General features: G+C 34.0%; 5 protein-coding genes across 5 annotated transcripts; 1 reads left to right on the top strand and 4 right to left on the bottom strand.

The window, feature by feature from the left end:
- Positions 1-4,515: 4,515 nt before the first annotated feature.
- LOC122587939 lies at positions 4,516-5,657 on the bottom strand. Its single transcript, XM_043760093.1, has 2 exons — positions 4,682-5,657; positions 4,516-4,580 (listed from the first exon to the last, which is right to left on the bottom strand). The coding sequence occupies exons 1-2, from the start codon at positions 5,655-5,657 to the stop codon at positions 4,516-4,518; spliced, it is 1,041 nt and encodes a 346-aa protein (XP_043616028.1).
- Positions 5,658-9,763: 4,106 nt separating this feature from the next.
- LOC122587938 lies at positions 9,764-10,664 on the bottom strand. Its single transcript, XM_043760092.1, has 2 exons — positions 9,897-10,664; positions 9,764-9,778 (listed from the first exon to the last, which is right to left on the bottom strand). The coding sequence occupies exons 1-2, from the start codon at positions 10,662-10,664 to the stop codon at positions 9,764-9,766; spliced, it is 783 nt and encodes a 260-aa protein (XP_043616027.1).
- An 8,549-nt stretch (positions 10,665-19,213) lies between these two features.
- Positions 19,214-23,171, bottom strand: LOC122586302 (V-type proton ATPase subunit G 1-like). Its single transcript, XM_043758304.1, has 4 exons — positions 23,064-23,171; positions 21,385-21,493; positions 20,969-21,069; positions 19,214-19,474 (listed from the first exon to the last, which is right to left on the bottom strand). Exons 2-4 carry the CDS (start codon positions 21,470-21,472, stop codon positions 19,331-19,333), a joined length of 333 nt encoding a protein of 110 aa, XP_043614239.1. The 5' UTR covers positions 21,473-21,493; positions 23,064-23,171; the 3' UTR covers positions 19,214-19,330.
- A 2,366-nt stretch (positions 23,172-25,537) lies between these two features.
- On the top strand, positions 25,538-33,958 carry LOC122587019 (DNA-directed RNA polymerases IV and V subunit 2-like). The gene is made up of 8 exons (XM_043759079.1): positions 25,538-25,678; positions 26,665-27,149; positions 27,786-27,998; positions 28,448-29,337; positions 30,399-30,690; positions 31,094-32,050; positions 32,484-32,755; positions 33,256-33,958. Exons 2-8 carry the CDS (start codon positions 26,670-26,672, stop codon positions 33,755-33,757), a joined length of 3,606 nt encoding a protein of 1,201 aa, XP_043615014.1. The 5' UTR covers positions 25,538-25,678; positions 26,665-26,669; the 3' UTR covers positions 33,758-33,958.
- A 1,948-nt stretch (positions 33,959-35,906) lies between these two features.
- On the bottom strand, positions 35,907-37,098 carry LOC122587662 (caffeoylshikimate esterase-like). The gene has a single exon (XM_043759831.1). It carries the CDS (start codon positions 37,019-37,021, stop codon positions 36,005-36,007), a length of 1,017 nt encoding a protein of 338 aa, XP_043615766.1. The 5' UTR covers positions 37,022-37,098; the 3' UTR covers positions 35,907-36,004.
- Between the last annotated feature and the right edge of the window lie 18,014 nt (positions 37,099-55,112).

The following is a 55,112-nucleotide window of genomic DNA, read 5'->3' as shown; positions in this document are numbered from 1 at the left end:
ATATGTCATTTCTTTTATAAGGTTTTATAGATTATAGATTAAGTCGCTTTAATTTTTTAATATATAATATAAATGGATAGATATAGATATATATTATCGGTGGTTTTGTTTCTATATATGTGCTATATCAAATTGTTTGATGGGGGTATGTAACGTTAAATAGTATCTACTAAAATGAATTCTATGATTATCCGATTACATGCTGGGTTCAAATTTGAGCATAAATAATGTTTCATCACTAATCACTTATTTAGAATGATATCCTACCGTTATTAACAAAATATGTTACTATAAAAGAAAACTTGATTATTACGAGTACTTGCAAGAAAAAACTAGTTTATGTTAATCTTGTAAGAAGAAATTAGTTTATATCTATATCTATATCTATATCTATACTACTATATAAAAATTATACCATATGTTGAAAAGTTTACAATTTTGGAATATGTAAAATTACCATTTTACCCATAATTAATTAACTTACACAATCATTCCATAATCTTTTAAAAGATATTCACTATCACAAAAATTCAAATATCTTTGGATCAATTACCTGCACCACTTGACGCTGACGACATCGTCACATCACCATCCGTCGACGCCAACACATCGCAACTAATGTCATTACAGCCGCATTGCACGGGTACTATGCTCGTAATAACATAAAGTAGACACACAATATAGTGACGGTGAAGGTAATGATGACGACGATAGGCGACAACGGTAGTGTCAGTAGTAGTGACGACAGCGAGTAGCCAACCAACCTAAGTGAGTTGGCTTATGTATTTTATATCTAATGTTCCTCTTTTATTCAATTAACTATTGGATTAATAAAACAATATTTCAAATATTTTTCTAAGAGATGATAAATCCATAAAGATACATATACATTTGTAAACTTTGTTATAAAACTGACATATATTTATCAAAAAATATAATACTAATACTAGTTTCTTTTTAAACATCTAAATACTTTAAGGATTTTTCTAATGATAGTCCTTTACGCCATTATTGGTCGATGTAAAAATTTGTATTCAAAAGCTCATCTTTTAAATTTTATGATAAAATTATAATTCATTTAATTACATTAATAATAGCTTTAAGGTTATCATTATTAACCCCTCTTCTAAACTCAATAATTAGTTTGATTAATGTAGTTTCACAAATAAAGGTTTTGTTAAATGCAGTTTTTAAGGTTGTGTCTAAAATGCATTAAATAGTTGTACATATATTATAAAAAAATTCAAAAGGGTCTTACATTTTGGGGAAATTCACCAGAGTTCAAATCTCACTTTTTACATTTGTAATAGAGTGGGTTATTAGACGGTTTTCGAAAGTCTTAAGTTTCATTTCAGACATACGCATTAAACATTTTTGTTAAATAAACTAGACGTCAAAGCCAAATTTACCAATTAATGAAGGAGGCTCCATAAGCAAAATCAAGCAACATAATTAGTGGGTCTCCATTTGTTTCAACCGACGATGTCGTATTGGGTCCGCTTAAACGGAGTTTGGCCCACGCGTTTAAACGGGTGGTCCCACCACTCCATGAAAATATTAAACATTTTGCAATTCTGGCCGTTGATGACGGACAAAAGCCCAATCCTTTTCAAGCCTATAATTATATTTAATTAAATTTGGACCGTTCGATTTGTCCGTATAACAAGGGTTGCCGTTGGTGCAGCGCCACTCCTCACGGGGTGGATTACATGTTAACATGGTAATTTTTAACTTGATTTTTTGATAAATTTTCATTTAGAAGTTTGTTTGTTTCTTCTAACCCGGTCCTATACTCCTATAATACTAGCATTCTTCTTATGTTTTCACATACAATTATACATATACTTATATTACTCTTATTTTTTTTCAGACATTCGGTCGGTATATGACAACGGAGAAATCTCACCGTATAATGGTGAAACCTTGCACGTACCCTAGACAACGAAATGTTGACCATAAGCCGTTAAAAGTATTCATAGTGAAAAATCCAAGGTTTTATCATCTTTAAGGATCGAACTCAAGACCTTGGATAAAACCGAAAATATCTTAAACCAGTTGTGCTGACATTCATTCGCTACTTATACTACTCTTATTAGAATGTACTTATGCAACATGTGGATGTAGATTGTTTCTCGACTCTTGACATTTCCAAGATACAATGAAACAAGAGTCGTTTACGTTAATAACATCATACTTTTTTGTTGTTGTTGTTGTTGTTGTTGTGTACTTATGTTGTTTTTTAGGTTTGAACTTTGAACCATTTAATCCATGTATTGGTTTAAAATGAAGGTCAACCTAAAAGTGATTTGTACAAATGCAACCAAACCATGCTTTTGTTTAAGCCATCATGAGCTTAGAACATGTCTAGCTAAATAAATGTCTTTGTGATTTTGTTGCAAAAAGATCATTGATAATAATTGTCCGAATTTGTATATTTTTAACATTGTATGGTGCCTTGTATCTTAGCTTTAACAAAGTACTGTAATAACTAACCAAAACCTAACCGTGATAACCATATATTAACGTATAGTATTTGTAAAATGAAAAGTATCAAAAGTAGGAAACATTATCAATACGAGGTTATTATCACTCGTGCTAATTAAAAGAATTGTTTTTCTAAGTTATGCAATAAAAAATATACAAAAGTATACACATGTAGGCCAAATACATATTTATTTTCGCCTTTACATAATTGACTAGAATAACTTTTAATTTTAGTTTATATATTTTACATTGTGTCACCAAACCTCTCGAGCCCCTTTAATTATTTAGGACTCTAATAAGTGTTAGATATTAATGATTTAAAGACATCAAAGGTTGACAGTATATTAAAAAAGTTAGAACCTACACACTCATGCAAAATAGGATTAATAACACGTATGTATATATGCTCAAAGGGTAAATATCTGAAATCATAGAGAATCAAGATTCAATCACTGGTCTCCAAACTAACATCCCCTCTACCAATTCTCATTTATTATGTTTTTTTAGTTATATATCTCTAGAATGAAATTCTTATTTTTAAGGTTTCTTAATTGTGTCACTAGCTAACATCTAATCCGTATATTTTTTTTAAGGTGATGTTGTTACACGAACCAAAGTATATAATAGTTGATGTCAATACTTAGTTAACAAGCAATGATGTATTTAGTTGCATGTGTTCATAGTAGGTACGATGTAAGTAAGAGTATCTTATCTTAATATATTTTTATTCTTAATCTTAATCTTAATCTTAATCTTATCTTAATATATACTATAAGACAGTTAAACTAATAACTTGTTAACCAATCAAATCGCTCGATTTCATCAAATTGACTTTCGCTTATGTCATCATGTAGATAAACTATAATTTAAAAATACTAATAATCATTATACAAATATATTATTATATTTGTATTTTAATTACTAATAATCATTATTCAAATATATTATTATATTAGTATTTATATTATAGTGTAGAAAAAGTCTCATTAATTCATTTTTTTGTTTTTCATAAATAATTTATACTTTTAGCCCTGAATACATACTTGTTTTTTTTTTAGCCATTAACTTTAGAAAACTTTTTAAAATTGAAAATCATTTAATTAATTAAAAAAAATTCAACATAATCTCTCAATAAAATGGTACATAAATGATTACGACAAATATTTTCATTAATATTCTCAGCTAATAATGACAGTGACAAACCTGTAATTATTGTACTACAGCTTGCAAGGTATAACACTTAGAACCGTATATTTTCAAAATTATAAGCTATTATTACTAATGTTTAAAGATCTAATATTGATAATATCGTAAACCTCGAATCCAGTGTTGGACACATGTCTAAAATGTAGTATCAAATTATATTTCACAATTAATTTAAACGGTGAAATTATTATATTAAAATGACTACTAGGAAGATGCTAAAAATCAAATGTACAACAACGACATTCCAAAAACAATACAAGAATGAGTCTAGAATTAAAATTAAAAAAGAAAAAAACTCTAATCACACATTCTAGAACCTATGATTCCCATACATTAACTACGAAGACTAAAAGGTGGGTGAAAAAAACTCATAAGGGGGTGGGAGTGGATACCCCAACCCTAATCTTCCCCAAATTTTCACATTATCATTTTCTAATAAAAACCTTTCACCTCAAACTTCCTCAAATTCATCCCAAATCATCCCAAAATGGTGGTGCCACTCACCCCAACCCCAATTTCCACATCATCTTTTTTATTTCCATTTATTTTTACTTAACAAAATCACAAATTATATTAAAATTAAAAAACACACCCTTTTATTATATTAAAACAAAGAAACATTACATAATACTTAAAAAAAAATAAACATTACATAATACTTAAAAACAATAAACATTAAATAATACTTTAAAAAACGAAACATTGCATAATACTAAAAAAAAAAAATCATCGAGATACGCCAAATCTTGAGCCCATACGTGCTCCGTAAAATCATATCGAAGGCCATGGTGAACTTCTTCGTCAATCAACTCCGCATACACACTTTCATCGAACACCGGTTGCACTGGCGGGTCCATTATATGGACCAGTGAGATTGCCCTCTCGTCCCTCTTAATGATCATGTTGTGTAAGATAATACATGTATGAACGTACTTTCCAATTTTGTCTTTCGTTAGAGGTCGAAGAGGTCGTTGAAAAATTTTCCATTTACCTTTGAGGACACCAAAAGCTCGCTCGACATCTTTTCTGGCCGCCTCTTGCAATTTCTTGAATCTTTTTTCCTTAGGGTCAGTTGGATACGGGTATGCTTTAACAAGTGTTGACCACTTGTTGTAGATCCCATCACTAAGATAGTAGCCACGTTTATAATCTTGGCCATTCACGCGGAATGAAGAATTCGGAGCCGTTCCGTTACGCGCTGTGACATACAAATCGGATTGGTTCAACACGTTGATGTCGTTGTTCGACCCCGGGACACCGAAAAAAGCATGCCAAATCCACAAATCTTGTGACGCGGTGATTTCAAGCATAATAGTTGGACCGTTGTGGTCACCCCTCGTGTATTGCCCTCTCAAACGTCTAGGACATGCCGACCACTCGACATGTGTGCAATCGATGCTACTAAGCATCCCAGGCATATGATGTCGAAGCTCGTGGGCCTCGAAGATGCGTGCAACGTCGTGTGATGTCGGCCTGCGTAGGTACTCTCGGCTATACAACCGAATGATGGCGTCACAAAAATAATCAAGGGTCTCTCGTGCGGTTCTGGCTGCCATGCACAAGTACTCGTCATACTCGTCTGGTGCGTTACCCGTCGCGAGTTGCCTAACGGCGGATGTGCATTTCTGTATCGCCGTAAAACTTTTTCTTCCTCTTGCATCGTAACGTTCTTGGAAATACGGGAAGTTTGCTTCAATGTCGCGCACGATATCTAAAAACATAGTCTTGTCCATTCGAAATTTCTTTCGAAAGTAATCGTCTTCGTATTTTGGTTGTTGAACGAACCAATCGTTCAAAAGAGTGGCAAGACCAATTTCCCGACGCCGGTCCGTATACCGTCGAGTTTGAGGAGCACTAGAAGTTGTCGTATCTTCAAGAAAGTGTAACGCGTTAACAAAGAATTCCATAGAGCTATCGTTTGATTCGTCGGGAGAGTCGCTCGAATTATCCAAAAGACTGGAAGCCATATTTTTTGGTGTTGGGTGTAAGAAATTAGTGATGAAAAGGTTGGGGTGTTTGAATTTTATAAAAATGTAATGAAAATGATAGTAGTTGTGTGTTGTTTTGGGAAGAAAATAGTATATATATATAGAGAAAGAGGTAAAAGGAAAAAAAAAAAAAAAAAAAAAACAACGGCTAGCTAGACCCCGCTCACCTCGCCACGTGTCCAGCCACCATTGGTCCATTCCTGCACGCGGGCCCCACATCGGATTCTCTCTCCTCAGGCTACCTTCCCCGTTTTCGGCCATCCTTTCCCCACCCCGACCCCCTGGCGGCGGTGTTCCCACGCGGGGCCGGGGTTCACCGATCACCACCCCACATCCACTCCCACCCCCCTAACAATTATACCGAGCTAGGACATGAGAAAAACTCCTTCGCACGGAAGTAGTGCCACTGGCTTTTTATTTATTTTTAATTCGTTAGTTAGTACTATTTTTCATATATTCATTGTTGTTTTATAAAATTGCAAGGAGAAGAAGATCTGGTGATTTCTCATTCTCGATATGAAAGAATTACAAAGACTAAATAGAGGGATCACACCAATACATCCCATACATAGCTCCTATTAATAAGGAGAAGATAGCCACTAATTAAATAGAATATTGATCCAAGATAATAACTAAAAATAGATATCCTATATTCCCCCTCAAGATGAAGCATGTAAATTTGCAATGCCAATCTTGCCAAGAAGAAATTGAAGTTGGTTTGCTGCAAGACCCTTTGTGAGTAAGTCGGCCAGTTGCAGTTTGCTAGCGACTGCCATTGGAATGACCTCCTTGGATTCAACTCTTTCACGTACAAAGTAACAATCCATCTCGACATGCTTAGTTCTTTCGTGGAATACCGGGTTATTTGCTATATGACGGGCTGCCTGATTATCACAGAAGAGAGGTGTAGGTGACGAGATGTGAAGTTGAAGTTCACTAAGCAACCAACGAACCCAGATGACTTCACTAACCGTGGAAGCCATAGCTCTGTATTCTGCTTCGGCTGATGAACGTGAGACCAGTGATTGCTTCTTTGTCTTCCAAGAAATGGGACTACCACCTAGTAGTAGAACATAGCCGGTACGTGAGCGTCGAGTATATGGGCAACCCAACCAATCCGAATCACAGTAAGCTGTTAAAGTGGTATCGCCTGCACGAGAGAGTAAAATACCTTGTCCTGGTGTAGCTTTCAAGTATCTAAGAACTCGATTTGCCGCCTCCAAATGACTACTTCTTGGATCAGCCACAAACTGGCTCAAGATGTTGACTGAGTACGCAATATCCGGTCGTGTGGCTTGAAGATATAATAGTCGACCCACTAAGCGTCGATATTGATTTGCATCAACACTTGGTTCTTTCTCTCCCTTGTCTAATTTCAGGCCTTGTTCAATGGGAAATGCACTCGGCTTGCAACCCAATTTCCCACTATCCTTTAGAATATCCAAGGTATACTTTCGTTGGCTTAGAACCAAACCATCATTTGTTCTGGTCACTTCGATCCCGAGGAAGTATTTAAGTGTCCCAAGGTCTTTAATACTAAATTCCTTGTCGAGCTTTTCTTTGACTTCTTGTATCTTGTCGAGGCAATTGCCTGTAATAACGACATCGTCCACATAAATTAGAACCACCAAAGTGATACTATTAATCTCATAAAGGAATAAAGAGTGATCTGCTTTGGATTGTCGGAAATTCAAACTCTGGAGAAAAGTAGTGAACTTGTGGTACCAATTTCGTGAAGCTTGCTTCAACCCGTATAAAGATTTTCTTAAACGACAAACTCGATTTTTGTTGGTGTTAGAGAAGCCCTGAGGAATTTTCATATAGACTTCCTCGTCGAGATCTCCATGCAAGAAGGCGTTATTAACATCGAGTTGGTGAATGATCCAGTCTCGTTTGACGGCAACTGCTAGTAGAGTTCGCACGGTTACTAGCTTGGCTACGGGTGCAAATGTATCATGATAATCAACGCCTTCCATTTGAGTGAACCCTTTTGCAACTAGACGCGCCTTGTACCTTTCAACTTCACCATTCGGTTTGAACTTGACCTTATAAATCCATTTGGAGTCTATTGCTCTCTTTCCTTCAGGTAGATTTTCCAAAGTCCAAGTTCCATTTTTCTCTAGGGCTTTAATCTCCTTTTGCATCGCCTCACGCCAATGAACATCCTGTGAGGCTTGTTTGAACGATTTTGGCTCATCATTATTAGTGATAGCAGTTAAGAAAGCCTTATGATTAGTTGAAAATTTTTCATAAGAAACAAAGCTAGAGATTGGATAGCAAACCGTGGAGGCAACTTGATTTGATGTTGGTGCGGGGTGGTTGACCGAAGGTGGGACTTGTACCACAAAATCCTTGAATCTCGATGGTTGAGTCTTATTTCGAGCTGGTCTTTCTTCTATCTGGGGTTCTGTAGCTTCATGGAACTCATTTGTTTCAGCCCCATCATCATTGAACTGAGTTTCATAATTTATCAAATCCAACTCAATGCAATCTGGGCTTTCATGTCCGCCGATTGAGTCACTACTGGGCTCAGCATCATTATAATCCATTTGTGGATTTCGCGATTCAGTATGAGTCAAAAATGGTTCACAGTGACAGTCGTGACATATTCCTGGTTCTTCTGTTATACTTTCATTATTTCCTTGAAGATTCTTAAAAGGAAAATTATCTTCATGAAAGTTGACGTCTCTACTAACAATCAATTTCCTGGTTTGTAAGTCAAAAATTTTATAACCTTTGGTTCTAGGTGGATAACCAAGAAAAACCCCGGTTTCCCCCTTTCTTCGAACTTGTCTCCTTTTGTGTCGGTATTTTTAAAATAAACAAGACAACCAAAGACTCTTAGAGAATCATATTCAGGTTTTTTATTCCAAATTAACTCAAAAGGAGTTTTGTTTTTAATGATCTTGGATGGAAGACGGTTAATAACATAAGCCGCGGTCAAAATACATTCCCCCCAAAATTTTTAGGAAGATTCGCTTCGAACCTTAATGCACGAGCCGTCTCAAGAAGGTGTCTGTGTTTTCTTTCTACGACACCATTTTGTTGAGGGGTATGAGGACACGAGGTTTCAAGTAAAATTCCCTTTCGATTATAAAAATCTAACATATCGTTGGAGGTAAACTCTCCACCATTGTCACTTCTAACCCTTTTTATTTGTTTCTCAAATTGCACCTCAATCATTTTATGAAAATCCTTAAGACATTGGCTAGCCTGGCTTTTATATTTGAGAAGAAATACCCATACCGCCCTACTAAAATCATCTACTATTGTAAGGAAATAATTGGCACCCGTATATGATGGGATTCGATAACCTCCCCAAATATCACAATGAATTAAATCGAAAGTAGCACTAGTTTTAATAAAACTGGAAGGAAAAGGTAATCTAGTATGTTTTGCTCTAGCACAAGAATCACAGGAATTACCCAAATCAACAATACTACTTTTGAGAAAATCCATCTTATTCGGCTTTCCTTTTGAAGCATGCCCAAGTCTTTTGTGCCACGTTTCAACTGTAGTAGTCATCGCCTTTCTTTCTTGAATCATCTTCATTCGGTACAGTCCCCTTCGGCATTTACCCGCACCAATCAAGTTCCTCCTTTGTAAGCCCTGCATGATACAAAAATCAGGAAAGAATGATATGGAACATTGAAGATCGCGAGTGAGGCGACTGACAGAAAGAAGATTGAATTTGAAATCTGGAACATAAAGAACCCCATTGACTTTTGCTCCTCTTGGAAGAACATAGTCTCCTTTTCCTTTAACCGGAATGGAGGCTCCATTTGGAATGACAACAGGAGGCTCAAATGGAGTGTCCCTTTTGTTCAAAAGAATGTTAGATAAGTAAGTAATGTATTCGGTGCAACCCGAATCAACAATCCACTCACCATTTTCGTCTTCTTTATGAGCCATATTTGCAACGGGTTTTGTATCTCCACTTTTACCTGTTTCAACAAAATGTTTCAGTAGGAGTTGGTAGTCTTCACTTGTTAAGCCAGGAATAGGGCTCGATTCACTGTCCACAAACGCAGCTTTGGGTTTCACCTTGTCCTTTTTCTTCCCAGGCCACCATTCAGGATACCCGATTATCTCGAAGCAACCTTCACGTTTATGACCTTCCTTTTTACATTGAGTGCATCGCTCAATTCCATCCTTTGTAGTCCTCGAGCCTTCCTTTTCTTTGTTTCGTCCAGCTAAGAAATCTCGTTTCTGTCCAACTTTGAATGCAGCGGGCTCTCGTTGTATCCTTCCTTCACTCGAAATACTTCTCTGCCTCTCGTCTTCCACCACTAAGTGATACGCAGTGCCTAGTGAGGGAACTGGTTTGGTTGCCAGAATTTGAGTCTTAATAACAGTGAATTCTGAATCTAACCCCATTAAAAATTCATAAAGACGTTCCTTCTCTTGATGTTCATTGATCTTCTTGCCCACATCACATTCACACTTGTCACAAGAACAACGTGGAAAAGGATGTATGGATTGAGCTTCATCCCATATGGACCGTAGTTGGGTGAAATATGTTGACACGGAAGCGCCGTTTTGTCGAGTAGAAGCAATTTTCTGTTTCAATTCATACGCCCGAGGAGCGCTCTCTTTACCGAAACGTTCATTCAGGTCTGCCCAAATCTCTGATGCTGTTCCTGCATACTTGACACTGTTGCGTATATTTTTCTCCATGGCTGTTGTCAACCATCCCTTTATCATAGCATCAACACGCATCCACAGCATGTAGTTTTTCTCAGTTTTCTCAGGTTTCTTGATCGTCCCATCGACAAATTCCATTTTGTTTTTTGCAAATAAGAAGTTTGTCATCTCTTGGTTCCAATCGGCAAAGTTGTTGTCTGTGAGGACTTCATTTACGTGAAGTTGTTTGGGGTAGTCGGAAGGATGAAGGTAGTAGGGTGACTCATATGTGATTCCACTGCTAGAACCACCGCTAGGACCTTCACCGTTTTTGTTTTTGGTTTGATCGTCGTCTCCTGCCATTGGTTTAAACTATGGTTGTTTTTGGCTCTGATGCCATATAAAATTGCAAGGAGAAGAAGATCTGGTGATTTCTCATTCTCGATATGAAAGAATTACAAAGACTAAATAGAGGGATCACACCAATACATCCCATACATAGCTCCTATTAATAAGGAGAAGATAGCCACTAATTAAATAGAATATTGATCCAAGATAATAACTAAAAATAGATATCCTATATGTTTACTTTCACGTTCAAATTGTAAACATATTTACTATTTTTCTCTGGGGTACCAGTAAAAAGTAAAAAAAACCCTAAAATCATCAACGAGGAATTTTAATCGTTAGATAAGTTTTAATCATTGATTTTTAACTCTTTGATCAAATAATGATGCATGTCATCAAATCTAACAATTAATAAATAACACAGTTAATTGATCGATAATCGTCCCATTTTTATTTATTTTTATCTATAAATCTTTCTTCTAAGTTAATTTGTTTATTATTTGAATTTTGATTATTTGTATATATGTTAGTATTAATTCGGAAAATCAATCGATGCTCTATTTTCAAGTATATAATAAAAGTATAAAATGTAAAAGACAAAACTATTAGTTTTCATATTTAACATATGATCATCAGTCATCTCACAATTTTTTTCACGTAAACTGTTCTTTAAAAGTAGTTTTAACATTTTTCATGGCATTAGGTATACTGATTTAAATTTCCAAATCATGCATGGATTGTATTTATTTTCTTTTTTATTAATGCAATATGTGTCAAATGTTTTTACTTTTTTTTTTAAAGGCTTATATGTTTTCAATTACTCATGTGAATGATTGTAAATCATACTATGAAGCATGGATAAAATTGCCTTTTTCATAAATTTTATTTTTGTTTATATTAATTTATAGTTTTTTATTCATATTTTTCTTTCTAGTAAACATGATATATAATCGACGAAGGTTCAAATGTTCGTAATATACTTATTTACAAGTTAGTGTGTTTCGATCTTTAATAGAATACCGAATATATAAATTTGTGTAGCTTTAAAATAAAACATGCTTACATATAAATATATTTTAAATATTTTGTTTAGCTTTACACTAGATTCTAGACCCGTGTCCAACACTGTACACGGGATTTACGATATTAATAATATTAGATCTCCATACATTTAGGTCATAAAAGCTTACAATTTTAAAAAAACACGGTTTTAAGTGTTATATTTTGCAAGTTATAATACAATAATCATAGGTTACTCACTGTCATTATTAGCCTAGACATATTGATGGAATTGTTTGCCGTAGTCATTCCACAAGGCACATGCTATATATAATAATTTCTCCATTATAGAATATTTTGAAACAGATGTACTCATAATTAATGTGATATTATTAGGAAAAATAATTAAGAATTAAAATATAAACATTTTTGTGATCCTGTACTTGAAATTCAAGTATATATGTATTTAATCATGATGCGCGTTCATGACACGCATATAATTATTTTCAATCGCTTGTTCTATGGTAATATGATAACAATTAGGATTGTTTTTATATTCTTTGATAACAATTAGGACTCTTCTAATATTTGTTAATAAGTCATTAGGTTTTCAAATTATTTTTTGTAGAAAATATTTCATATGTTAATTTTTTTTATTCAATTAAATGATTATAAATTTTAAAAAATTCTCTCAAGTTGATGGCTAAAAATAAATATAAATGAAGTATTCAGGGCTAAAAAGTGTAAATTATTGATGGAAAACAAAAAAGAAGGATTTTATATAGAACTTTTTATATATAGAACTTTTTTGTTTTAATTATTGTGTATCACACGAAAAATAAGTTAGTTTCAATAAAGAAGGATTTTATATAGTACATTCAATTTTATTTTATTTTTTTAATGACAAATCTAGATCACTATCAGAGTATCATCGTGTCATCAAGATACAACCCGATCATATCTCTACTAAGCACACATTCAATTAACTCAAACTTTCCTACTATATAAAAATTTGTAATATGATGCATCGTATCATCTATATAATTAACCTTTCATATTAATACTAGGTCTTTTACACGCACGATGTGCGGCAAATCAAAATATCGTTAATGGAATATACATAAGAAATAGATGTGGATATTGATAATTAGTAAAAGTGTTTTGTGTTAATTTATACAACCTTATCATTCGTTGGATTGGTAAAATTGTACAGTTAATTACAAGATTATCAATTTTGGCTAAAAAAATAAATTTTTACCTAAAATAAAAAATTTTAAGATCTATATAACATTTGAAAATTAAGTAAGTCATAATTTTTATAAAAATATTAAAATAATTTAATTTAAATATTTTTAATCGTCACTATAAAAAGAATTAGATACACTCATTTTTGCGAGTAATGATTGTTGTTTTCTTTAAATGTTTTTTATATTCAATTTATTGTTCTATTCTTTTACATTGTAAATTTTTAATCAACACATTCTAACTATAAATTCAAAATTTGAAAAATCTTAATAGCCATTAATTACAGGATTTTCAATTTTGGTTAAAAAAATAAATTTTTACCTAAAATAAATAATTTTAAGATCTATATAACATTTGAAAATTTGGTAAGTCATAATTTTTATAAAAATATCTATATATACATAGTAAATAAATTAAATATTGTCAAAAAATTTACGAAAATGACACGTAGGATAAATCATATGTGGCATTGTTGAAAGAGAGTTTAAATTAAGGTGGATGGCCTAAAAATCCTAGGATAACTACTCTTTTAATAGATATATATGTCAAATATTAGATACGTACAATAGCAAAACACTTATGTATCAGACGATGACGCTTACGATATCTAAAAATACATACATTATATGTGTAAATTTAAGTCTTAACTACCAAAATTAGATTTGAAGGAAGCAAAATTAGGTGACTTGCCAACAACAAACTATCATCTAATATTCCTAAGAACATACAAAGTCTTTATTCTATTATTGTTAATATTATGTATTATTATAAGTCTATAACACTCAATTCAACTATCATAGAAGATTTTTCTACTAGTTAATTTATATTTTAAAGTTGTTTTAATAAAAAGAAAAATATATATTGTGTTTCATTTTACAAGTCATAAAAAAACATATGGGAAAAGGTAAGGTGTCATCGATAACTCTTGGTGAATATGATAAGAAATAATGTTACAGGAGGAGTACGAGGAATCATGTGTTTTGATTATAGAAAATAGTAGTATATGATTTTTGATGTTGACTCGTGCAACAACCATGCCCAATATATATAAGGCAAGATACATATGGTTTTACTCAGTGTACAGATAAAGAGGTTAATTGGTTTTAAAAAAGTTTCTGGTCTAATGGAGTAAAATTCAACTTCTTGACCTCCATTTCCGAAAACAGGGAAATTTCCGCTTGATCTAACCTTTTTTTTTTAAAGTTAGATTCGATTCAGACGTGCTGGAGATAATTTTAACCAACAAATCGCTGGACTTCCAACCCCCTCCTCATGGAAAATACCTTGAGATGAGAAACCCAAAACTCGAACCCAAGACCTTGGAAAAAACTCACATCCGGGGCCCACATAATGGATTAGAAGATACCCTTGATCAACCCATCTAAGTGGAGTTGGTTTGCTTGAACTAACCTAATTGGTTTGATGTTTACTCATGTCTAATTCTTAATTTTGTTCACATATTATTGCATCGATAACATTGGTACATCTTGTGTAAATAGACGGTGCAAAAAGCATATCACTTCTAAAATCATATACATACACTTTCTTTTAAAGCTCGATTTAGTTCCAAATCGTAAATTACCAAAAACGAAAAAAAAAAAAGAAAAAAAAGGATAGATATATTTTTCATGTGACACCCGTTTAGATATTAAAAAGAAAAACAATAAAAAAAATATTAGCATCTTTATATAGGAACATTCATGTATCTCTTATGTTTGCGGTAGGTTTGATATTTTTGGTCCTATCTTTTAAGTTGTATTTTTAATATTTTGAGTTGTTGTCATTTCAGTTCACTCGATCTGTTGGAAGCCCAAGTTCAATGTTTCTATAGTTCATGAGGCGTGTTCGTGATTATCGGCTCATGTGGTTCGTGGATTGTGGTTATTGGTTTGTGTATGGTTTGGGATATACAGTAGAAAACAATCCATGAATAACTGTAATTTTTAAAGACATGTAATCATTTTTTTTTAGATTAAATCAATCTGGTCGTTTATCCTAAAATATTCAATAAGATACGATTAGAGATTTAGAACTTTTTAGGCGTTTGTACTTGAGACAGAAAACCGAAGAAAATTTTGATCAAAGAAAAAAAGAAGCTTTCGGACCATAAAACTGCCTAAATGGCAGTTCTCTTCAAAAGTTTTTGAGTTGTCGAATTTAGTCCATCAAGTTCTAAAAACAAAATATTTGGATAGTTTTTTACCTTAGTAACTTAATGGAAATATCCCCATCTAGGAGCTCCATTCCTTGGACCCCATTCTCAAAGGTGTTGTCCCCAGACCTCTGTCCCTTAGGGGCTTAAGGTCATAATAAATTAAAATAGGTGTGTATTCCACACCACCAAATTTATATCGCTTGTTTGGTTGAATTTGATTACTTAAGCGATGCCATTAATATCATCGTGTCAGTTTAGAATATAAATAAACAAACGAGATATATGAACAATTGTTCGTTTAACTATATGAAAGGTAATTTATGTTCGTGTTTGTTTGTTTACTAAATAAACAAACTTACAGCAGATTAATTTCATCAATTATTCATGGATACTCTATTTGTTTAATTATAGCATGGTACTTGCGTGTTGCGTGCAAAAGAAAGAACGGAGAAAATGATTGGTGGCTGCTGGCTGCAACGTGGATTTGTATGAATAGTAGCAATAATTGTAGGAAGGATATTTTGGATATTTCTCTCTGTGTAACTTTCAATGTATTCTCTTTATTATGTATATTATTATATCTATGATGCAAATAGATGCTTTGAACTTGATTTCAAGTAACTAATTCACTTGTGTTGCAATGAATGAAGTGTTATTTAAGGCCAAAATTTTCTATTTATCAACAAAATTTACTTGGTGTTGTGGTACATAAAAAAACTTATAACTAGTTTTTGAGTGGGAAATGCTACATTTATAAATAAATACCCCGTATTTACTAATAATGGAAAGAAAAAAAGAAGACCATATATAATCGACGATGAGGAGTAGGGGTGGTAACGAGTCGAGCTTTAAACCAAGTTTGAGTTTAACTATTTCGAGTTCGAGTCGAACCCGAACCAGAAAACAAGCTCGATTAGTTAGACAAGTCGAGCTTAAAGTTTTTTTTTTAGATTCGGCTCGCTCGAAAGATCGTTTACTTTTTCTATCCGAACGAGCTTTACGAGGTACTCGACTAGTTGAGCTACTCGAGCCTCACTATACATGGTTAATAATTTCACTTATATGTTAGTAAGGAGACTAGAAACCATGACCTTTAAGTTTAATGCATGACAACTGAACAATTAAGAACAATCATCGTTTTGTTAATTTCATTGCATTTATTTTATATAAAGGCTCAAACTTTAACTATTACTATCCCTTCACTTATGTATTATTTAAAAAAAAATAAAAAATTGAGGACTTAATATTTTAATGGTGTATCAAACTTAATTATTTGCAATTTATTCCAACTTTCAAGTATTGTGATATGTTTTCTTTGAGTTACTTTGATAACTAATACATGTCCTTTAGAAAATGTAAACATAATATGTTTTATTTAAGAGAATTTTTAAATAAAGTTTAGATAACATCTTATTTCTTCAGGATAAATGCATAAATACGAAAAACTTTTCATTATATTATCATGTATTAAATAAAATTTAAACTTTTCATTATAAAAATTATATTATCATGTTTTATTTAAGAGAATTTTTAAATAAAATTTAAAGTCTCATTTATTAAATTCATATAGTATTTGTCCATAGTCTATTCTATAATGGTAACATATTTTACTATATATGTATATGGTAAATTAGGATTCACATGTGAGACCAAGTTACATTGGTAATATGTAAAGTTTCATTTATTGTTAGAAATCCAAAAATAGTGATAAATTGTAATTTAGATTAGTGGACTTACTTGTTGTTAAGTCATAGTTTAATGATCACTAAGGTTGAGTGACTAGATGTGATAATTAGCATATGTATAGGTATAGACTATAAATACCCTCACACCTTAGAGATCATTAAGAAGAAGGAGAACAACATTCTTTTCATTCATGTAACCTTTACACACACATTAATTCCAATCATCAACTTTCTCTCTCAAAACACACACTCCCACACCAAGAACACACACACATCCAATCCTTCATTGTACCTGTGAATTCAGTGTAGAAATCGTGTTATTCACATCTATTGATGGGTTATTCGGTTTAAGTATACACGAATGAGGATCGAGCTTAAATGATGAATGTAGTTTTGAATACTTTTTTCTATGTCTTGTCCGAAACTCCATTAACTCAAAGCCCAAGTAATGGAAAAGCCTTAAAGGGTTTTACGCAGGTCCTTAATGATTGGACTCACTTATCTCAACTTGACATGTGGGCTTAAACTCCATCGGTAACATGTACCACTCTATTACATGAGCTAATCGAGCTCGAACTCCTAAACATGAAAATGAAACTTGAACTAAGTTAATCCTACAAGTATTCAACGAAACTCGAACTAAGTTAATCCTACAAGTATTCAAATAATTATAAGAGCTTCGAGCTCAAGCTCTAACACTAATGAGTCGAGTTTGAGCTCGAGCTCATTTTTGAATATTTATACGAGATTGAGCTCGAGCTAGCTCGATTCGAGTAATAAATAAACAAACCAGCCTAAATATCCTAAAACTCGACTCGGCTCGTTCCTACCCTTAATGAGGAGCTGCGTTTGGACAAGCTCTAGTAGAATGATAAAGGTATAGTGGGTCAAATACATCAATAGTTATGTAACTTTCGTTAACATTTCTAATATTCGATTTGGATCTTAATCCGTTTAATTTCCAAAGAAAAAATAATTGTGCTAGAGGTTTTGTATCAGCACTCTTACCTCATCATCGATTATAATTGGACAGGCGTGATGGTTTAAGTAACTTATCAAAATGAATAACTTTTCAATCCATCAACATATTTTATCTATTTCGTACGTTTAGCTTTACGTATAATTAAAAAAATAAAAATAAAATGTATTATAAAAGATATACTAAAGACCCAAAGGGTGACCGACCATTTGGCTCAAACGGAGGGTAACCAACTATTTGTCTGTATACAGCTTATAATAATAAACTTGTAATTTCAATTTTCTATTATTAAAGCACTTTAAGAAGTTGTAACCATTTATATGGTCTACAAAGTATGCATTTTTGTCTATGAACGACGGATGAACCTATAACTAATTGCAGAGTTTAAAATTACTGGAATACATATCCATCAAAGCAATTAAAATTTTTAACATTTGAAGTTTCTAAATACAGTAATAATCTTCAAAGATAAATTTAATGGGACCAAAATGACATGTGACGTTTTAATCCGACAGAAAATTAGAGGCATATAAACAAACCTAAAGAGATTTCCAAGATTGTAGTTAACGTGATGAAATTTTAATCAATGTTTTTTTCGAATTTTGCGAGCATTCGAAGAAGAGGCATTTGGTATTTTGGTTATCAGTTGATGTCAAGTTAGACTATTTTAGCCCGTTTATAAAACAAACCAGTAATACATATTTAAAAAAAAATATTAAAATTGAAACATGTCAAATGGATCAAACAATATAAGCATATCAAAGCCTCTAAACCGTAAACATACAAAATGCCTTTTGACATAGTAGTATGTGAGATGACCTATTAACCAAGTTGTATATTATAGCCTCATTGACATATTGTGAGAAAAATAAATTGTTTTTGTAAAGACGCAAGGCTTACTGTTCATTAAAAAGAGGGAATAAAGAGTATTTGTAAGCATATTAAATTATACACGTATCTACAAAATTCATTTAAAAAATAGATTGTTGGCGAATCAACCTCACTAGTGTGGACCCATACATAAAAGTACCCATTTTGATCTAAGTTCAATTTTGTGTGTTACTCAACCCATCCAGCTCACCATTTTGATACTTCCACTTTGTACCTTAGCTTCTATACACCATGCTTTTCGGTCTATCCGCCAACAATGAAGTACCTTATATACCCAAATTAAGACCAACCCTTTAAAACGGCATAGTCTATTTGGGGTCGGACAGAGAAAGGTCTTTCATCTCCCTTCTGGACCAGTATGACATGGGCTAGCCTGCATGGGTAGTTGGTACTATTCCATGACATCCACACTAAGTGTTCCTCTCAAGTGACTCAAGCTTGAGTGTTTGAGCCAACAATCATAGCACGCCTAAAAACCTGCCTATATTTAAGCCTCAAAAAAGAAAAACCGAACAAGATCTTTTTCACACTGCTATTCATAACAAATAGTCAAATACAGTACTTATGTTTAATATCATGGAGTTTGTATCCTTCAAATAGGAATGAATAGTAATGTTAAGAGCCGGCTTTTATTCAATAACAAGAATACAACAAATAAGACATACACATACAAAATAGAATAAACACAACGTTTGCAGAAAACATCACTTGTGATAATATGTTTACTTTAATACCTTACAGAAGTGATGTGCTTCAGAAGCATCTCGACAACATCACTAGAAATTCTATCAGCCTCTTTCTTCAGGTGTTGAATCTTTTCATTCGTTTCCTTCTCAAGACGCTTCACGTTAGCACCTGAGTCTCCACTAGTCTGTTTGTATTCAGAGAATATAGATAAAGAATAAGATGATAGTTGAAAAGGAATGATAAACTCAAAGAGGACCCAAAGAGAGACTTCTAGATTTCCCGGAGGTGACAATATTGAACTATTTACTTTAGAATGGGTCGGTTAGGTACTTAGGTATTGAGGTTATGCTCTACTTTTAACAGCTTCAAAGTCGTCCAAAGTGTATTTTAATTTTTAAAGCAAAAGAGCTCCTAGATCAATAACACAAACCAGGATTATTATTAAAAAAATATGAATTTGGAAATAATCTATATGACACCCTAACTGTTTATGTAAAAAATAACTAGAATAATGTCCTAAACAAAGTGTTTCAGCTCAGCCTGAACTGCCCCATACAAAAGCCACCTATTCTGACCAGTCACTCGAGCTGATCCAATACCCAAACCAACCCCTCATTTTGCCACATCAAAATTTTCTAGAAAAAATAATTAACTATGTAGCTGATTCCTATGAGAAATTAGAAAGAGGTAAATGTCTGCATCTTAAACCTGTCACATTCAAGTTGCAAAAATGACTTATCAATGATAGAAGTTTATTTCCTTATTTGATCGGAAATTCACTAGAATACCTTTTACTTCTATCTTTATATTTATATTAGTAATCACTGAAAAGAGAAGTGATAATCGTACCATTTGTTTTGATGTTTTTACCACAACACTGCATTACTGACTTGTACAGTCTGCTAAATATATCGTACTTAATGGTAAATTGATTAAAAAGAATGGTACTAATATCATTTCTCCACTGAAAAGGATTTCTCAAATCAGTTTCCAAAAATTCGAATTGCAAAACAGAAACCTTGTCCGACCCTAGGATGGAAATTCTGTGCTTCATATTCCGATGCTTATTACAATAGCTACTTTACGTCTTTAAATGCAACAAGATACTTTTATACTATTAGAGAATACACATATCTTATCCTCATTTGGACAATTATCATATTATCAGTCTTTCTGATAAAACCATTAGCGGAATGTAATTTCAAAAGTTAGATTATATCAGGTTACTTTTGTAACTTCGATTGATCTATGATTAACCTTAAAAAAAAACATAAATACCAGCAGATTCAAAATCTCAAAGACGCTTCAGAAGTGGACCCAGACAAGATCATGATAAATTATCATTTCCAGACTTGCATATAACGTCTAAGACAATTATCATTTTAACTGGTCTTTTAGCTAATTTGCATTAACCTGGACACCCTTACCCCTAGCTTGACTTACAAAAACATATAGTAATATCTAGAGAAAAATGAACGGCATGCCCATTACCCATTTAACAATGCGACTTCCAAAGATCTGACATTTTTAACTATGCCAAGCAATTGAATCACTTACAATGATAATGTTCACATGAAACACATGACCATCTGAATTTTAACAAACTTTCTATCGTAACTCAGACGGAGTGCATGCAAAATATATGATATTTGAACTATTCGTCGGCATTTTGACTTACCTCAGTGAGCTTTCTTTGGTAATCAGCTTCCATCTGGGCACGGAATTCGGCAACCTCCTTCTCAGCCTCTTCTTTGGCTTGTTTAAGTCTAGCTAGTTTAGCTGAAGAAAAAAAAAATCAAGGCCGTATCAACAATTGCATCTATTCAAGGTTAGCAAATGTGTGGTTGTTCTTATATATTCATATCAATATGCAGAAAAATACAGTTAGTGTATTACACAAAGATATTTGAATATTTGATGACATAGCCCCCAATCCCTGAGATATTACTAACATTTGAAGTACATAAGTCCACATGTATACTCGATTATTAGAAGTGGTAGTAAAATAACAAAACAAAAATGTTTATCAACTTTGAAGGTGCCAGAACCTAATATAATAATATCAACGATAAAGGTCAAGATCAGTAAACCTACCATTTCGGGCAGCATTGACTATTTGCTGAGCTTCTTGCTCTGCAGCTAACAAGAGTTGAATTCCATTCTGTCCCCTGCTAGACTCCATGTTTACTGATATACCACAGGGCTACATGATTTCAACACACCAAATCAAGTAAATAAAACAAAAAAGAAACATAACATGTGTAATCATTATGTAACGATGGAAAATAAATGTACATGTTTCAAGAGCAAGACCATTTTTATTCAAAATATCACCGAAGCCAATTCACCAAAAAATGAAGCGTACAAAAAAAAAATACATCATGATACCTACATACATACATACATATACATATATGTTTGTGTAAATACACATACACACACATGTGTACACATAAATGCATTTACATATGTGTGTGCTATGCCAATTGACGATACTTTGAAACCAAAAAGATAACTTTGGGGAAATTATTTTAAAACACAAATACAATAACACCATCATCTTGATTTCATCTAAACTCGAATTGTCTAGAACTACCCACTCACTGTAAACGCATATCAATGTACATCAAGCGTTGTTCTCGATGTATGGAAGTCACAATTGGTAAGAGTGTGTGAGTAGCCATGAGAGCAAGATGTAGAGCAAAATGAGGAGACATAGAAATTGTTGGAACATGAAAATAGAAAGACGGTTCATGGTTCATTATCTTATACAAATCACTGAAAAGTCATGCTACTAAGAGCATAATACTGCGTAAAGAACATACAGAAAGGATATGAGATGACATACAAGATAACCAAGAAATGTCAAATTCACTGACACTTGATGAAAGACTACCACATCGCTCTCGCCACTCGGGGAATGAATTTATAACAGCTACATGAAGTAAACAACTAAACACTTTGTCCCATTCTAACTAGGCATTTGGTTTGGTGGTCAAGCAACTTTCTTGTTAGATTATAAAACTATCCACATCCAAAAGAAGGGAAAAGTAATATGTAAAACCGCAAGACAAAGAATTACCAATGCAAATAGAAAAATCATAAGAAGTCGTTCGATAATCATGTTTCCAAAATGACCAAAAAAATAAATTAAATAAATCTTATATATTGGAACAAAACAAAGATAACAAGTATTCATTTAAGTATCCAACATTGATCCGATACTTTAACAAACTCCGAACAATTAAACGAGCAAGTATTCGTTTTCGTTTAGTTAGATAACATATATGTAACTATTCGAAAAAAACATATCAAAGTAGACTCAACCATTCACTGCCTAGTAACATTATTATTCGTCTATGTGAAGCGTTGTCTTATTTAAACCCTGGCCATGATAACATCCATCTCACTAGCACTTATAAAATTTTCTGATTATGAAAATTAGGCTATAATTATGAAATTTTGAATATTTCATTTTAACATTTTAAGTTTGTTAACAAACAACAAAATCTACAAAAATAAGTCTAGACTTAGATATTCTAGAAAAGGCTATATTATAACTATAGAACTAGGTTCTTATTAAAAAAAAAAAGGCAAATCATATAGAACTATTGATTATAAATTTGAGATCCATAGTGAGGTTTAGAAAATAAGAGTAATAACAAAGTCAAACAACATATATGTGATCCATAAAGCAGATATATACAGATCAAACCTATATATATATATGCTTATATATACATATAAATATACAAATTAAGAGCATAAGAAACCTGAGAGAGAATCGGAGGAGACGAGGAGGAAAAACGATGAAATGATTGATGGATGGATGTTTACAAATGATATTTTGGTTTTGTTACTATCATCATTGGAGAGATTTTGTGTTTTACTCCTTGTATTTAGGCTTTATTACAGATACTGACCCTAGATTTCGCATACTAAAACCAAAAAAAAAAAAAGGTTGACATTTGTACCACAAAAATTGATTTATTTACCACAATGTTCAACTTTTATAATATATTGTATAAGTCAATAAAGCGGATTTGTGGTAATCAATTCTTGTGGTATAAATATCGGTTCCCAAAATATAACATCATTAAGACTATGTTTGATACCAATGATTTAGCACTAAATGATTGGTAGGGTCAGGTTCGATTTTAACACGTGATGAACAAATATCCCTTAGACCTGAGAATCAAAACCGCCCAAATCCGAACTAAAATTAGTCGACCCGCCTGATAGAGTAACGGGTCGGGTCACGAGTTTGATTTTTTTTTTTTGGCACTGTCAGGTTTTGAGATTACACATGTCAGTTTTAACCCGTGCTCATGCCTAAACTTTCTATGTCTATTTTTTTCATCTACCAGATATAGGATTTAAATTGTTTTACCAACACATATGGTTTTTTTTTTAAGGGTTCTGCTTACCCAACCACTTTTTACACATCTAACTGCACCTTTTACCATTGATAACCCTTTACAGCGATTTTGTCTTTTTCAAATTCATTTTGTCCTTTTTCAAACACATAATATTGACATCGATGCCACTCCTAAAAGTATAATGCAAAAATAGTTAATTACCAACATCAGATTAATTAATGCATTAGTCGTAAGATGTTATGATCATGTAGAAAATATAATGCTAAAATTGCACATAATTCACACGATTAGAACTTTTTAGATCTAAACCAAAGTACGAGTATATGATATAGACAAATACCTACTTGATGGCTGAATGCAGTTCTCGAAAGTAACAAATAGGATTTGGCGATAACTAGAGCAAAAGTTATGTTAGGACAAGCCAAACAAAGTTGTGAATGCATGTGGATTGCTAATATTACAGTCACATTCCTTAAGTAGTACTGATTCCCCTTGGTACTCTACCAATATTGGTACCTAAAAGTGGTACTGAATGGAAAATAAGACTCATTCAGTATAAGTATATAAAAGGTTAGAACAAGACGATGGTAAGTTTTTTTTTTAAATATTTTTGTAAAGAGGCAAGACCTCTAATTTATTATCTCAAAACAAGATTTACATAAGAAATAATATTTTACATTCCAAGAATCAATTCATATCCGTATATCTATATAATAGTATATATACATTTAATCTCTAAATCTTTTATATAATATTTCTACTCTAACTTTTGCACAACTTTCTACACTTCAATTTCTCCTGTTGTAGCTCACACCCGAAGCACAATGCAATCATCATTTTAACCTGCTCCTTAAATTGTTCAACTTCACCTATGAAGTTGATCCAACTTTAGAGGATCTTAATCCTTTATGTTGAAAACTGAATTCATTTCCTTCCAAATAATGTACACAAGCAGCAAATGTGATCCCCTGAACAACACTTCTCACATAATTGTGTTGTAGTTAAGTGTTTAATACTTTTTGAGTGTAAAAATTATTATATTACTTCTATAATTCATAATTTATATAATGATGAACATAATTTTTCAAGTCTCGATACCCTCATGGTACTGTACGAATCTTGGTACTAGGAAGTGATACTGAACCATTCATTAAAAAATCATAAAAGACTGAAGAAGGTTGAACAAGACGAGGATAAGCTGTAACAAATTACAAGACATCAATGTAGAGTGTAACAATACACCAACGTGGAATGACCCTCTGTTTATCCATACTGTTCGTATGAAACCGATTCGTTTGCTCCTATAGTTGGCTAACGATTTGTTGATTCTCTTGTCACCATCGGTTATTCAACAACAACAACTAAATACGGCCTTTGGCTAAATGGATTATACACAACTAGCTTTTTTTGAAAACAATCTTAACTAAAAAAGAAATCTGCTAACCCGATTACCTTTTTCTCATCCGATCATACATTTTAACAACAATTTTGTCTTTTACAACGATAATTTATAAATCATCATATTTTTCAAAATATGTTAGCATTAGTAACAAAATTATCTATATCTATAACTTCTTATAAAAGCAAACTAAATATTCTATTTTTGGAATTTCTTAAAACATTTATAGCATACATTTTTTATATACTAAATTATTTTTATTAACTTTTTAAATCACATGATTTATTTTACATTAATTATCTATTTTACTCGTCACCGTTGTCACTACAAGTCGTCACCGCTACCAACGATACGCCGCCACATTGCGCGGTTATTTCGAATATAAACTTAATAAAACCACGAGTCAAATTTTAAAAATTTTAGTTTGATTTTCATAGATGATCACGAAACACTCACTCCATTTGCCAGTGACACTCACTCACTACACAAACCTCATTTTTTTCACACTTTAAAATTAAAACCCTCTTTTCTGTCACTCTCACCCAGAAAACCCTCCCCTCCACCCTTACCAACAAACCGCTCATCTCACCAAAAAAATCAACTATTTCTTGTAAGTATAATATATATAAAATATAATATCTAGAAACTATCATTCTGCATTTTCTTTTAGGTTTTAGGGTTTAGATGGATTGTCTTGGTATAACCATTTTCAAAAACTTTGAAATGAAATGAAATGAGATTATCATTTTAGCACAATTTTGTAATTTAAAAAAAAAAAAATTATTTCTCTTTCTTTTTTACATTTTTTTTCTTCCTATTTTACTGTAATCAGTTTAGGGTTTTTGTGTTAGTTGTAGCTTTATATATGGTGATATTTTCATCTTTTTTTTTTGTTCTGTATTTTTTTTTTAGGGTTTCTTGTTTGTTTTTGAAGGATTTTAGTGTTTGTTTTTTTTGGGTTTTTTTAGTGTGTTTGTGTGTGAGTCTTTATTTGATTTTTATTTTATTAATGTTGGGCTTTAGATATAGTATATGCTTGGTTTTTTTTATTTAGTTATATATATGTAAACATTATCACTATGAGTTGTTCAAATGCCTTGGATATAGACTTATATAAACTTGCATGTTTGGTACAACGATTTTGTGACGCTAAATCGTTTGTAAAACAGATTTTGCGTTTTAAAATAATCCATATTTTAATTTCTCAAGAAAATAGCACCAGATAATCATTTTTCCCTATGGTTTGCCACACACTATTTTATGATTATCTCCGTATTGCTTTTTGACAATGTGCCAGTTAGATAATCTTCACCGACATGCAATTTGAGACACCCTTTAGTTATGTGATGATTTTGTGGGGGAGTACATAGATATTTTGGAACTTAAAATATGCTTGTCATGTTAACTTTCTTTTTTACGGTTTTGTTAAGTATCAGCTGAAAGTTATTATATAAGACTTGTTCAGGAGTTTAATAACTTATACTTCAGAAATTACTTGACTATCAGTTAGAATACTTGTGCTTTTGAATTTCATCAAATCTTGTGTTTTGCACTAGTTATCTTGAATTTATTCCTTTGCGTATCTATTGCTTCCAGATAATATGGAAGAAGCAGGACCGAGCTCCAAGGAGAAGCCTACAAATGGTTCTGTACAACTCGACTTAGATGAGGAATTTGATGACGATGATATGATGGATGCACCATCGTTGAAGGATCTCGATGCAGTCACTTTGAAGACCTTTACTAAAAAGGCATTAACGGCTTTTTTTAGACACTATGGTCTTATAAGTCACCAGATCAACTCCTTTAACGACTTCATCAAAGTCGGTATTCAGGATGTTTTTGACTCCATTGGTGAGATCATTGTTGAACCGGGGTATGATCCTTCAAAAAAGGGTGATAATGAGTGGCGATTTGCTTCGATTAGGTTTGGGAATGTGACTCTTGAGCGCCCTAGGTTTTGGACAGGAGAGAAATTTTCTGCTGATAGTGGTAAAGATTACCTTGAGTTCTTGCCCAGACATGCACGTCTTCAGAACATGACCTACTCGTCTCGCATGAAAGTTCATATTACTAAGCAGGTATTAAAATAGTACGGATTTCCATGTATTGCTTTGACTTCTCTCATATGAACAACAAAAGTCTGCTTCTTAGTTCCAACGGATCTATATCTTCCTGCTCATGCATATACTATGGTTATGTAACCATCTAATTTAGTGCATTGAATATTTTAATGCTGCTAGATATATCTGATTAAAGATATGAAAATTTTGACCCATTTACTTATGAAAGAATTGTTTCGGCTATGTTTAATGTCTGACATATCTTAGCTTAAAAGAAATGGATCAAATCAGGTCTTAAGACGGCTAAAGTCAATTATTGATGCATAACTTTCTAATCATTTTATTCGGGAAAACAGATCATTATTCAAGTTATAATAATTGTAATCATATAACTTGCAATTTTTTGTAGTGTAATTATGCAAAAAAAGGTTTCAGACTTTCAGTCAATTCAACCTGACTATAAAAGTTATCAGTTCAACTCAAGCTTTTTATATCCAACCAGCTACATATATGCAAGTATTACTGATTTACCATCTTAGTCCCCTATGCCACTCGATCTAATGTTTAAGCATTGGTTAAAAGCGATTATCTGATGCAGTAGGCTTGTCCGTGTGGATTTGATATATGAATTTGTGGTTGTGATATATCATTTAGGTGTATACTCAAGAGCTGGTTCGAAGCGACAAGTTTAAAACTGGGAAAGAGAAGTTTCTTGATAAGAAAATCTTAGATACTGAGGAGAGGGAAGTGCATATTGGGAGAATTCCTGTGATGGTTAATTCTGACTCGTGTTGGATGAGTGGAGCCGAGAAAGATGACTGTGATTATGATCAAGGAGGCTATTTCATTATTAAGGGAGCTGAGAAGGTACACCATATGCTTTTCTTCCAGCCTTGTTTGTAGCTCACTTGTATTATAATTCACTTCACAATAAACTAACGTTTCATGCCATAGTCGAACAGATTTGCTGCAACTTTGCGTTAGCCAAATGTCGTTGAGTTCACTCTTTCCTGCAGTTTTGCCCTGAGATCCCAATTTCTATGTTTTGAATTATTTTTTTTACAAAAAAATAATTTATCGCAAACATATCTGATTAATGTGGTGTCAACTTTTCTGTTCATATGTGTCCATTACACATCTATGAATTTCTCACTAATGATCCTTTTGTAATAGACAAAGTACAGTCATATTGAATTATTTTTCTTAAGGTGAATATGTTTTGTAAGCTAACCACATACCTGGTAGATATTTGCAACAATTCATTTGCTTTTAGGCTTTTAGAGTGATAGTTTGTAATTATTTTTTTTTTTTGGCAGACCTTCATTGCTCAAGAGCAGCTTACATTGAATAGAGTTTCTTTGGCGAGCAGTCCAAATTGGCGTGTGCAGTACACGGATATTTGGAAGAGGAAGAGGGTTTATGTAAAGCTTGTTGATACTCCTAAAATTGGAGATATAGGAGGAGGAGGAGCACACGTGATAACTGGTTATATTCTGAGTTTGATGGATATACCAATATGGATTCTGTTTTTCGCTCTTGGGGTATCGTCAGATAAAGAAGTGGTCGACATGATTGGTGCAGACATCGAGGATGGAACTATTGTGAATATTTTGATTGCGTCAATTCACAATGCAGATGAGTTATGCGCAGAGTTCCGTAGAGGGAAAAATTCACTAATTCATATCGAGAAGCTTCTGAAAAACAGCAGATTTCCACCCACCGAGTCTGTTACAGAGTGTATTGATAAGTATCTGTTTCCAAATATTACTGGATTTGGTAGAAAAGCGCGATATCTTGGTTATATGGTGAAGTGTCTCTTGGAAGGTTTTACGGGCCGCAGAAAAGTCGATAATAGAGATGATTTCAGGAACAGGAGGTTGGAGTTGGCTGGTGAGTTGCTTGAAAGAGAGCTAAGAAATCATCTCAGACATGCTGTGAAGAAAATGACGAAGACCATGCAACGGGATCTATATCCTGATCGAAACGTTCACCCTATGGAGCACTATCTAGATGCTGCCATTATTACAAATGGGCTTTCTCGGGCCTTTTCAACAGGTTCTTGGTCACATCCCTTCAAATCCATGGAGAAGACAAATGGTGTTGTGGCTATGCTTAGGAGGGCAAATCCTTTGCAAATGATTGCTGATATGAGGAAAACACGCCATCATGTTAATTATGCCGGGAAGGTTGGAGATGCAAGATACCCGTAAGTTTTTCAAGTTTGATCTCCTGTTCCTTTTCACAGCATAATTTCTTTATCACTTAAGGTGGCCATTTCGAACCATTTACCAGACAGGGTTAGCTCGGTTATGTTTTTCATTAGACGAGTAAAACACTAAAACTGCAAGTTAGCTGAAAAGGAATTGGTTGAACGGGGTCAGAAGTTACCTAAATTATTCTGTTAATGCATTTAACGTACTAAATTTCTTGTTCATAAAACTAGATTATTTCTGTAATGCTCTTCTTTTGCAATCATATTTAGCAAACACATTAGTATAGTAAAATCTACATAAAATGTTTCAGAGTTTTTTGATTCGTATCAAGTTACCTGTTGTGCCCATACACAACCTGCTTGACTCACCCAATTTGCCTCCTCTATAAGATGCTTTATGGTTTAATATATAAAAATAATTAGTTGGTAACGTACTAGATGTCTTTTCATTTGTTGAATATTGTAGGTTATAACTTCTGTACCTTCTTTAAGATTTAGCCAGTAGCCAATATGACTTAGTACTTGTTCCATGAATCCCTGCTTCATTTTGTGTCACATAATAGTACCTCAATCTGCTGCACAGAGCATCCATTATCTTTAAAACAAAGCCTTCCACTATTTTAATGTATTTGGTCCATCCAATTGAAGATCACATATATAAACATAAAAACAACAATGCCGTACAACGAGTTGTGCAATTTTATGGAGCTAGTTATTAGTTTCTTTAAACAAGAGCGAGTGTCAGGGATATATCAAGTAGGCATACATGGTGGTATTATTGTTTTTGTATGATCATAATAACTCAGTGAAGTACAATATATTTGTCTAATTACCATGAATAAATTGATCGTTATATTTAACCATTACAAAAGTTACATATACTATAATGGATGCAGTAAATTCTAACCAAATTTTTCCCATATCATAACATGAAACGTTATAAGTTTTGGCCTCGCAAAATATTCTGTGCTTCTTTGCCTTCTCCCATTTTTTGTAGTTTCTTTTTTGTTTATTCGGTATACTTTAAACAATAATCTTTTGCTTGGTGGTTGTAGGCACCCTTCTCACTGGGGAAAGCTGTGTTATCTTTCTACCCCTGATGGAGAACATTGTGGGTTGATAAAAAATTTGGCTGGCACAGCTCTCGTGTCAACTACAGTCCGGGAACAACTATCTGACATATTGATAGCCTGTGGGATGGAGCAATTGGCACAAGATACCAAAATGTCACTTACTGGCTTGGATAAAATCTTTGTTAATGGTGATTGGGTGGGAACATGCAAAAATTCTGCCTCATTTGTGGCTGAGTTTAGGCACAAGCGACGCACAAAGGAAGTGCCCCAGATGGTCAGTCTTTCTTACATATTCCTGGCTTTTTGGTTGCATATTTACACTTGTCCAAATAGAGGTGGCAAAATGGTTGGTGGTATAGGTTGAGTAACGGGTCAAGGCACTCAGGTTGTCACAGATTGTTTTTACTACATATGGAAATGCATGGGGTTCACTTGCAAACATTATTCTCTCATTCATGGTTTATAAATAGTTAATGCTTTAAATATGTTTTAAAACAACTATGTTATTGCGATAATGATTCAAGCTCTAAGTGAAACGATATACAAATTGGGACTTTCACCTGGTTGTCCTGTTAGCTATCTTTTGTATCACCTGTAATAATATATATATATATATATATATTTCAATATAGCTTAGGATTTGATTTATCATTAAAAGATTCCTAAATTTGTTTCAGGTTGAAATTAAAAGAGATACTAAGAATAAAGAAGTGCGCATTTTTTGTGATGCTGGAAGGATTTTGCGCCCGCTTTTAGTTGTTAAAAACTTGCACAAAATCAAACATCTAAAAGGGGGACGATACTCGTTTCAAGATCTTTTAGATAATGGAGTTGTAGAACTAATCGGAACGGAAGAGGAAGAAGATTGCTGCACAGCATGGGACATGAAATATCTTTTTCTAGAAAGTAAAGATCATAACCCTGAAAAATACACACATTGTGAACTTGACATGTCATGCATGTTAGGTTTAAGCTGTGGCATTATTCCCTTTGCTAATCATGATCATGCCAAAAGGGTCCTCATGCAGTCTCAGAAACACAGTCAGCAAGCAATGGGGTACTCGTGCACAAACCCTGACATCAGAGTCGATACTCTTTCTCACCAGTTATTTTACCCACAGAGGCCTCTTTTCAAGACCATACTGTCTGATTGTCTTGAAAAAGCTGGTCAACTTCATGGTCAAAGTCAAAAGGGTATGATCCCTAGACCTGAGTTCTATAATGGACAGTGTGCTATTGTGGCTGTTAATGTACATCTTGGTTACAACCAAGAGGACTCATTGGTTATGAATCGTGCTTCACTTGACCGTGGCATGTTCCGCTCAGAACATATTCGAAGTTATAAGGCAGAAGTTAATAATAAGGAAGCTTTGGGGCTGAAGATCAAGAATGATGATGCTGTGAATTTTGGGAAGATACAAAGTAAGATTGGAAGGGTTGATAGTTTGGATGATGATGGTTTTCCATTTATTGGTGCCAATTTGCAGAGTGGTGATATAGTGATTGGGAAATCTACAGAATCGGGGGCTGATCATAGTGTGAAATTGAAACACACTGAAAGAGGGATGGTTCAAAAGGTAGTATTATCGGCAAATGATGAAGGGCAGAACTTTGCCGTTGTATCTCTAAGACAGGTAGTTTGCTTTGTTTAATGCACTTTAGCAATACTGCCTACCCAACCTGCCTTATTGAGACTATTCAAGACCTGGTGCTTGTTCCATGGTTGTTTTTCAAAATGGTTGTAAAATGTCTTTATCTAGTAGCGATGGCAATTTCAACTGATTTACTTGTGAACGTTTTCCATTTAGTATTTTCTCTCCAACAGCTCAAATAGGTTAAATTGATATCAGCTAACAATGAAATTTGGTGTTAGGCTTTCCAAAGTGTTTTCAGTACCGACAACATCCAGCCTGATTTTCCTTAATTGTTTTTGTAATTAATTTACACTTGTTTTAAAGGGTCGAAAAGTTTTTGCAGGTCAACTATCTGATCTTATAATTTTAGTCTTGATGTCTGTAATATGTATCTTTTCTTGTTCTTGCTAAGGCTGTGGTGTGTTGGTTTTAGGTACGTACACCATGCCTTGGTGACAAGTTTTCAAGCATGCATGGGCAAAAGGGGGTTTTGGGTTATCTGGAGAGTCAAGAAAACTGCCCTTTTACTGTACAAGGAATAGTTCCAGATATTGTTATAAACCCACATGCCTTTCCATCAAGACAAACTCCCGGGCAGATGCTGGAATCTGCTTTGAGCAAGGGAATCGCGTTAGGAGGTTCACAAAGATATGCAACCCCTTTCTCTTCTTTATCTGTTGATGCTATAACAGACCAGCTTCACAGGTAACTAACCTCTTTTTATTATTCGTACTGAGTTCATCTTCTAAGGTAAATCTTGATTATCTTTCCAATTTCTGAGTTTTAACATAGATTTGCTTTTGCTACAAATTATAGTAATATAAATTGTTATTTAGTATCTCTTTTGCAAAGTGCAATCTAGTTAGGAATTTGTCATAAATGGTAGATAATATGTTGAACTTGAAATTGAAAATGTTCTCTTTTGACCTCTACAGTCAATAGTCATAACTATCCTGTGTACATTTTCTAGTCGAGTCTCATTTCCTTGACCTCTGTCGTAAACTCGTAATTGTGGCCACCTAAAAGGTTAACGGCCGATCTGGTCAATTGGATCGAAAGTTGCCCAAAATATTCATTGAACTTTTGTTCTGCCCTTTTCAACCCATTTCTTTAAGTTAGATGCCATGTAATAATATACAGTATATATTTTCAAAATCACATACTTTACTTTTAGTTTGCTATAACAATATAATTTTGAACCTCAGGGCCGGATTTTCAAGATGGGGAAATGAGAGATTATACGATGGCCGGACTGGTGAAATGATCAAATCCCTGGTTTTCATGGGACCGACATTCTACCAGAGGCTGACCCACATGGCTGAAGACAAGGTCAAATTTCGAAACACGGGTCCTGTACATCCTCTCACCCGACAACCAGTGGTAGACAGGAAACGATTTGGTGGGATCAAGTTCGGGGAAATGGAACGTGACTGTCTCATAGCTCATGGAGCCTCTGCTAATCTACACGAGCGTCTATTCACTCTCAGTGACTCCTCAGAGATGCATGTCTGCAGAAGGTGCAAGAGGATGGCGAATGTGATCCAGAGATCTGTCCCTGGGGGCCAAAAGATCCGTGGGCCCTTTTGCCGGGTATGTGACTCGGTGGAAGAGGTCATTAAGGTAAGTGTGCCTTATGGTGCTAAGCTACTTGGTCAGGAGCTGTTCAGTATGGGCATATCTCTGAAGTTTGACACTGAGTTATGTTAGATTTGATTTAGTTTGGTATGATGAAATTCAGTTTAGCTTTTAGGATCATGTGAATTGGTTAAATAGGAATGACTTCAACTAGGTAAACTTTCTAAGAGCAAGGATGTTATGTTGTGATTTGCACTCTGCTAGTTGTACCTGCTCTTGGTTGACGTGAACATTGTTTCTTTTGGTATGCAAATTTGTGTAGTTTTTGGTGGATGCCTACTGATTTGTTTTGTGTTTATCGTAAACGTAGGGTGAGTGTTTAGTTTGAAAAAAGAATAACTGTGGAGATACAGTTACTGTTCTGTTACGATCACTCTTATGGATGTTCATATACTTGATCTCTCATTACCAACTTGTAGGTATCGTTAACTTGTTGCAGATGTTCCTATTGTGAAAAAGGAAGCGCAATGGAGGTATATGCAATTTTAACCCACTTGGGCATATAGTTTATTTGATATTATATTTTGGTTGATGAATGCTTAGTTTGAGCTCTCAAGTTGGGTTTACGATGCTGGCATAGAAACGAAGAAGATAATGGTTTTTTAAGTCTTTGGTTTCAGTTAATGTAAACTGGAAGTGCATTTTGTTTGACAACTTTAATTTCAAAACAGAATATGCAACTAAGTTTGTACACGATGCATAGTTGTACCTCATGCATTAAAACTTGTAAAAAGCATGTTGTTTTTTAGTCCTGACTACCGAGTATATAGGTAAATTTTTGGTAGCGTATGCTTTTCAAGTTTATTTCAAATCCACAGTTGCATAAATCAATGCATAATTGGTTCTTTAAACTCTTTTACTTCAATTCATTTGTGTTTCGATAAAATCTAGTACTAGAATGACGAAAACTTAAATTCCGCCTCAAAAAAGAAATATTTGGGTTGAAACTGTCGTTTATCGTTCGGAACTTGCAACCACGTGCTTAGATGTTTAGGCTAATAACAATTTGTTCAGAACAATAGCTAGATAGAGGGCATATCGTTGTAGATCATGTACGGATGGTTTTTATCTTATGTCAAATAAACCATTTTGCATTGTATGACAATATGACATAACTTTTCTATACAAACACACAAATGATGACAAATTGCTTGGAAAATTGCTCCATTCTTAAATCATCTACTCCATACATGGAGTATGGGCTAAAGTTGCTCTTTTTGTATCTTTTGGAAGTAAATTGCTATGATATTATTGTATGCAGGCCAACTTCAAAAGACGAGTATTATTCAATTTCTCAAATTCAAGCAATGCTTATGAGGCAAAGTTGAGTCGTTGTTACCAATCTATCTTTTTGACAAAGTTATCCTTGTCTAACTACCGCAGAAGTGTTCTAGTGGTATGGTGTCTTAGTAATCTCACATGAGGTCAAATTCGGTGGTAATAAAAGGGTTTGAAACCGGTCACAGAAATATCAATTATGTAACATGCATCAAAAAATTTTTTCTTCTCAAGGAACCTAAACATAAAAAACTTCATCCTCAATGATAATTGATATCTGATCCTGATCTTCCTTGTAATATATTGCCTTAAAACATTTTGTCAGGTATATCGATATACGTCAATAGTTTGAACATTTATACGTCAATACATCATAGAAATACAACATTATTAGATGTACATAACAAGTGCCTCTATTTTTAACCTATAAACGGTTGTTACATTATTGCCCAAAATGACAGTCAAGATTTTAGTCAAGTTTGTACAACAATGCATTAATGGCGGCATGGTACACTATCATTTGTAGTTATTAATTGTACTATCAATTACCACATGGCTCGAAAACGCACAAATGCTTGCAACAATAAGCTTCATAACTACGAATTTACCACTACAATTTTATCACTAAAAGGATAGTTACTCAATGCGAAGACGGTATGTCGGTAGGGTAAATCAGATAGAACCGTTTAATCCGGGTATCATATTGGTATCAACATTCACAAACCACTAAACACATGTTTTGGTTAAATTGTACCCCGCTATTTGGATGTTTTTGCCGATTACTCTTACAATCAAAATGTAAAAGGTTCATCGCATATTTTCACAGTTAAATAAACGTTCGCCTTGAAGCTATTATGATTAAAACGGCTTACTAGTTATATGAATATGTTGTAATTATAACTTCTAATGTGAATTTAATCCATTTTTATATAACTTCATAAGGTATTCAATGTCTACTCTAGAAAGTAGGATTAACCATTAATTCAAAGATTATTACAACTCCTTAATTATCAATTTCACAAGTTAAACACAATAACCATTCTAAGCATCAGCAGTGGCGCGTGTAGCTCGGGTCTTCAACCACTCAACCACATCACCAAACACAGCTTCCACGTCATCATCCGCTTCACCAATTAGCTGATGCCACATCCCCGGGTATATCTTCATCGTCTTATCTTTACTAGCGGCGCGTCGATACAAATCCTCCACGCACGCTGGGTCACACACAACATCGTCACCACCATGTATAATCAAAAACGGCACGTCCACCTCCTCAAACTTCCCTTGCACCTCGCGACATATCCGTAACAGCTCCTGCGCTGTCGACGCGCGTGGACGCGCCACTGATCTCCTCGGACTCGCCATTGCAAGCTTCCGCTTCCACTCTACCTTAAAGGAAACTTCGGGTATGGAACCGCGCGTGGGAACCACGCGCCACGTTGGAATCACTGCAGCGACAACAGACAAAAAATGCTCCAGCGGCCACGGTGGTTTGAACTTGTCGCTGATCCCGCACATCGCCCCGTTGAGTATCAACCCATCGTACGGCTTTCCCGCGTCACGTCGGAGCGTGATCAGTAACGCAATCGCCCCACCAAGCGACTCCGAATACAAAAACGACGGCAACGACGGCGCGTTCGTACCATCAGGAAGCGCGTGAGAGTCCTGCGACGGCGCGTGTTTCTCACGAAAATCGTTAAAGAACAAAATACAGTCATCCACAACATGGGTAATGTCCGGAATGTGATATTGAAGGCCATCAGAAAATCCATGGCCTTGATGATCAATAGCACAAACCGCGAAACCGGCTTTGGCGAGATGAACAGAGGTTAACTGAATAAACCAACTAGACTCGCCGGTGTAGCCATGGACGGCGCAGATGATGCCAATGATTTTGGTGGGTGGAAGTGGGGTCCATGATTGTGTGAAGAGTTTGAGGCCTCTTGGGTTAGTAATGTATTGGGTGGTGTGAGTGATGTTGTGACGCGCGTAGAATTGGTCAGGAGTGAGAGTGCCAAAAGGGCTTGTTTCATTAGCTTCTGCAATTGGATGTACCATTTCTTTCTTTCCTTTTTTTATTTTTTTAAATTATAATTATAATTATTGTATGTATTGTATTTTGGGATGGATAGTGAGAAGATGTATGGTGGGTTGAATTGAATTATATAGAAGTGTGTGTGGGGTAGGAGTGAGGTGAGAAGAGCGTTGGTTGCAACTACATACGTATACAATTATTAACTAAGAAGTTGAAGATAGTAATGATAGATTGATAGGTACGGATGAATATTTGACCGGAAAATTAGAAATTTAATCCAGACTCGTTTGAACTTGACCAGCTCCAATATGATCTGTATGATAGGATAATGGGTCGGGTTATGAGTTTAATTTTTTTTATACAGTTAGGTTTTGAGTTGGATTGGACCGGCTTTTGATATGTCATGAACAAATATCCTTTATGCTTAATAATCAAATTGAATCCGTCTAAACCTGAACAGAACCGACCCGTCCAATAGAGTAACAAATTAAGTCACAGGTTCGATTTTATTGTACCGTCGGATTTCAGGTGTACATGGGTAGGGTTAGATTTTGACTTATACTCATATTTATTGATGCTTATTAGAAAATGATATTCATATTTATTGATGCTTATTAGAAAATGATATTCATGTGCTTTGTTTGGTTTTCTTGGTTTTGACATGAATTAGAACCAACATTTTGTTGGTGGCGGTCGTGATCTCCATCCCCTTTTTAGCATTGGTTCGGATTCATAGTTTATTCGCTCATCATCCTTTACTTAAACGCGGATCTCGTGTAGTCGTGTATAAGAAGTGTGTGATATAAAAAAGTCTAATTTATAAAGACGATTTTTTTTGGATAGAATCATTTTTATAAGAAGTGGATATCCTTAGTTTTTATTTTTAAATACAAAGGATCATAGTCATGCCCTTTTTATTAACTTTAATTTTTAAAGACAAAGAATCATGATCATACACTTTTCTATTTATTTTTATGTATGTTTGAGTGTCTTGCGTTTGTGATTGTATGAGAGGCGGTCATGATAGTGTTTTTTTTTTCTTTTGTTTTGAAAGTTTATATATATATATATATATATATATATATAATTAACTGTGTTTTGGTCAAAATCAAAATGTTTTTTACTGTGTTTTGATGTAAAAACCTATACATATATTTACTGTTATAAAAGTTTAACGTACTTTTACATTTATCTATAAATCTATAAACCCTTATAAAAAAATAAGGTTTAAGACTTTAAACACTTTTTACAATATCCTTAAATTATCCTAACCCTAAAATAAGTAACACGCGTTCACTTCACACCACTTTTTTGTCTCCCTTTCTTTCATATTATCACTTTCTAGTGTGACAGTGTCTATCATCATCGACACTCCGACCATCGCCTTTCGTATCCATCATCACCACACTTAACTATCGGTTTTTAAATGGTACCGCTGTAACGTGCGGACACCCATTTAGTATTTATAAAAAGTAAATTATATAATTGCTTAATGTAATCTGTAGATGATACAAACTTTACTTAAAAAATCTTGTTATCCAACATCGTCGTATGAAAATGACAAAAGCTGGTTCGATGTTTTATTTTTGATAGATTAGATGTAACTATTTTTTCTCTTAGATTCTAAGCAGTGAAATTATATATATATTGCCGGTAGAGCTGAGAGAAAAAAAGATTGAATTTTCTAGCTTCTGATTGGCTGATGGTTTTATTTTCTTATGTTTTGATTGGTTGAGTCTATTTTTAGAAATGATTTAAAATTTATTTAAAAAGAATCTTTTCATTAGTGAAGTTAAATATAAAACAAATATATTAATAATTATATTTGGAATTTAAAGAAGATGCTTAATACTAGATACAAATAAATTATTTTAAAAAAAATACGGAGTATAATAGTTTTTATTTATTTTTAATTTAATTTGAACATAATAAAAACCAAATTAATATATGGGTTGGTAAATTGACTGCAGTCTATATAACTAGAACACAATTGTGAAACATAATGAGAAATAGTAGCTTATCAACATTATTACTATATATTTTTAAACATGTGATTTTTTAAAGTTCATTTAAAATAAGTGGGATTATGTACTCCACCATTATTGTTCATGCAAGAATTATAACTATTTATAGTGTATAATTTTTCTCAAATTTATAATTAAATTTTTTTAACAATAAGAGTTTTTTTTAGCCTACATAAAGATTCATAGAAAGTTTTATATATGATATATACGTTTGTCAGTTAGATACACCCTAATTGGGATGACAGGTTATAAATCTTTAACCTTAATCAAACCCACTAAAGTTTCATATCATAAATTACAACCAAGACCCAACTTGCGTCAACCTGTAGGTTTGTGGGTTATTAGGTTAAATGGGTTGTTATTGGATCAATTTAGTCAAATTAGTTTTTTCTAGACAAAATTGGTTGACGGGTTGAAATGTCAAATGTGTGGTTTCTTGTCAAACGGATCAGTATTAATTATAAACAAATTAATATAAAAATATTTCAGGTTGGGAGGTGGACCTAGAGGTGTACAAAAAACCAGGTTGAAACCCGAACCTGAACCCAAAACTGGTCAACAACCGGGTCTGACCCAACCCGGCGCTTACTAACCGGTTTGGCTTTTTTTTATATCGGGTTGAGATCGGGTCTGGCACGAGTTTTGGTAAAATTTTTTTGGTAAAACCTGGTCAATGCCCAGTCAAAATTTGACCAAAAACCGGTATCAAACCTGGTTGGGTTGGGTCAAATCCGGTTTTGGCCTCATTGACCAAAAAACCGGGTCGAATTGAGTAAAAAACCGTTTCTGTACACCACTAGGTAGACCTGACAACCAAAGGAGCCAACCCGAATTAACCTGAAAAAAATCAAGTTGCTGGGTTGGCAGGTTGAGATACTTGACCCAAAACTGTTTTTCTTCAAATTGAGTATCGGGTTAGATTGACTATTGACAACCTTAACATGATATACCCAAAATTACACGTGTGTAAAATTTTATCTGAACTTTATATTTAATCTATCATATTAAATTTCATATATCAATAAACATGCCAAAAAAAATTTACTAATATCATAAGACTCATAATAATATCAATAGAACAATCTTTACAATTAAACTATATGTTTTTTTTTTCTCTCTTTCACAATATATTTTCTAATAATTTGACGTATAATTTTTTGCAATGTATGATGTATATATCAATTTATCTTTTTACCCGGTCACCGACCAGGTATTAATCTAGTTAGATATTGGTGTTGCTTTGGCATTGCTAATTAATGCCAGCGAACCAAAAACGTCGACACTTGCATGTAGTAGACATCGACCATTGTTAAAACTTAAAAAGTTAAAAGATGCAAAGCAACAGGATAACGTAGTTAACGAAATATTCATAAGACAAAGAATGTGAGAATTGAGAAGAACGAAACATGGTTATAAATATCATGTACGGTGTTATAAAATTTTTACCATTCATTAAATATATGAGCTTATCGGGTATTTTTTTTAACAACGAGTTAATAGTTAGTAGTTAACAGTCAGCATTCGAGACATTATAGTGACATAGTTAGTAGTTAACAGTCAGCATTCGAGACATTATAGTGACGTCCAATTGGATAGTATATAGAGCTTATTGAGTATTAAACGAGACAATAATTTGTTTTATAAAGAAATGCACAGAATAAAACTTCAAACACAACACGGAACCAAATTTACTGTATTATGTTTTCTTTGAAAATCATTTCTAGTATATCTTTTAAAATCTTTTATTGGATTATCTGCTTAGTGATTAGAGTTTGTTAGTCATTCCTTTCTCGTCTATAGTTAGCTTTAGTTGGACTCTACTGTATTGGTTTTTATTAAAAATATTAACGTTTTTAATACTATTGTATTTTAAGTGATAATACAATGATACATACAACTATCACTTTTTTTTCCATACACTATGGGTGTTTATGGTCTGGTTTTGACAAAATTTTATACCGAACCGATATTTTCGGTTTTAAAATTTATCAAACCAAACCAAACCAAGTGTATTGTCTAACCGGACCAAACCAAACCATATAAGCCGGTCCGGTTTGTCCGGTTGGACGGTTTCGTTTATTATATGTTTTTTTTTTCTTATTTCTCTATATATTTATACATATTTCCACATAACTTTTTTTTATACGAAACAAATAGACAACACAATTAAAAAGATATTTTATAATATTTATATATTTCACTTGCTAAAGAAATTTATAGATGTTAAATAAAAATGTCCCCAATAACTTTAATATATATGTGAATTAAATATACATATATATATTATTTGGTCCAGTCCGGTTTTTGACGGTTTGTTCTTTGCTCAAACTGTAATCGGATCAGGGAATCCGGTTTTTCAAAAGTTAAATTGTCAAACCAGACTTTAACAACTCAATCTGACCAAACGAATCTAAGTACCCCGGTTTAATTGGTTCGGTTTTGACGGTTTGACGGTATGATGAATGCCCCTACCATACACCACATATATTTTGATGTTCATTGTTTACGTGATCACATATATAGCTACTTAATTAATAACTTAAAGCATGAATCGATTGTATATGAACAACAATAGAACTGATATATACAAATGATATTGCTCGGTATATATCTTTTCCTATTGTTATCACTTTTTCTTGTTTGACAAAATCAAGGAAATAAGATGCACAATGCTAATACAAACTTATGTTTTGTTCTTTTTTCTTTTTTCAATAGCGTAAGGATTTTATTAAATTATAGTTGCTGATAAATCATCAACTGGTCAAACAATATCACAATGACATGAGAAAATTTTTAATATACTCAGTTGTATCTAATACTCATTCTATATATGTCGAAATGCAAATTTATGTTGGCCAATGGCCTAAGTACAAAACAAAAGTGAAGATGATCACAAGAAGTTCCCTATATATCTAGAATATAATTAGATTTATGAAGTAATTTTAGGCGTTTTTCTACTTGGGCAGAATGTTGAACTTTTGTGAGATGATACCAGATGGGACATGTTTTCATCTCTTATATATAAGAGTTGAGCCAGATGTGTTTTAATCAGTTATAATATATACTTACATACTTATAATTAGTTATGACTTTATCTTCACGAATTCACCAATCACCTAAAATCTCTTAAATCGAATCTCCCTATCAAGGTAATCATCTTCAAACTACATAGAGAACTACTTAATCTGCAGCCTCTCAATTAGTCGTCGGATTAGTCATCCTAACATGATTGACAAATAATAAAAGTTTAATCTTCAACCACTCAACTACAAATGATTAATTACTAGGTATGCACTCTTAAGAAACTTTACTACAAGACCCAAATTAAAAAAGCTAAAACTTTACATTGCAAATAGGAGGCACATGGTATGCAAGTGCATAGCCTATCTTGTACATAGGTCCGCGTCCGCCCCTAACAATACGGTTAAGAACATGGCTTGTATGAGTTGTAGGATAATAGTATAATACTTTGATAGTTTGATAGATGACTTCGTATGAATGTCACGAAGAAGTTGAGGCATATACATCATGCATCCTCTATGCATTGTTCACATTTAATCTTACGGTTTCAGTACACCAAATTCAGTACGTCTTCAATGATTTGGCGTTTGTCGTAACAATTTTTATAAATATATCTCCCGACATTACAAAAGCACGTCATCTCTTATCATGTCACATAGAGGTCATGGAAAACGGATACTTAATGTCATGTACTTGACCCCAAAACCCGACTATGTTTGTTGTATTAGAAAGGTAAAATATGATGCAAGGGTGTCCTGTTGAAGCTGGCTTTAAAGACTTGATTACAATTGATTGAAGAACGATATGGAGCAAAGTGAAAGTTAGAGGGTTAAGTGTCGTTTTTAATTATTTAGTTAATTAATTATAGTAATGTCAGTTAGGTCTTATCTGATAATTTTTTAAATAAGGCCAATAGGCAATTGGCCAATTATTTAGGTCATGGAAATTATTATTATTGTAATTAGGAAATCGGGCTATTGGGACATTAATATAGATTAGGGCTCACTATGCATTAATCCAAATTATTTTCATGTCTGGTACACATCAAAGAACACCTTTAAGAATGCCACTGAAATAGAATAACTTTCACAAAGATTGAGAATTATTTATTAACAATAAAAAAGAAATATATTAGTTTGAATAGATAAACATATGATAGTAGGTACGTCGCTACACCGTTAAAATCATGATAGCAGCTTCTAAATCAGTCAAATGCTTGCAATTTAGCAAGTCAATGAAGATATGAAGGTTATTTACATATAATGCAAAAGCATTTGCTAAAACATGACAATAATACATCTTAATCGGACAAGTTGGGGTATGACTGCATAATATTTAAACTATAGGTAAACAATCAATAATATTATGCATAGTTCATGACTTCATGTATTATTTATGTAATCAACCTTTTTTATTTGGATCAAAGTATTTGGAGATGTAGCACTTTTTTTATTGTGTGACAACAACTTTCATCTGGTTCATTGTATATAATTAATCTATAAAATTGAACGAATCGTGTAAGAAATTTGCTGGATAGTAATGTGTCACCAATTGGCATACGAGACGTGACACAATGAGTGATATCTAGATAAGCATTTAGTCAATTATTTCATTTAGGCATTTTATAAAATAAGGGTTTTTTGAAATGTTTCTTATTTCATTTAAGTGATAACGTCATGGATTCCCTCAATTGACTTGGTGTTGCAAATGAATTTGTATTTGTTAAAAGGGAATAAATGTCGATGATTAGTGTGTTTATATGACTAATTTGGATACGGGTAAAGAATTCGTTAGCAATATGATGCGGGTCAAGGTTCGTGTGGCTATTATGAGCCTATGGATTGAAAAAGTCGTTAGCACTATCACACAAAACCGGGATTGAAAAACAAAAAATATTTGGAGGGAGCAAAAAAGATGAAAGTCATAAAATTAAAAGGAACTCATGCGTAGTTTAATATTTCTCTCTATAAATATCCCTCATCCACCTAATTAGAAATACAATAATAACAATTTTGTAGAAAATAACACCCAATTCGTCTAGGTTTTAATATCATCATCGTCGTCATCCTCATCTGTATCTTGATTGATCGATCCATAAATCTAAGGGCCTGATTGTTGATCTATTAATAATAATAATAATAATTCGTTGATGATTTTATCTTGATCCTAAATTCGTTAATTTATTCGACTCACCTGAAGCAGCCCGCTGCTGAGACGCGCGTAAAATTATCTTGATCCTAAATTGTTTTTTTCCGACCCACCTAAAGCCCCCCGCTGTTGAGGCGTTACTTTATCTTGATCCTAAATTCGTTAATTTATTTGGGGATAATGGAATATAAGGCTGCCCGACACTTAAGCTTAGGTGTGGAACCCCTCACATACTAATATTTTATTATTTCTTGTTTAATGAATAAATGCATGACCTCCTCAATATTTGAGTGTTCCACACCTAAGCTTAGGTACCTAACATACTTATATTCCCATTCCCTCATAAATATATAGGGTAGGGTTAACGTGAGAACTATAAATATGGAGAGAACCGTGAGAACCACTAGTTTCCCTACCTCTTTCTTCATTTTTGTGTGGTTTTTTATTTTTATTTTTCACTTTTTGAAAACTTTTCTTGTTTCTTATTTTATTTTAACAAAAACTCATTCAAAAAAAAAACATAAATGTATGGGTTACGTGTTATAATCTTTTGAATTTTTTTTTTTTTTGGTAAAAAATGTGTGGGTTACGTGTTAAGAAAACGTATGGATGCGGTACGGGCGTTGCCCTATATCCATTCTAAAGGGGTTGTCACCGGACGCATATGAGAATGGTATGGATTTGATGGGCGGCGATCCAAGAAATGGTGACGGTTGTTACGGTACGGGTGTAGCCCTTAATTCTAAGGGCAAAAATGATTTTTCAATGGTTCTTACGATTCTCACCATATTTGTGGTTCTAACTTGATCCCTTCACTATATATATACAGTATAAGTTTGTGTGTGTATTTTATGGGAAAATAAGGTTGTTTCCATACCTTAGCTTAAGTTTTTTTTTTGAAAGGTAGCTATTATTCACACAAAAACGTCGACACACCCATATCGGGTATGACGACACCAGATACAAAATACACTACATACCAATATTAAACTGACTCCAATCTTGCCAACTTATATTATACATTTTAGCTCTATTTTTATACCAAAGAAAGCTAATGGCTTTGATATCTTGAAAATTTTTTTCTATATTGAACTCACACATTTACTATTCCATATGTGAGTATGTGTGCGTGTGTGTATATATATATATATAGGGTAGAGATCCAGAGAGAAGGTTTTTAAGGAGAGAAAAGAGAGAATGTTCGTTTTTTATTTTTTTTAGCTTGTTTTTTTTTGACTTTTATTCTTTTTTTGACTTTTCTTATTTTTTTTAATTAATTCAATCCATAAAAAAATTTTAAAAAATAAATAAAAATAAAAAATTTCTAACCCGAGTTAGTGAGTAATACATGTAAGGGTACGGTACGGGATTCGCCCTTAAGGATATTAATAAGGGGTAGCTGGTAGGAGTGATAGGTCATAGAGGGTGATAGGTCATAGGGGATGATCGGTGATGGGGTGATCTACCTAACGGGCTTCGCTATTAGCTATTATGGCTCTACCATAAGCCAAAAGGCTTCGCCTATAGCTTACGGGCTATGCCCTTTGAAAAAAAATAATTTTAAAAACTTTTTAAAAATTTTTATATGAAATAAGTTAATTAAAGAGAGAATAAAAAATGTGAAAAAAAAGAATAAAAGTCAAGAAAACAAGTTAAAAAAAATAAAAAACGAAGCTTCTCTCCCTTCTCGATCTCCTTAAGGTACCTTCTCATTTGATCTCTATCCTATATATATATATATTCTATCCTATATATATATATATATTAATATACGTTTGCTAATCAAGTAATTGTTTTCTTTGCTTATAGTAACAAATATCTAGAACCTCTCGAAGCAATCTCATGTAGATTGAAGCTCAAACATTTCGGTGTAGCTTTGGATAATTTCAACTTTTATTACATGAAAATAGACCCGACTAACGAGGAAATGTTACGTTCAAGCTGCCATTATCCTAGGATTGAGCTTGAGGCACTTGTTGATACTGTCAATGATGATGGCAACAGCCACTTCGTAGATATGTATGGTAAAATCAAATCTTTTGTTCTTGACAGCCTATGCGCGTCTACATTACAGAACCATCTCCGTTACCTAGATCAGAAAGCTGCTGCGCGCAGATAAGGAGTAGAACAAAAGTGATGAAGCACCCCAAACCCAATTTGTTAAACCACGGCTGGAGCGGTTTCACAGTGAGAGGACCAAAACTGCTGCAGGACACTTCAGGACAGATTTGAAGCCTAAATGGATCAAAAAGGTAGAAAAGACTAAATGGATCAAAAAAGGTATAAAACAGTAAACAAGATTTGGTCAGTTAGAATAGGGTAAACCTCCCACCTGGTGACAGATTTGAAGCCTGGAGAGAATGAAAAGGTGAATTTGGAAGGTTGCTTAACTGTTGCACTTTTTCTGCTGCTGAGTTGTATGTTTGTAATCAAAACCGAACCATAATATGGATCAATGTGTTATCATCATACTAGTATCTGTCTTAGTGAAGTATTTCCTTTTCTTTTTCTATTTCAATCTACTTTTAGCAATTCTACAAAGTATATATGTCATGAAATGACCTTATCAAGAACTTGCAAACTTCAAACCTCCTTTGTAGCAAACAAAGCCCTCGCAAATACTCTTGTTAAGCAAGAAGAGAAATCACAAAAACTATAAATCGTGATATTGGACCCTGTTACTTATTCAAATAATTAATAAAAGAACCGTACAAAACATCTTGTAACTCCGGGTTTGACTAAGTGGGGTTATAATTACAAACCGCCCTTGCAGGCGCTTCCTTACATCAGCCAGTTCCTTCCGATAGCGTATCTTACTCTGTTTTCTTGCAGATGAAGGAGGTTCGCTGCCCAAGATGTCCCTCACTGATAAAATAACGGAGTTGTCCTTCAATCATAGATTAACTGAAATGTTCCTCACTAATTGACTAATTGTTTAAGATTGTAAGGAACATACGTAGTAGAAAACTGGATAAAATAAAAAAAATATATACTAGTATATAAGATAATACGTGAGAAGATCTTACCTTACTAACTTTGCTAATAGATATAATACAACAACCATTTTTCAGCATCCAAAGAACCCACAATTACCCGGAAATGAAGAAACTGTGAAGGGACACAGATAACCGACCTAACCCATGGTACAAAACTTGGAACCCTCCCATTTGGCCTCATTTATCCATCTTAGACGCAAATAGCTAGCAAAAACAAAAATAGAAACCGAGGTAGGGCTAGAACCAAGAAAGACATCCAAAAACCATAATCCTTGAATAAAAATAGCCGATACTTCAACATGAACAAAAACATGTGCTGATGTTCAAACATTATTTTTACAACAAAGAAGGGCATAACATAACCTGAAGCAAGAAATTTAGAGAACACAACAAATACCCCATATAAACAGAAAAAAGGTAATGGAGGGAACCCTAACCTAGTACCACAATTAGATACCGATTGACTCCCCATATGAACAGAATAAATAACCATTTTCGCCTCATCGTACTCCCAAAGTCCCAAAGATAAAAGCAAAAAATAGTCACTTCCCACTTCATATTTTGACGTAGTTCACAATGCAAAATCAAAAGAAAGCAACGCAAAAAAGCCGACTCTCCAGTCACACATAAGTTTCCGACAGTAGCAATCAGGTGGTATCTTTGTTTCACATCTTCAGTAGCCTAATGTCAATTAACAAAAAGAAAACTTCATAATCTATCGAGCAAAAGCCATAAGATGCTAGACAAACCAGACATCGCATTCCTTATGACAGATTAACATGAAGCTTTTTTTTTGAACGACAGAAAGAAGTATATTAATATGAAGCTTAACAGGATGCATATGCTAATACTGATCACAAAAGTTGTTAGCTTTATATTTTGTAGTGCACGTTTTGTAATTAAGTAATTATGTTGTCCTTTGAGTCTATTATGTTTTAGATAAGGGTTTATCATGTAGTTAGCCATGTACTTATTTGTAATTATGAGAGGGGGTTTAAGTGCAATTTATATGTCTATATAAACCCCCCACATGGAATAATACTTAACCTTTTTGCTCAATATTAATAGTAGTTCTAATACCTACATTCCCTCAATTACCTACTTTCCTTTATTACTTCTAAAGGTTCACTACACAATTTGCATACATTACACTTGGTATCAGAGCAAAATCACAACTTGTGAATGATCCATGGGTTGATTTTGTTCATCTTGTGTGCTATTTTGTGTTTTTATCCCAAAACCGAAAGCTTTGATCTTTATCCTCTATACTTGTTAAAGTAAACGAATTTCTTACTTTAATCCACTCCTTAATTACCTTCCTAAAACATCACTCATAAAGTTTTAAATCCTAACTCAAATCACAATGTCTTGAAATCGAAAAACAAACATTCTGTTTTGAATACCGGATTTTATACCGGTTTTCAAGTTTCTTGATTGGTAGGTCTAATACCGGGTTTCCTCTGTGTGTTTCATTGTTCTAATACCGGGTTTGATACCGGAATTCGTACCGTCTTTCTGTCGAAATTTTCATTTTTCTTATACTCTCAATACCTGGTTTACACCAAAACCGGTATTAGTTTACTTATTCATAAATTCAATAACTCGTCATAATTTTAGATTTTCGCTTTGAAAACCCGTTTTTCTACTTCCTTTGTAGAAAACCGGTATCAGTACTTTAGTTCTTTAGTTCCTACCTCTTAATAGTTTGACTGTTATAATACCTGGTTTATTCCAAAACCGGTATTTGTTCCTCTAAACTTCAATTGTCATACCCGTTATAATCTTTAAGGTTTTCCACGGAAACCGGTTTTAGTGAAGACATCACTGAAAACCGGTATTAGTAAAGAATTGCTGTGTGGCTGTTGTGTTTGAATGCTTTAATACCTGGTTTCCTCCAAAACCGGTATTTGTTCTTCTATTGAACACTTTGTAAGCCGTTATATTGATCTTTATCTTTGTCGAAAATCGGTTTTTGTTCTTCCAAAACGAAAACCGGTATTAGTTCATCTATTGTGAAAAATCGATTTCTTTTTGAGATTGACTGTGTGGTTGTTGTTTAAATACCTGGTTTACATCAAAACCGGTATTTACAATTTAATTCACTGCTTTTGTGAAAACATTACTCTGCTCAACTTCTATCCTCAAAACCGGTTTTTGTATTTCCAATGACTAGTTTGGACTCTTTGATCATCGGTTCTGAGACTCGCCCACCGGTATTGTATCGTGACTGCTATCCACAATGGAGAAACCGTTTTATGAACTGGGTCTCTAAACAACCTCTCGGAGCTCAAGTAAAGGAATCATACAAGAATGGGCCTGTTGAACACACTAATCCAGTTACCAAGGAACCTCTACCGCCAGAGAGCTGGAGCGCTTCTCAGAAAAACCGCTCTCAAGCTGATGATTTTGCTGTGTCTTATCTCTACCATGCTCTTCCTAATGAAATCTATCGAAATGTTGACTCCTATGTCACTGGTAAAGAGATATGGGATGAACTAGAAAAACAATTTCAAGGTTCAGAGGTCTCCACTGCCATTCGTCTGTCATTTGTTCTTGACTTGTATGAAACCTTTAAGCAGGAAAAAAGTGAATCTCTTGAAAGTGCATATGACCGTTTTTGTAATGTCCTCAATGATCTGAGAAAGGAAAAAGTCAAGAAAACACAAATGGAACTAAATATCAAGTTCATCAGAAGCCTAGAAGTTGTTTGGCAAACTTTTGGTACTCAGATCAACACCCAATCAGATTTTCACAAACTTGACATCCACAGTTTGTATGAAAAGTTGAAATTGAATGCAAGGGAAGTGAGGAAGAAACAACAATCCAAGGCTCCTGAAAACTCTAGCACAGATCCACTTGCTTTACTTGCTGAGAGAAAGTCTTATTGTTCCTCCAACATTTCCATTGACGAAATGCACTCTGATGATGAACCATTTGTTGACAATGATCCATAATTGGATGATACTGAGAAACAAATGTCTCGTGACTTGGCATACTTTACCCAATCCTTCGAACGCAAGTACTTCAAGCGTCGACCAACAAACAATCAACTCCGCACTTCATCTGTGTCTTCATATGCTAGAAGTTCCAATGCTCCAAAGTTTGAATCCAATGACAACTCTGCTCCCACCAACAAGAAGATTGAGAATCCCAAAAAGTTTGAAAAGAAGGTTTCTGATCCAAAGCCTGAGTCAAAGAAATGTTATAACTGCGGTGCTCCTGGTCATTTTGCCATTCACTGCCCAAAGCCCACTCTGAAGAACAAAGAATATTATCAGAATAAGTTGATGCTTGTCAAACAACAAGAGTGTGGCATGGCTCTTCTTGCAGAGAATGAACAGTGGCTCCATTTGACTGATGAAGAAACCGAAGAGTTGAAGGCAAATGTTTGTTTCATGACAAAGATAAAGAAATCCAAAGCTCTTGATGAAGGATCTGCCAGCTCGGAGACAGAAGATGACGAGGTAAATTCTAATCTCCATTCTGATATTCCTCTCTTTGAAATCACTTGTCTACTGTCTGAATGTGATAAAACTGTTGCTCATAACAACTCTTTAACCTTAGACATCTCTTTGTTAAATGAAGTTTTGATTGAAAAAGACAACCTTTTAAAGGATTTTCAACTTCAAATTGAAAAACTTCAAATGGATTTTGATGTTCTTAAGAAAACAAAAGCTTCAGTTTCTTTCACTCCTTCATCTGAATTACTTCTTGAAAAACAAAACCTTGAGTTAAAAGTCCATGAGCTAACTCAGACTGTTAAAGAAGCACAAATTGCCAAATCTAATGAGTCATTCCGTGCTGACGCATTGTCTGAGGATCTTGTTACCCTGCAACAAAGACTTCTCGAAACCAAACCTACACTCAAAGAGTTTGAAGATAAAATCTCTGATTTAAATTATGCTTGTCGCATCAAAGATTCTTTAAACCAAAAGCTTGAGAGTAAAATCGATGAATTAAAAGAACAAATCAAATTTTACCAAGTCAAGGTTTACAAACTCGATCGGTTTAACAAGCAAATTTTTCTACATAAACCTAGAGATTTTGATTCTAACTTTACTCAAGGGTTGGGTTTCGAGAAACCCAATAATTTACTTACTGGCAGAACTAAAGTCCCCTCCCTGTACGATGCTGATCTTATGCGATATGGCCTAACCATTCAATATGTTCAACCAAGTTATGGTAATTTTGAGACTGATGAGCATCTATCCAAAGGTTGTAGAATTAACTTGAATTATGATCAAATCAATGACTCTTTCGATCTTTTCAATCTTCCACTTCATTCTAAAAACAAACCAAAATCTATCATCATTGAGGAAATTGATGAAAAGTCTGAGGATAACAAATTTGCTATAATTTCAAGTTCTCAAACACCCAAGGTTGACATCCCTGCTCCTAAACCATCGCCACCAAGACCTTATATCCCTCAAGTAGTTTTAAAAAACCAAGTGGCCGACTTGAAACAAACCATTTTGGAACTACAACGCGTGATAGATGCTTTGGTGTCTCAAGGCCATTGTAACTCAAGAATGTCAGACAAACCTACTACCTCTTATGACAGTTCTTCTGATTGCATTGATCCTAATTGTCCTATTTGTGATGTGCTGAAAACCTCTTCTACTTTCTCTTCTACAATCAAATCTGTTTGTGAATTAGTTGATGTTACTTTAGCAAAGGACAGTGATTCTGATCTTTTGTCTGATGTGGATAGTCCCACAACGTCTCGAAGTATTTTCATCCAAACTGACCATGATAATGAATTCGATGAACCGAAAAGTGAGACCAATGACCCATTTTCTGATGTTGATAACCCCATTGAGACTCGGAGCATTGCCATCCAAACTGACAATGACAATGACTTCGATGAATTCTACCGTGAGACCCTTGATCCTTTGGTTGAGTTTGAGTCTGAGAAGAGTGTCAATCAAAATGCTTCATATGATCATTTCTTTCCAAATATTGATGAACCAGTCAAGTTTTCTGAAGAAACTCAAGCTTATTTCAGTGAACTTGATACCTTAACAAAGAAATTTGAAAATGAAAGAGATAAATGGTTGACCTTGCTTTTAGATTTCAACAAACTTAAATTGGAAATGGAGTATAAAAACATCATTCTTCAAGCTTTTGTTAACAACAACTATGAAAAAGCTTTCAATTTGCTCAAATCATGTAACTTTCCAATAAAGCAAAATGTTGGAACTAAACCAATGTCTTCAAGTTCTTCAAACTCAACCAAAGTTTCTCCCTCCCCTTCTATACCAATAATCCCCACCAATGACAAGTTTTGTCCTTCTACCTCTGCTGTCCCCACTGTAAACATGGAATCAAAGTTTGCGTCTACATCTGTCAAAATGGATTTTTCGACCTTACCAAATCTGAATAACTTTCTTGAGGAAGACCTAGTTTTTGATCCAGTTTTCGAAAAACATTATGAACAAACAAAAGAAAAGGTTCATTCTTCTAAACAAAAGCAAACTTTTGTCTCAAAACCAAAGCAATCCCCTGTCTGAAAACAAGGTACTAAGAAATATCAGAAAGCTTTTCAAAAGAAAGAGGTTTCTTCAACTGTTAAATCCTCAAAACCAAAGAACAACAACTCTCTATCTGTTGTTCTAGATTCCAAGTTTGTTAGACCTCCCACTAAGACTCCCAAGTCTCCATTACATAGACCATCTCTGTAAGGCTATAATTTCTCTCATCAAAGACCTAAGGTTCCACTTGATAATTCTATTCCTACCCAACCTAAGTATCACATGTACTCTAGCTTCCCTAAGGAATCGTTTGTCATCCCTAAAAGCACTTTGACTGTTGTTAGAGACGAGACCCTAGGATCAGCTAGATACCATGATCAATATGGTTGGTTTACAACTACTTCGAAGAAACCCGTTAGAAAGACACCTGTGGCTAATTCTCATAAGAAAACCCCTACTAATGACAAACATTTTCATGTTTCAGGTGACTTGCGCCTAGACACTATGAGTAGGTGGCTTCCTAAAGATAGATTTTTGCATGCTACTAGGACAGTCAAGACTAATGGGAAAACCACCTCTGTGAAACAAGAATGGATTGCTCGTAGACCTTATGTTTCTAGTTCTAGATCTGATAGGACTAGTTTTTCTAAACCATAAGTACTTTGGATGACTGTAATTTGTCTTTTATTTTTGAACTTGTCTATGTGATGTTTCCTTTATTCTCAATAACTAGACTTTTATGCTTAAGTGTTTTATCTTTTCTTGTTTGTGTGTGCTTGCTTTTATTCTGTATTTTCTCTCGTGATTCTTTTCTTTCTTAATAAATGCTCTGCATGCGCTTCCCTAACCCTCATGGACCCAATTTACCATGGGTACCTAAAACCATATTCTCAAACCGTTCAGGAATACTTTATTGTGTTTGGTACGTCGATTCTGGATGTTCGAGGCACATGACTGGAAATCGATCTATTCTAAGGAACTTTGTTGAGAAATTTTTGGGAACTGTTCGATTTGGTAATGATAACATTGCTCCTATTCTTGGGTATGGAGATATTGTTCAAAATGGAATTACCATCAAACATGTTTCTTATGTTTAAGGACTTGGACATAACTTGTTTAGTGTTGGTGAATTCTGTGATAATGATCTTCAAGTTCTCTTCCATCGATATGAATGCAAAGTTCAAACGGAAGATGGTGTTGATATCCTTACCGGAACCCGTAATGACAATTTGTTCACCATTGATCTCAACTCACTCCCCACTCCTTCATCCGAAATCTGTCTTGTGTCCAAAGCTTCTGCTCAACAAACCTGGTTATGGCACCGTCATTTATCTCATCTCAATTTTCACACCATTAATGTTCTCGCAAATAAACAATTGGTTGATGGTCTTCTTGATGCTAAGTTTGAGACAAACATAGTTTGTTCCGCCTGTGCCATTGGTAAGATAAAGAAAGCATCGCATTGTCCAAAGAAACACCTAATTACTGAAGCCCCCTTACATCTTCTTCATATAGATCTGTGTGGCCCGATGCAAATTCAGAGCATTCATGCAAAGCGTCACATTCTTGTCATTGTCGATGATTATTCTCGTTATACTTGGGTTTTCTTCCTTCGAGAAAAGAGTGAAACTCCTCAAGTTATCATTGATTTCATCAAAAAGACTCAAGTCAACATCCAATCAAACGTTAGAATCATCCGCTCTGACAATGGTACTGAATTCAATAATGCCACTCTTGAAGCTTACTGTTCCTCCGTTGGCATTACTCATCAGTTTTCTGCCACCAGAACTCCATAACAAAACGGAGTTGTTGAAAGACGTAATCGAACTCTTGTCGAAGCTGCACGCACCATGCTTGCTTACTCTAAGTTACCACAAAATCTATGGGCTGAAGCAATTGCTACCGCATGTTTTACACAAAATCGCTCTATCATCAACAAGCGGTTCGACAAAACTCCTTATGAGGTGATCAACAAAAGGAAGCCTAACGTGAATTTTCTGCATATTTTTTGGTTGTGTATGCTATGTTTTGAATGATCGTGAAAATCTTGGTAAATTTGAACCCAAAGGGAACGAGGCCTACTTCATTGGGTACTCAAAAGAATCCATTGCATACCGCGTCTACTTTCATCAAACAAAACATATCATGGAAAGCATGAATGTCAAATTTGATGAACTATCTGATATGGTTCTTGAACAACATGGTTCTGACTCTTCCCTCAACTGTCCATCAAATTCCGCATCTTTTCCTACTCCTACACCTGCTGAATTAGACATTGTGTTTGATGAATTTTATCATGATCATCCTCCAAGTCAACCAACAAATTTGGTCACTCTTGAGGATTCAACCACGACCACATCTCAGTCAGATTCATCCAGCTTCCATCAGCATAATCCATCAACATCTTCATCTTCTGAAACATCTCCACCATCTTCACCTGACTCTCCTCCTGAA

This window comes from Erigeron canadensis, chromosome 2, assembly GCF_010389155.1.
Source record: "Erigeron canadensis isolate Cc75 chromosome 2, C_canadensis_v1, whole genome shotgun sequence".
Lineage (NCBI taxonomy): Eukaryota > Viridiplantae > Streptophyta > Magnoliopsida > Asterales > Asteraceae > Erigeron > Erigeron canadensis.
Note: the sequence above shows the minus strand (reverse complement) of the source record. Positions and strands in the feature narration are given on the sequence as shown.

What these genes read in the sequence shown, in the direction of transcription:
- LOC122587939 (XM_043760093.1), bottom strand. Translation starts at nt 5,657, where the DNA reads ATGGCTTCCAGTCTTTTGGATAATTCGAGCGACTCTCCCGACGAATCA. An exon ending in AGCTTTTGGTGTCCTCAAAG is followed by an intron (nt 4,581 to 4,681) that starts GTAAATGGAAAA and finishes ATGATCATTAAG; the next exon opens with AGGGACGAGAGGGCAATCTC.
- LOC122587938 (XM_043760092.1), bottom strand. Translation starts at nt 10,664, where the DNA reads ATGGCAGGAGACGACGATCAAACCAAAAACAAAAACGGTGAAGGTCCT.
- LOC122586302 (XM_043758304.1), bottom strand. Translation starts at nt 21,472, where the DNA reads ATGGAGTCTAGCAGGGGACAGAATGGAATTCAACTCTTGTTAGCTGCA. An exon ending in AGTCAATGCTGCCCGAAATG is followed by an intron (nt 21,070 to 21,384) that starts GTAGGTTTACTG and finishes TTTTTTCTTCAG; the next exon opens with CTAAACTAGCTAGACTTAAA. An exon ending in ACCAAAGAAAGCTCACTGAG is followed by an intron (nt 19,475 to 20,968) that starts GTAAGTCAAAAT and finishes GAATACAAACAG; the next exon opens with ACTAGTGGAGACTCAGGTGC.
- LOC122587019 (XM_043759079.1), top strand. Translation starts at nt 26,670, where the DNA reads ATGGAAGAAGCAGGACCGAGCTCCAAGGAGAAGCCTACAAATGGTTCT. An exon ending in AAGTTCATATTACTAAGCAG is followed by an intron (nt 27,150 to 27,785) that starts GTATTAAAATAG and finishes TATATCATTTAG; the next exon opens with GTGTATACTCAAGAGCTGGT. An exon ending in CCGTTGTATCTCTAAGACAG is followed by an intron (nt 32,051 to 32,483) that starts GTAGTTTGCTTT and finishes TGTTGGTTTTAG; the next exon opens with GTACGTACACCATGCCTTGG.
- LOC122587662 (XM_043759831.1), bottom strand. Translation starts at nt 37,021, where the DNA reads ATGGTACATCCAATTGCAGAAGCTAATGAAACAAGCCCTTTTGGCACT.